We start from the raw sequence: 71,307 nt of genomic DNA, 5'->3' as shown, positions 1-71,307 counted from the left end.
CTTCAAGCTCAGAGATTCTTTCCTCAGCTGTGTCCAATCTACTAATAAGCCATTAAAGGTATTCTTCATTTCTCCATTTCTGTTACAGTTTTTTTTTTTTTTAATCTCTAACATTTCTTTGGGTTCTTTCTTAGAATTTCTAACTCTCCGTGCAGGTTACCCATCTCTTCTTGTATGTTGTCTACTTTATCCATTAGAGCTGTTAGCATTAAATTTTTTTTAATGTTTATTTATTTTTGAGAGAGAGAGACAGAGCTTGAGTGGGGGGGGGGGCAGAGAGAGAGGGAGACACAGAATCTGAAGCAGGTTCCAGGCTCTGAGTTGTCAGCACAGAGCCGGACACAGGGCTCGAACTCACAAACTCAGAGATCATGACCTGAGTTGAAGTCAGACGCCTAATCAACTGAGCCACCCACCCAGGCACCCCAGAGCTGTTAGCATTTTAATTACAGTTGTGGCAAATTCCTAATCTGATACTTCCAATGTCCCTGCTGTTTCTGAGTCTGGTTCTGATGCTTGTTCTGTCTCTTTAAACTGTGTTTTTTGCCTTTTAGTATGTCTTGTGATTTTTTTTTTTATAGCCAGACATGATGCACTATGTAAAAGGAACTTCTGCAAATAGGCTAAGTAATACAGTGGTAAGGTGTTGCTGAGAGAAGAAGTGTTCTATAGTCCTATGATTAGGTCTCAGACTCATTGTGAGCCTGTGCCTCTGGACTGTGAACTTCACATGTGCTTCTCAGTTGTTCCCCCCTGTAGTTGGGATGTGATGGCTAGGGTGGACTGGAGTTGAATTTTTCCCTTCTCCCACATGGATTGCTGGAGTCAACTGGAGTTGTATATTAATTTTTTATCATAGTACTTTCTAAAAATAAAATAAAATTACCTTCAGTCCTCCCTAAATTTAGAGTCTAGGAGACTCCTTTTCATTGCTCTTATTTTCCCCTCTTACTGTCTTCACCATAATAATCAGTCAGGGGCTTTAGCAGCATTGTGGTTGGAGCTGACCTATTTTGACAAAATTTCTCTTTCTTGAAATTTCTGTGAATTGAGAGGAAAAGGTCTCAGCAAATCCCCCAGCACTGGTTTGTGAGAGGAGAGTGTATTAGTTAGGCTTTTTTTGGACAGCAGAGATGACCCTGCAGGATTGATGGTTTATTGCTGTCCCTTGGCTAGGACAGCCAGCAGGCAGCATGGAGAACTGAGATCCACCTCAGCATTGCCAGGGGACATCCTGAGCGCAGCCGCTGCCCTGCTTTCTTATCTGGCATTTGTGCTTCTTGGGGGAGCCAGTGAAGCTGCTCCTTGTCTTTTCAGCCACATGCAGTTCTGAGAGGATCTCAGCCCACTACCTCTGCTGCTGTGTTGTGTCTCATCACTCACCGCTTGGGCCAGGGCTGACTGAACTTAGAGTGGACAACAGATCCAGGAGAGTTGGGACAGTAACTCTCAGGCTGGCCTGAGCCAGTCAGGCTCCCAGTCCGAAAAGGAAAGGAAAGGGAAGGGGAAGGGGAAGGGGAAGGGGAAGGAGTAGGGGAAGGGGAAGGGGAAGGAGTAGGGGAAGAAGGGGAAGGGGAAGGGAAGGACGAGGGAGGGTGGGCCTCCCCAGCGGTGCCTGGGTGGCTCAGTCAGTTAAGCCAATGAATCTTGATTTTGGCTCAGGTCATGATCTCACAGTTCATGGGTTCAAGCCCCATGTGGGGCTCTGCTCTGGCAGCATCGAGCCTGGTTCGGATTCTCCCTCTCTCCCTCTCTCTCTCTCCCTTTCTCTCTGCCCCTCCCTTGTGCTCTCTGTCTCTCTGTCTCTCTCGAAATAATAAGCTTAAAAGAAAATGTTAACCCAAAGTGCAGCTTCATTGAAAGGAAGTTTCAGGCATTACCTGCTGGTGGGAAATTAGCTGGTGTGAAAGTGGGGAGCAGAAAGCAAAGAACCTAAGAGTGTCCCTAAGATGTGTTTGTATCAGGAGAGAGAAAAGGAGGAAAGAGAGCAGCTTGGGATGGGCTGATCTAACCTAGCAGCTGGATCATTCATTCAACAAGTATCTGTTAAACATCTAACCGTGCCAGGCCTGTTCCAGACTTTGGAAAAAATTACTCAAAAATCTCAGCCCTCCTTGTGCTGATTTGGCAAGGGTGGGGACGGCAGAGTAAGAGGATACGAGAACGATGATCATAATAAAAGGTAAATTATATTACATTAGAAAGTGAGAAGTGCACAGGGCGCCTGCGTGGTTCAGTTCGTTAAGCATCTGACTCTCGATCTCAGCTCAGGTCTCGACCTTAGGGTTGTGAATTCACGCTCCTCTTTGGGCTCTGTGCTGGCTGTGAAGCCTACCGAAAAATTAAATTAAAAACCCCACAAAACATATGCCCACATTAGAACCTGTGTATAAATATTCATAGCAGCATTATTATTAATAGTCGACAAGTAGAAACAACCCTAATGTCCACCAAATGATGAATGGAAAAAGAAAATGGGGTATATCCATACATTGGAATGTTACTTGAAAATAAAAAGAAATAAAATACTGGTATATGCTACAAACATATACCATATCTTTGAAAACATTATTTAATGTGAAAGAAACCGGTCAGTAAAGACCACATATTGTACAATTCCATTTAGATGAAATATCCAGAAAAGGCGAGGCTGTCGAGACAGGAAGCAGATTGGTGGTGAGGAGTCTGGGAGGAAATGAGGACTACTAAGGGGCACAGAGCTTCTTTTTAGGGGTGATGAAAATAGTCTAAGATTGATTATGGTGATGGCTGTTCAAGTCTGTGAATGTACAAAAAATCCTGAATTGTGCACTTTCAATTGGGGAACTGTATGGTAGGTTAGTTACATCACAAATAAAGCTGTTATTTCTTAAAAGCTTGAAAGAAAAGCACACAGCACAATTTCCCTAAGGGGGCCGTTACTGCAGAACACCTCATGTGAGCGTGGGTCACAGCCTGACATTGAGACCAAGCCGACCACAAACGACTCCAGCCAATCACACTTGGCGATGCCTGGTCACGCTCTGGTCACACGGAGCTGTTGGTACTTAACACCGATCATGGGAGCTCGGGCTGACAGAGCTGATTACACATAGTACATATAGCAGCGGCTAAGGGCACAGACTCTGCGATGACACAAAACTAATTTTGAATCGTGGCTCTCTGTCTGATGACCACTGTCAAGTTAACCTCTCTCAGCCTCAGTTTCCTCATGTGTAAATGAGAGATGATAATACCTGCTCCACAGGGAGGTTAAGGGGATTAAAGGAAACGCTACTGTAGAACAGTTAGCACAGTGCTTACAACTGGGTGAAGGACCAGTTAGTGGTAGCTAGCATCATTGTTAATAATGTGTGTAAATGACTGAGCATACTGCCTGTCGTTTAGGAAGTGCACAAAACATAAAATGATCAAAGTTCTGCTTTTCACCAGAAAAATGTTTACGAGACAGAATAAACTTTACAGACAAGGACAGAGAATTTGAATTCTGTTGCTTAAAGACCAAAGTAGTGACTTTGGAAGGCTGCTACCTGCTCGGCACCTGGCTTTTATCTGGCTCCTCTGTGGCAAATACGCACACAGCCTAAAGCACTGGGCTCTGCCCTAGAGCCTCTTGGCCACCTCCACCACATCACTAACGAGCAAACCTGAGCTTCCGGAAGCTTCTAGGAGAACATTCCAGCTAAGAAACTGGAGCTTTTGATGCAGATCCAGAACATGAAACAACATGGACCCTCAAAGCATGAGCTGAGACAGGGAGCTATAAAAGAAACTCAGAATAGGAAATAATTGCAATTGGTTACCCCAGGAATGCAGAGGCATTTCAACAACAGAAAATCTATGTAATGTAATACATGCACCTCACTGTATGGTTAAAGGAGAAAAATGTGATCATCTCAATAACTGCAGGAAAAAGTAGGTAATAAAATTCAATATTCATTTATGATTAAACTTTAGTAAACCAGAGTTAAAGAGAAAGTCCTGTTCCTGACACATACGTATCAAACAACATACATAATGGTGAAACAATAAAACTATTCCCAGACTAGGAACAAGGCAAGGATGCTGGGTATTATTCTTACTATTTGATATTGTAATAGTAGCCAGCTGATTTTCAACAATGATCTCCAAACTACCCAACAGGGAAAGAATATTGTCTTTTCAGCAAATGGTAGTGGATATCCAAAGGAATGAAGCTGGACTCTTACCTTATACCATATATAAGAATGAACTAGAAATGGATTAAAGACCTACATGTAAGAGCTAAACTGTAAAACTGTTTAAAACTGTAAAACTTTTAGAAGAAAACATAAGTACAAATTTTCATAACCTGGGATTAGACAATGATTTCTTAGATATGACACTAAAAGCACGAGCAAGCAAAGAAAAAATAGATAAATCAAAACAAATACTTGTGTGTTTTATTTTTTTTTAATGCTTATGTATTTATTTTGAGAGAAAGAGAGCACATGTGGGGGAGGGGCACAGAGTGAGAATCCCAAGGAAGCCCCATGCTCAGCCCTGAGCCTGATGCAGGGCTCGACCCCACAATCCCGAGATCGTGACCTGAGCAAATATCAAGAATTGGATGCTCAACTGACTGAGCACCCAGGTGCCCCAAAACTTGTGTGGTTTTTTTTCTTTTCAGTTTTTTTTTTTTTTTAAGGTTTATTTGTTTTTGAGAAAGAGAGAGACAGAACACGAGCAGGGGAGGAGCAGAGAGAGAGAGGGAGACACAGAGTCTGAAACAGTCTCCAGACTCTGAGCTGTATGCACAAAGCCTGACATGGGGCTCGAACTCACCAACGGTGAGATCATGACCTGAGCCGAAGTCGGACGCTCAACCAACTGAGCCACCCACATATCCCAAAACTTGTGTTTTTTAAAGGACACTATTGAGAAAGTGAAAAGACAACCCACAGAATGGGAAAAAATATTTGGACATCATATATTTGATTAGGGTCTATTAATGAATATATAAAGAACTCTTACAATTCAACAATAAAAAGACAACCCATTTTTTTTTTAATTTTTTTTTCAACGTTTATTTATTTTTGGGACAGAGAGAGACAGAGCATGAACGGGGGAGGGGCAGAGAGAGAGAGGGAGACAAAGAATCGGAAACAGGCTCCAGGCTCTGAGCCATCAGCCCAGAGCCCGATGCGGGGCTCGAACTCACAGACCGCGAGATCGTGACCTGGCTGAAGTCAGACGCTTAACCGACTGCACCACCCAGGCGCCCCAAGACAACCCATTTTAAAAATGGACAAAGGAGAGGTGCCTCAGTGGCTCAGTTGGTTAAGCGTTTGACTTGGCGAGGTCACGATCTCATGGTTCATGGGTTCAAGTCTCACGTCGGGCTCTGTGCTGACAACTCAGAGCCTGAAGCTTGCTTCGGATTCTGTGTCTCCCTCTCTCTCTCTGCTCCTCCACTGCTTGCACTCTGTCTCTCTCTGTCTCTCAAAAATAAATAAATGACAGGGCGCCTGGGTGGCTTAGTCAGTTAAGCGTCTGACTTCGGTTCAGGTCATGATTTCACTGCTCATGAGTTCCAGCCCCACATCAGGCTCTGGGCCAACAGCTCAGAGCCTGGAGCTCATTTCGGATTCTGTGTCTTCCTCTCTCTCTCTCTGCACCTCTCCCGTTAATACTCTGTGTCTCTCTCTCTCTCTCTCGAAAATAAATAAACGTTAAAAAAAATCATTAAAAAAATAAATGTTAAAAACTTTTTTAAAAATAAAAATGGACAAAGGATTGAAGGTGTCTGGCTGGCTCAGTCAGAAGAACATATGACTCTTGATCTTGGGGTCGTGAGGTTGAGCCAGCCAGGTGACCCGTAGCTATAATTTTTTTTTAATGAAAAATAACAAATGTTGGCAAAGACATGGAGGGAAATCAGAAACTTCATGAATTGCTGGGAGAAATGTAAAATGGGACAGCCACTATGGAAACCAGTTTGGCAGTTCCCCAAAAAGTTGTACATAGAGTTACCACACAACCCAACAGTTCTACTCTGAGATATATATCCAAGAGAATTGCAAATGTGTTTTTGTGCAAAAGCTTGTGCATGAATGTTCATAGAAGCATTATTCAGAAGCAGAAACAACGTGGATGTCCATCAACTGGTGAATGGATCAACAAAATGTGGTTAGTCAGTAAATGGACTAGTATTCAGCCGTAGAAAGGAATGAAGTACTGATTCATGCTACAATGCAGATGAACCTTGAGAACATTATGCTAAGTTTAAGAAGCCAGATATGAGACCATATATTGCATGATTCCATTTATATGAAATGTCCAGAATAGTTAAATCTAAAGGTGCTTTCCAAAGGCTGAGGAGGAGGGGAATGGAAATTTCCTACCAATGAGTTAGGAATTTATTTTGGGGTTAATAAAAATGTTCCAGAATTAGATAACAGTGATGGTTGTACAGCCTAAAAACTCTTGAATTCACCAGTTTAAAATGGTGAGTTTTATGGTATGTGAATCATATCTCAATAAAAACAACTATGAAGTTAGAAAATCCAGTTCCAGAAATTCTAGTTCTTGGTACACTTTAGGGACACACACACTCCCCATACACCAGGGGTATATATAAGGATGTTTACTTTAGTAGATTCAAGGTGACCACAAATTCTTTGCTTTCCCTCCCATCAAAGGTGGGTCTATCTTCCCACTTTTTGAATCTGAGCTGCTCTTTTGACTTTCTTTCTCTTTCTCTTTCTTCCTTCCTTCCTTCCTTTCTTTCTTCTTTTAATGTTTATTTATTTTTGAGAGAGAGAAACAGAGTGCAAGCAGAGGAGGGGCAGAGAGAGAGAGAGAGAGAGAGAGAGAGAATCTGAAACAAGCTCCAGGGTTTGAGCTGTCAGCACAAAGCCTGATGAGGGGCCCGAACTTGGGAACAGTGAGATCATGACCTGAGCTGAAGGTGGGTGCTCAGCTGACTGAGCCACCCAGGCATCCCTGTGACTTTCCTAAACCAATATTGCTGAGACCTTGCAGCTTCTGCTGTCACTCTCTTAGAACATTGCCACCATTTTCTGAAGAAGTCCAGCTGGAAAGAGACAGCCAGAAATCCCAGCTGAGGCTCCAGACATGTCACTGAGGCCACCATAAGCCAATCAATCAAGCTGCCAGTTAACCGCAGCTTGTTTCAGTTAACCGCAGCCACTAAGTGAGTCCAGGTGAGATCAGAAGAATCTTGTCATCCCACAGAATCATGAGAAATAACAAACTATTATTGTTTTAAGCCACTACATTTGGGATGGTTTGTTACCCAGCAATAGCTAATTGATACAATACTGTGACAACTTGCCTGAAAGATCAAAACTTGGGAAGCAACCCAAGTGCCGGCTGGATGATGTAGTGGTTAAGAGCCTAATTTTGGCTCCAGACTTGGGCCCCAAATCATACCCTGACAACTTACCAGCTGTGTGATGATGAGAAATTTGATTTATGCCTATGCCCTCTTAGGTCCTTGTGAGAATTAAAGGGGTTAATATGCAGAGAGGACTTGGAAACGTTTCTGGGAGAGAGGAATGCTGTTAAGTGTTGGCTATTGGTATTACGTGGCCACCAACAAAATGTGGTCCATGTATGTGCTGGAGGTGATAAAGGAGTAAATTCATGTATATCAATTTGGACAATTCTTACAAATATGTGACTTATTGGGAAAAGTAAGTTGTCGGGCTATTACAATTATGTAAAACTATTTTTTAGATTCAGGGACAAGCACATAAACCATTTCAGAGTGTTTGCATCTTTGGAGGTAAAGGTGGGAATGAATTTCTAAGTAGAAATTAAGTATTTTTACCTTAATCACGATATTCTGGTTGCACATTTTGGACACAAAGGACACTGGTTGCATCATTTTGGAAGCAAACTAAAGCTAAAACTCTAACATTTGTTCATTTGGTTTGGTGGGAATGTTTTTTTTCTTCCTTGTCCTTTACTTCCACCCCTCTCCAACCCCCCAAATTCCTGTAACTAGTTTAATTACAATTGTTCTGAATTCTTTCTTCCTGCATGCAGCTTGGGGACCTGGCCTTCTCCAGTCAGCCCTGACACCTGTCTTGTCACAGGCAGCCTCAGCCAGTGTGCATGGCACCTGGTACTGCTCTCCAGGGCCCCCCAGCTTGGGCCCACCCATGCCCGCAGGTGGCTGTATTATTGCCGAAGTTTCAGATCTCACGCTTTGATCCTCAACGTGCTTGAAGAGTATCAACTCATTAGCTTCACTGTCTGAAAATAAGGGCTTTCCCCATCCTCCACTGCAAGGGGTCCTGACACCCTCCTACAATCAGCTGCAGGTAAACCTTAGGGAGGGGTGTTTGTACAAAAGATGTCTGGGAAAGGGGGAACACAACAGACACACACGCCAGAGGCGATTTCCTTCTGTGGCAGATGCCAAATGAAGGACTTTATCAGGCTCTTTAAATTTTTAAAGACTTGTTGGTGATGTTTTGTCTTGCTGTCCCTGTTTTAATGAGGAGGGCACACAAATGGGTTCTGGTGTCCTTAACTACTGTGTGTGAGGGTGTGAGAGCAAAGACCGCTGCAGAGGGCTATAAAATCCAGATTAGTAGGTGAGGGAGAGGCTTGGAATCAGGAGACCTGCTCCTGGATTCTGCTGTTTGGACACTTCTCTCTTCTCAGTCCAGGGTTTTATATCCACAGGGAGATCCTGATGTTGTTCTTTTTGGTTTTCCTTGGTAAGTTCTCGATTAGACACTCTGGAAAATTGGAGTTTGGATAAGACTGGTTGTTTTTGTTCTTTTAGGATTTTATTTTTAAGTAATCTCTGCACCCAACATCAGGCTCGAACTTACAACCCCAAGATCAAGAGTTGCACACTCAACCAAATGAGCCAGCCAGGTGTCCTGGATAAGACTGGTATTTAACTCACAAATAACACACGCTCTCTGTAGAAAACTAATAGGAAAAAAAAAAAAAAAAAAACCAACAAAAAAACATAGATAAGCCAAAAAGGAAGAAAGAGAGCACCTAGTATGTACTAGCACTGTGCTAGGTGCTAGTGATATCATGGGGAGCAAACTGTAAATCCCATGAAGACACACACCTTGTCTGTTATGTTTCGAAGTTGGCACTGGCCTGCTTGCTGGGAAATTGTAGAGCTTGAGCTGGGTGCTGGTTACACTGGTATATACATTTGTAAAAATTATTCAAGCTTCACATTTAAGATTTGCACACTCAACTAAGTGTAAGTTATTTCTCAATAAAATAAAATGTTCTAAGAAGTATTTCTCAGAGTATAGGCCTACTATTAGGTGGTTTTAAATCACATAGGCCACCCCCCACCCCTCCAAAATTCCTTTTAATTCTCTTTCAGTCCTTGAAGGAGAAAGTTTCACTTTGATGTCCGTATGTCTTCAACATCTAACACTTAGTGATTTCCCTTTTTAAACAGAGCTGATCCTAGGCTCGGCCCCCAGCAGGCAATAATCTCCAGCTGGAACCTAGTGACATTGTTTTATTTTTATTGAACTGATTCGCTATTTATGGCAAGTGGTGTTGGTTTCCCATTTGATGGAGTAATGTTGCTTTTTTTTTTTAAGTAAATATTTCCAGCAAATTTAAATTTAAAGTGAGTTGATTTTAATACTAATTTTACATATAGAGTACCCCTGGGATATGGATGGGGCAAAAACAAAAATGATTCCTTTTCTTTTTTTTAACAATTTTTAATTTTTTAAATTTTTTTTTTTTTTTTTTAATTTTAGAAAGAGAGCGAGCATGAGTCGGGGGAGAGGGGCAGAGGGAGAGAGAGAGAGAATCGACGCTGAGTGTGGAGCCCGATGTGGAGCTTGAATTCATGACCCTGGGATGGTAACCTGAGCCAAAATCAAGTCAGATGCTCAAGTGACTGAGACACCCAGGCACCCCCAAAGACTATTCTTCAATGACTGAAGTTTGGAGAACATGGTTCTAGTAAATTTGAGCTAGAAAAACAAACTGTCACTTGGCTGCACATACACACCTGCAGCTACATTCTCTGTTGAAGGAAACTTGAAAAGAATTCTCCATACATTTTTCCTCACCTCTAATTTACTCTTCTGTCTAATCCAGTATTGTTACTGGGTTGATTTCTTGCTAAAACTATGCTCCCAACAAACTCGAGCAGCCAAATTCAATGGACATATCTCTGACCACATCTTTCAAGCTCCCACCAACTTTGACCCAACTGATCACTTCCTCTTTTCTGAAACCCTTTCATTTGTGGACTTCAATGTTATGGTTGGTTTTCCTTTTACCTCTCTTAGTCCCTCCTTCCCTGCCCAGTCTTCAAACGTCAGAGGGCAACAGGGCTAATCCAATGCATTTAAGTGCTGACTGTTCGGAGATACCCATGTTGGTATATCCAACCCTGCCCATAGCCCGTGGTGAACTTGACATCTGCATCTGGCTAGCTCCAACTTCACAATCCAGATGTAACTTGATTCCTCCTGCACTTGATTTTGTCTCCATAAATAGCACCATCTCCTCTTTTCCTTCATCCTCAAAATCAATCTATCATCAAGTCTTGTCAATTCCACCCCAAAGCTCTATCAGGAATCTGACCACTCTACTTCATCTTGTCTTGTGGCCCCAGGCAAGCTCATCATCTCTTGTCTGGACCCAGCACCAGCCTTCTCTCTTGTCCTTCATTCATTCCTCCTGCCCCCAGTTCATTTTCACACAGCAGCCGGAAGGATTGTTACAAAATATAAATCAGGCAATATTCCTCCTCTGCTTAAAATTTTTCAGTGATTTTCTTTTATTCTGGAATAAAAGACTACTCTCTGTGGCTACAGAGCCCTATATGATCTGGCGCACACCTGTTTCTCTGCTGTTACCTCATCTGTCTCTCTGATTCATTCTGCTTCGGCCACACTGACTTCTTTGTTCCTGATTTGTAGAAGTTGCTTACCTCAGGACCTTGGCACATGCCTGTTCCTTCTGCCTGGAATACTTTCTCCCAACTTTTCCACGACTGACTCCTTCTCAGCCTTCAGGTCTTAGCTTCAGTGTTGCTTCCTCAGAGCATCTGCCCTGACCATTCTGTCAATAAATTGGCTTCCCTAGAGATTTTCTTGTTACTTTATCTCCACCTTAGCACTTTCAGTAGTGTCTAATCATCTTGTTTGTTAACTTCTCTACTTTTTTTCTTATAAACTCCTTGAAAGGACCTTGTTTATTTGATTTCCTGCTGCATCCTCGATGCCCCAAATAGCACCTGACACATGGTAGGCCCTCAATAAGTATTTCTTGAATGTAATAAATGGAGAGGTAGGTGGGGACTAGACCAGGCAGAACCTTGACAGAGCATAGTGCAGAGGCCTTTAGGAATTTTAATCAGATAAAGTAATTTGTTTGTTTGTTTGTTTATGTTTTATGTTTTATTTGTTTATTCATTTAGGAAGTTTTATTTTAAAACGTTTCTTTGTTTTGAGAAAGAGAGAGAGTGCAAGCAGGGGAGGGCAGAGAGAGAGGGAGACAGAGAGAGAGAGAGAGAGAGAGAGAGAGAGAGAGAGAATCCCAAGTGGGCTCCATGCGGTCAGCGCAGAGCCCGATGCGGAGCTCAAACTCACAAACCATGAGATCATGACCTGAGCCAAAATCAAAAGTCAGACATTCAACCTACTGAGCCCCCCAGGCACCCCTATTTAGGCAGTTTTAAGTGATCAGTCTGACATGAGTGGGGAAAACAGGTAGGAGGGGAATTAAGGAAGGCTACTGCAGTCGTCCAGGAGAGAGATGGTAGAATAAGATGCACAAAGCATTTAGCATTTGATGATATGGACAAAGGGGGAGTTACTATTACCAATAAAGCAGGCAAGCAAGGGCTGCCTGAACTAATGACTAAGGAAAGTGCTGAGTTCAGAGAGAGAGAGAGAGAGATTTGTGTATCCTCTGGAATTTTTGAGCCCCCAATCTCCTCCTCTGGTGAAAGGCTAGAATTTCTTCCCTTGTCAAGTTATTTGAACTGTATTCTGACAGTTTATTCTTCATTCATATGTGCATCTTCCCACTTGTGTTTCTCCTCATCACCACTGGCTGGGAGGGAGAATTTCATCGAGAGAGCTTCTAACACTTCTCATTAGCTGTGTGACCTGGTGGGGCACCCAGTCTCTCTGAACTCAGTTTCATCTGTAAAATGAAGACTCTGATATCTATCCTGTCCATAGATATCCTGTCTGATATCTATCCCTGTCCCTGTGGGGATCAGGGAATAACTGTACCAAAAATATTTTCAAAATTCAAGAAAAAGTATTACTATTATTATTTCATTCAACAAATATTTATTAACCACCTGCTAAGTGCCAGGCACTGCTGTTGGTGCTGGGAATATAGTAATGGTGTGCGGAGAGGAGACAAAAGTCCAGCCTTTATGGGGTTGGTTATTATGAAGTCCATTTAGATTGTGGGCTTTTTGGATTTTGATCATCTTTTCCAAATTGTCTGATCGCCATGGGCTCCTGTTAAAAAGTATATATTCTTCACCCAACCAGAGTCTCGGTCAGAATAGGGAAGGTAGAATGCAGGATTAACTAACTCCCTGAAGTTATTCAGAAAGGACTGAAAATAAGAGATTATGTGGATTAAAGTGCCTCCTTTTTTCTTTCCCAAACGCTGATCAGCCAGTCAGAAATCCTGCGTACATGTCTGTTTATACACTGAATTTTCCAAAACAGTTCTTATAAGAAGTGGCTTCAGATGCCTCCTAGGGAAAGCAAGTCCAAACGTCAGAACCAGCCATGTGACCTTGAAGGAGAAGGCAGTGAAGATAGCAGAAACTGCTGCCCTTGGCGGTGTTTTTGTCTGCCAGAGAGCTTGCTGTGCAGCTGGGGCAGGCCACCTTCCTGATCTGGATCTAGGTGTCTTCATCACCAGAACAAGGTCAGGGTTTCCTGAATACCAGTTCATGGAGGCCTGCTGGGTTAGCAGCATCTGAATCACCTGGGGATCTTTTAGATATCCAGATTCCTGGGCCCCATGGACCAACGAGTCTGATTCAGTAGGTATAGGATGGCATCCATCATCTCCTCTATTTTTAATTTGCTTCCTGAGCAAATTTTTGACATGCATCCAGATTTGGGATGTTACTAGGGTAGATCAAACTCTTTGTGCCTCAGTTTTGTGATGTAAATGTGACCTGTAGACTGTAATCGTTCCTCAGATGGTAGAATTGAGAAAGTTATCTTACATAATACACTTAGAACACTGGCACGTATTTGTAAGTTTTCTTTTTTTTATGTTTATTATTTTTGAGAGAGAGAGACAGCGCGCGAGCACGAGCGGAGGAGGGGCAGAGAAAGAGGGGGATAGAGGATCTGAAGTGGGCCCTGTGCTGACAGCAGAGAGCTCCATGCGGAGCTTGAACTCACAAACCTCAAGATCATGATCTGAGTCAAATGCCCAACTGACTGAGATACCCAGGTGCCCCAGCACTGTGTAAGTTTTAACTCTTCTATCAGTCAAGTTCCAATAGGGAAGGCAAAAAACACTGTGAGTCTTTAAAGCAAAGGGAACTTAATACAGAAGTGATGGAGAGGCTGAGAAGTCAAATAGAGGACAGTGATGTGACCTACAGATTAGGCAGCAAGAAATCATCCACCACTGAGCAGGAAGAAGAGAGGGAAACGGTGGTGTTACTGGAGCCCAGAGTCTGGCAGAACCTGGAACCACAGCAGGAGCTGGAGCTGTAGACAAGACACAGCCTTTGCCAAGACACTGCTGTAGGAGAAGAAATACCCGGGCCTTTCCATTGTCCCACCTTCTAGTCTCCCTCTAGTGCTTCCCACTGTCCGACCCCAGCAGGAAGTTATCTCTCAAGGGAGCCTGGGAAACCTAAATTGCAGGTCACCTGCCTCTTAGAGGAAGGATGAAGAATGGCTTTGAGGATAGATTATTATTATTATTTTATTGTTATTATTATTTTCTTTAAGGCCCTTTTTGGCCATACACTTCTCAAAGTCTCTAGACCTTGGCCAACCACAAGTCTTCAGGGCTTTGTGAGTGCTTATCGATTAATTGATTCTGTGTGCTCAGTGTACACACATACATAAATGCTTGGCCTCTGATCTCTGGAAACTGACAGCTCAGACCTTGGCAAAACTTCACCAGTGCTGAAGGCAGCACAGCCCCTCCCAAGATTCAAGGAAAGGGAAGGCATATGGATCAAGTTTCTTGCTGGTGATCAGCTGTCTCAGCACCTTAAAGGATTCAGAAGTGATAGATGGAAGGAGTTGGCCAGTGACATTGCCAGACAAAAAGGAAGGTCTCAGAAAAATCAAGAACAAATATAAAGAAGTAAGACTATGGAATCGTTTGTTCAGAGCACTGGGCAGTGGAGGGGAGGGACAGGAAATAGGACCTCACCCAGTTTTAAGGCTACTTCCTAGAAAAGACTACAAAATACCCGCTTGTCTTTGGGACACATCCCCATAAATGTGCTGTGTGGGAGTGGAGATCTGGGAATTTTTGCTACCAAAAATGGGCAGGAAAGCTCTTTCTAAATGTTTCTTGGAGGACCCAGAATTTAACCTTGAACCAGGGGCAAATATGTTTATTTTAAGAGGTTTTTAAGAGAAAGGATTGGATATTGTGGAACTCTTCCTAATATACCAAAGACCTGCCACAAATTCATTCTTCCAGCAAATACTGATGGATAGCAGCTTGGCAACTGGTTCAGGCAATGAATGCTGGAGTGAGGCAGAACTGGGTTGCACTGTGGCTCTGCCTCTGCCTTACCTGTATGGTCTTGGGCAAGGGACTTAACCCCAGTTTCCTTGTCTGTGAAAAGAGAATAATATGAACTACTATGTCAAGTTGTGAGGATTCGAATGAGTTCATGCATAAAAGTAATTAGTACAGAGTCTGTGTCCAGTGTGTGCTCAGGAAATAGTAGTAGTTCATTTTATTATGACTTGTTTTATTTGTATGACACTTTGCAAAACATTTATCTCTGTATTAGCTCATTGGATCTCTCATCAGAAAGATCTTGTTGATTTCATCCATTCAATAAATACTTGAGTATTTTATGCTAGGCTGTTCTAGGCACTGAATGTACAACAGTGAACAGCAGACAAAAATACTTTTCACGGGCATCTGGGTGGCTCAGTCGGTTAAACCTTCATTTATCTCTTGGTTTTGGTTCAAGTCATGATCTCATGGTTCATGAGTTCAGGCCTGACATCAGGTTCTGCACTGACAACCTGGAGCTTGCTCGGGATTCTCTCTCCCTCTCTCTCTCTCTCTGGCCTCTCCAGCTCTCTCTCTCCCTCCTCCCCCACCTCTCTCCCAAAATAAATAAATAAACTTAAAAAATTACTTATCTTTCACAGAGGATATGCTCAATGAGGGGAGAGTGACAATAAATACAATTTAATAAGCACTTACGTTTATAATGTTCTAAAGTGCTTTACAAATAGTAAATCATAACCTATGAGGAAGGTATTATTATGCTTATCCCATTTTCTTTTTTTTTTTTTTTTTTTTTTTTTTTTCAACGTTTATTTATTTTTGGGACAGAGAGAGACAGAGCATGAACGGGGGAGGGGCAGAGTGAGAGGGAGACACAGAATCGGAAACAGGCTCCAGGCTCTGAGCCATCAGCCCAGAGCCCGACGCGGGGCTCGAACTCACGGACCGCGAGATCGTGACCTGGCTGAAGTCGGACGCTTAACCGACTGCGCCACCCAGGCGCCCCTGCTTATCCCATTTTCTAGATGAGACTGCTGGAGCACAAGAGAGTTGATCAAGGGTCTCACGCTCTACCAACTGAGCCAGCCCGGAACCCCTAGAGAATACTGGAACACACGGGAGTTAGAATCACCTACCTAATCCCATAGGTCAGAAAAGCTGGATTCAGGATTCAAAGCCAGACAGTGGCTCTTGCCACTTACTCTTTTTTCTTTTTCTTTTTCTTTTCTTAGAGAGAGAGAGAGGGAGGGAGGAAGAGAGAACACAGGCAAGTGAGTACACAGGGGAGAGGGGCAGAGGGGGAGAGAGAGAGAGAGAGTGAGAGAGAGAGAGAATCTTAAGTAGTTTCTACCCCCAGCACAGAGCCCAAGACACGGCTCGATTCTACAAACCATGAGATCATGTCTTGAGCTGAAATAAAGAGTCAGACACTTAACTGACTAAGCTACCCAGGCGCCCCTGGAGTCCTTGCTCTTAATCATTACTGTGTGTTGCCTCTGAAAAGAAAAAAAAATTAATGTATGTACTAATAAATTAGTGTGTGATAAACGCTCTGAAAAAATAAAGCAGGGTGAAGGGTGAAAGAGGGTGATGGGAGAATGCTCTCTATGCATGATGGTCAGGGAAGCCATCTCAAAGGAGCAACATCTGAGCAGAGGCCTGAAGGAGTGAGGGAGAGAGGCAGGTGGACGTCTTTGGGAAGGGCGATCCAGCAGAGGGAAGCACAAGTCAAAGGCTGCAGGCAGGCCCGCGCCTGGTGTGTTCCGAGAACCGCAGGGAGGCGAGTGCTGGAAAAGCAGAGTGAGTACAAGATGAGTCAGGGAGTGAAAGACACCTCAGGCTGGAAGGATGCAATTGCCTTTCACTGAGATGGACAGATTGTGAGAGGAGCAGGTTTGTAGGGGAAGTCAGGAGTTCAGTTTGGGATAATTCTCACCATCACCCATCAAATAGGAACGACTAACTCCAGAGGGCTTTGAGGGATTAAATAACTCACCCAGGGTCACCCAGGCAGTCGTCTTTAGAGGCATGGTTCAGACTCGTGTCTGTCAACCTTAATTTCAATGCCACAGGTCTTTCCCGGGTTGGGTGGTGTGGGGGAATCTGGAGAAGTTATATTCTGATCCCTGACCCAAGGAGCTCCCAATGAGGGAAAAAAGGGGTGCTAGAGAGTGAGGTAGAAAGACAGAGGAAAGTAACAATGCCAGAGACTGCACATCACAGTAAGTAGCATGAGTTTATTATTTATTTATTTTGAGAGAGAGCGAGAGAGAGCAAGCACATGGGAGCATGCTTGGGGGAGGGGCAGAGGTACAGAGAAAGAGAGATCGAGAGAGAGAGAGAGAGAGGGAGAGAGAGAGAGGGAGAGAGAGAGAGAGAGAGAGAGAGAGAGAGAATGAATTTTAAGCAGTCTCCATGCCCAGTGTGAGCTGACACAGGGCTGGATCTCAAGACCTGACTATGAGATCATGACTGCCAAAATCAAGTCGCATGCTTAATAGATTGAGCCACCCAGGTACCCCTAGCAGGAGTTTAAATGCAGACAAGAAACTCAGGAAAAGTGTAATTCTTGTTTTTTTAATCAGAGAAAAGTTTACTTTTCTTATGTTCTTTTCTCTCTCTCTCTCTCATTTTGTGTACTTCTTTTTGAAAAAGCAAAAAATGAAAGACTCCTGGCTCTGTGTACGTGGAGGGTGTCCCGGACAGTATAGACATTCTGACTGCTGAAGGCCATGCTCTGTCAGAGATGGGAAGGCCCCAGAGGCTCAGAATTCTACCCAGGCAGGTCTTTTTCTACAGACTGCCCCTAGAACTGATGCTTTCCCAACACGACAAATGTATATCCCCAGACAAGACATATCCCCCAGACCTGGTGTCTCCAACCACAGCCTCCTCAACATGCTACTACCAGGGATCTCTAAACATGCCCCAATTTGAAGCCCTGATCTTCCCCCAATTCCAAACTTGTTCCATCTGCAGTGGGATTCCAAGAAGCCCACCCTTAGATGGATTCATGTGCCTGGATGACTTACTAAGGAAGGGATCCCAAGAGGAGTAGGTAAAGGAGTGGGAGAAACAGGACAAAAAAGGCCCCTAGTGGGGCATCTGGCTTGCTCAGTCAGAAGAGCATGTGACTGTTGATCTCAGGGTCATGTGTTGGAGCCCCATGTTGGGTGTAAGATTATGAAAAAAATAAATTTAAAAAAGAAGGAGAAGAAGAAGAAGAAGGAGACGGATAAAGAGAAGAAGGAGAAGAAGAAGAAGGAGAGGAGGAGGATCAGGAGGAGGAGGAAGAGGAGAAGAAGAAAAAGAAGAAGGAGGACGGGGAGGCAAGAAGCTGAACAGGGGTGTGATTTCAGACCAAGTCCCCAGAGAGTAGCTTCAGCCTGATCCCACAGAAGAATGCTAATGTAAGTTACTCTGAATTTGTCAGGCTGGGGGAAAGGGACCTGGGCTTCCATATTCCTGCACCAGTTGGTTATTGGCTAAGAGTTGGGGAAGTGAGCTCCTAGGCACTTCCTTACAAGAGCAAAGGAACCCCAGTAGCAGACGGGCAGGTCTCTGAAGAGGGTCACATGTGCAGGCTGCTAGAAGCATCAGCACACACAAGCCAAGAAAGGGGACCTCAGAAACCATCAAAGGGATCCCAGGGAGGATCTGAGTGGTACCCTCACCATGTCTACTACACATACCTTCCCAAACTCAAAAAATGGTGTTGCCATCCTGCTGGTTGCTCAGGCCTCAAACCCTGGAGTCATCCTTGACCTACTCTTTCTATCACACCCATATCCAATCCTTTAGCCAATCTTGTTGTTGGCAATATCTTTATTAAAAAAAAGAATTTTTTAAAGTAATCTCTACGCCCAAAATGGGGCTGGATTTCATGATCGGGAGCTCAAGAGTCCCATGCTCTACTGACTGAGCCAGCCAGGTGTCCTGGCTGTATCTTTAAAATATACTCAGAGCCTAATCACTCTTTTAAAGTAACTTCTTAAAAATTGTGGTAGAGGGGCGCCTGGGTGGCTCAGTCGGTTCAGCGGCTGACTTCGGCTCAGGTCATGATCTCGCGGTCCGTGAGTTCGAGCCCCGCGTCAGGCTCTGTGCTGACAGCTCAGAGCCTGGAGCCTGCTTCGGATTCTGTGTCTCCCTCTCTCTGACCCTCCCCTGTTCATGCTCTGTCTCTCCCTGTCTCAAAAATAAATAAAACGTTAAAAAAAAATTTTTTTTAAAAAAATTGTGGTAGAATTCATGTAACATACAGTTCAGTGGCATTAAGTACATTCACAATGTTGTGCAACCCTCACCACCATCCATCCACAGAACTCTTTTCATCATGCAAAACTAAAACTCTGTACCTGTTGAACATCTTGTTTATTTATTCATGTGTGGATGGACACTTGGATTACTCCCGCCTCTTGCCTATTGCAAATAATGCTGCTATGAACATGGATATTCAAGGGGCACCTGGGTGGCTCAGTCGGTTAAGTGGGCTGACTTCGGGTCAGGTCATGATCTTGCAGTCTGTGAGTTCAAGCCCCGCATCGGGCTCTGTGTTGATGGCTCAGAGCCTGGAGCCTGTTTCAGATTCTGTGTCTCCCTCTCTCTGACCCTCCCCCGTTCATGCTCTGTCTCTCTCGGTCTCAAAAATAAATAAACGTTAAAAAAAAAAAGAACATGGATATTCAAAAAAAAATTTTTAACGTTTATTCATTTTTGAGAGACAGAGACAGACAGAGTATGAGTGGGGAAAGGGTAGAGAGAGGGAGACACAGAATCTGAAACAGGCTCCAGGCTCTGAGCCGTCAACACAGAGCCTGACGCGGGGCTCGAACTCACGAACTGCGAGATCATGACCTGACCCGCAGTCGGACAGTCAACCTACTGAGCCACCCAGGTGCCCCGAACAGGGATATTCAAATATCTAATTGAGTCCCTGCTCTCAATTCTTGTGAGTATGTATCTAGAAGTGGAATTGCTAGACCATATGACAATTCTATTTTTAATTTTTTTAGTAACTGTCATGCTGTTTTCCACTGTTTTCCATACTGGCTACACCATTTTACATTCCCACCAACAATGCACAAACATTCCAATTTTTCCATATCCTCACCAACGCTTGTTATTTTCTGTTTTGTTTTGTTTTTTTAATCCCATCATTTCTTATCCCTTCTACAATGTCCACCCTAAACCAAGCCTTTTCAGTTTTTGCCTGGATGATTGCAGTAGGATCCCAGCTGACCTGCCTGCCTCTACCCTCATCCTCTGCGGTCTCAATACTACTCCTCTGCTCAAGGTCTCCAGTGCCTTCCTTCCTTCCCACTCAGTAAAACCCAAGTTCTGACAGTGGCCTATGATTTATTCCCCACCCTTCCAACTCTGACTCATTTCCTACTTGCTCACTCTACTCCAGCCACTGTCTCTCTCTCTCTCTCTTTTTTTTTTCTGTCCCAAGTAAACTACTGCCTCAGGGCCTTTGCCCAGATTTCTCTGCCTGGCATACTCTTTCTTCAGAATCCTTGTGTAACCTGCTTCTTCACTTCCTTCAGGTATTGTTCAAATGTCCATTTCTCATTGAGGCCTCTGGACTTTGCCCCTTGCTCACCCACCCCTCATCCATTTTCTTTCTGTCTTCCCCCATCCTGCCATGTGACTGGGGAGAATGACCCCTAGACACTCCACTACTTGGGCTTTCTTGCCCTCAGGCTTCTGGGCGGGTTTAGTCCATGGGAAGCGCTGCCAGGAGATGAATGGCAAACGGAGAGAGATGGTGGAGTTTTCCCACATCCTCCCTGCTCTGGGCAGTGCCTGTGTCTGCTTGGACACCAGCTGCATCTGGGAGGGGTGGTCCTTCATTCTCCAGCTTTCCCCAACCCCCAACTTTCAATGACACCATTTCTTCCCTTTGCCCTTCAGGCTTTAAAGTTCTAAGGCCTTTCTGCTGTTGTGGGTCCCTGGTGCCTCAACATCCCTCTTGATTCTCTGAACCCTGCCCATTCCTCTAGTCCCTTCACTAAGGCTTGAACCACTTGACCTGGAGTCTGTCTTCTGCTGGACCCTGACTGAAACACCTTCCAGATCACTTTATGTACAATTTCCAACCCTACCTTATGTCTCATGAATTGGCACTTCCCACTTGGTTCTTGTTCATCTACACAGCATGTATTATCTAACATACATTTACTTATTTGGTTATTTTCCTTGATTCCCCCCACCCCCACACTTGAGGATGGAAGGTCCAAGGGTGCAGAGTTATCTGTTTTGTTCACTATTGTATCTCCGGTGCTTGGCACATAGCATGCTACCAGCAAATATTTGTTGAATGAATGAATGAATAAATATATGACCAATAAGGGGGAGCCACAAAGAAGACAGGAGTGTGGTCCAAGTTGCAGGCAGAAGAGCTGACTCTCCATTTCTCCTCTCCCCGCCCTCTCCCGGAATGCTGAGTGCCCTAGAAGGAGGCGGAAATGAGCGCGCTCAACAGCCCTCTAGCCGGGTGTTTACTTAATTAGGGCCTGTATCTCGAGGCTCGTCTGTGTTTAACGGTCCACCTAATGGCTTCATCTGGTTCCGGGCCGGCTCAGCGGAACCTTCGAGGCGAAGATAGGTGGAGCCACGGGGTACCCTCTGGGGTCTTGGCTGCCACCATGCTCCCCAGCACGGACATCTAACCTTCTTTCCTGCACGGAAAGCGACCCCTGCGGAGGGCGGGAAGCGACCCCTGCAGGGGAGCGGGGCAAGCAAGGCAGGCTTGCAGCTCAGCAAGCTGCCTCAGGCTATTCCTGCGCATTGTCCACGCCCAACCCACAGCTGCTGGGACCACAGGCCAGATAAAGGAGCTCTCCCTTAACACCAGATGCCAATTGCTTGCTTCTACCATCAGCCGTGAGATTGAAGGGTTGCAGTGTTTCTCATTTCTTATTTTGGGGAATGTGAGGGTGCTAAGGAGGAGAGAAACCACTCACGAGGCAGAGGACAAATGAGCCAGATCCTAAAGCAATAATACCAGGCAGCATTTGGGCACTTGTTCTGTGCCAGGTACTGAGATTTGGTTTTAAACGTATTAATTTAATCCTCATTTATATGTATTAACTTAATCCTAGTACTTTACAGGGCAGATGTTTTAATAGTCCCATTTGATGCTCACAGTCCCATTTGAGCCTCAAAGAGGTATTTCACTTGCCCGAGGCTGTAGCACTAATCGTGGTGGAACACAGGTTTGAACACAGGTGGTAGGGCCCCAGAGCTGATGCTCAGCTTGAGAGAGGACTACCATGGTCTCATGGCAAGTGTCATCCTCCTAGCCACAGGACTGGTAGTTGGTAAGCCAGGGAGGCCACCAGGTTAGCCCTTGAGGGCCAAACAATCTCTAATTAGAGACTCTAGTCCCCTCCTCAAACCCCTGAATCTGAGCTGGGGAGGACGAAGGAGAGTGTCCAGGAGGTGTCAGCTTGGGTTCTCAGGGCATCTAGAGAAGGTGGAGAGACCTCAGGGAACCGGAAGATGGGGAAACTCGGCTTGATTGGGAGAAGGCTGGCAGAGTGGAGGGACTGAGTCTCAGGACAGTTTCTGTGCCTGGGGCCCAGTTGTGTTTCCTGAAGAGGGAAGCACTTCAGGTCTAAAGTAGGTCTAAATCCCAGCCCCGCTGGGCGGTTCAGCATTTCTCAAGGAGGTTGATGGGAGAAGGATGGTGGGAGAGTGGTTGCCAAAGGAGGCTCACTGGAAGGCTGCTTGCATATAACAAATTTCACTTATATTATATCAGTATTTCAGATCAATAAAAACAGCCGCATTTTGAAAAGTCTTTATTTTTTATTTTGAGGTGGGGTGGGAAGGGACAAGACAGAGGGAGGGAGGGAGAGAATCCCAAGCAGGCTCAGTCCCATGAACCCTGAGACCAAGACCTGAGCCAAATGAAGTCTGACGCCCAACCAACTGAACCACTCAGGAACAGGTAAATGTCTTTATGTTTTTTTAAAGTTTTTATTTAAATATTACTTAAAGTTGGGACGCCTGGGTGGCTGAGTCCCTTAAGCATCTGACTTCTGCTCAGGTCGTGATCTCACAGCTGGTGGGTTCCAGCCCCGCCTGGGGCTCTGTGCTGACAGCTTGGAGCCTGCTTTGGATTCTGTGTCTCCCTCTCTCTCTCTGCCCCTCCCCCGCTTGCGTTGTGTCTCTCTCAAAAACACTAAAAAACTTAAAAGTTACCTAAAGTTGAGAAAGTGTTATTTATATTTAATGGGGGAAGGGGATTGCTGGAGATGGTGGGGCTAATAACCACCCCTCTACCTTGCCCAGTTGGGCCCCGCGACAGCCTCCGAACTCTGTCCCAAACTGGGACCTTCTCTCCAGCCTCCATTTGTTCGGCTGTGCAGTGGACGTAATGAGTCTTCCGCAAGTTGCACCTCACTGCCACTTTTAAACCTTACTCTGTGTCCTCGAAGCGGGCTGGCTGGCGTGGGAGGTGGAGAAAGAGGCAGGGGGCAGCCCGGGCTGTAGCCGGGTGTGGGGCGGACACACCCGGCCTCCATCAAAGCTTTGGATAACAGAATGCCTCGGGGGAGTATGAATGGGGCGCCTCTGTTTCCAGTCGGGTTCAGATGCATCTCCACTGTTTTTTCCACTGTAGCCGCAAGGCACAAAACATTTTTCTTCGCGTGCTGCGGAGGCTGAGGAACGGGGTGGGTTTTTGTTGGTTCGTTTTTTGTTTTTTCCCCTCGAACCCGGAATCTGTGAGACAAGGCCTCCGCGCCTGCCGGGAGGAGCTCCAGAAAAGCCGAGGGATCGCTGGAAGGCATCAAAGAGGACCGGAGGGCGTTCGCCGGTGCCTCGACCAAGCCAGCCGCGGCCCCACCTGCGAGGGGGCGGGACCCTGCGGCGCCGGACCAATCAGCACCCACCTGCGCTCACCTGGCCCCCTCCCGCTCGCTCCCGCGGGCTGCAGCTCGCAAAGGGGAGCGGAAAGCTTAGCCGAGCGCTAGCCCGCCGTCGCGGCAGCTTCGTTCTTCTCTCTCCAGCCATGGGACTCCCTAATGGGTTTCTCGCGTCCCTCCTCCTCCGCCTCCTCCTCCTCCTTCAGGTACTCCACTGTCTTGCCCTAGCCCGGGCCGGGCAGTTCTGGCTGCGTGGGGTCCGCAGGCGGTGGTGGCGTCGGGGAGAGTGCGGGGCTGGGCTCTTTGGAGTCAAGGTGGCCCCGAAAGGCCAGTAAAGAATCTGGGGATGGGTATGCAGAAACCGGGCATGCCTGTGACCCGGCCTCCCTCTTTCCCCCTCTTCCCTCAGGCGCAGGTCTGCTGGCTGCCTCGCGTGGCCTCCGAGCCGTGCCGGGCGGGCTTCGGGGAAGCTGAAGTGACTTTGGAGTCGGGAGGCGCGGAGCTGGAGCCCGGCCAGGCTCCGAGGAGAGGTAGGACCCTCCGGGAGGTAGCCCCGTGGAACCGCAGCGCGGGGGGATCGCACGTGGTCCGCCGCGGTGTGATCCGCGCGAGGGGTGTCCAGGCCGGGGCGGGGGACTTCTGGCGCCGCCGGCTCCGCCTCAGGTATGGAGAAGGCGCAGAAAGGCTCTCGGGGGCTAACGCGCGGGTGGATGGCGGACCGAGGAGGATGGAGAGCATAGCGCCCTCTGACGTCCAACCCCTCTTTGCCCCTTTGCGGCGGCTTACCTTGACCTGCTTCGGGGTGCGAGGCGCCTGCGCTCCTCACCCAGCCTGGACGTGGGAAGCTCTCCCCCACTGGCCCCAGCAAAGGAATGCGCGGTCCACATTCCTCCCCCAACCCCCGCGCAGGTGTGGGGATGAGCCGTGCCCCGGGCAGCCCCCTTCGCCCCTCTCGGGCCCCCTTTGTGTACCGTGCTTTGTGTCTCCCGACAGACAGACCGGGTCTGTTTCTCTTCTTCGCGCTCCCCTCCTCCGCCCCCCTTCTTCCCCGCCTTCTGGAATGCACTCTTAACCCTGCCCTTCCCGGAGGGCCTGAGCCCCCGCAGCCTTCCTGGAAACTGGGCTTGGCACACCTGGGCTGGGGCCATCACGCACTTGGGGACACCCCCGCCCCACCCCACCCCCGTGTTGAGACTGGAATGTTAGGGTACTTGGGGGAGTTGGGGGGGGGGTCCCAAGCTGGAAGATCTTGAGCTGAGGGGGCGGTGGTTGGGTGATCAAAGCATGTTTTTGATCACTCAGTTTACTTGTGTCTCCCTCTCCCCACCCCCACCCCCCCACAAGTTCAAAAACTGGAGAGTGGGGAGTCACTTTGGTGTTAGGAAACCCCTGCAGCTGCCGGCTGATGGGGGCCCCTTTCCCTCCATCCAGGACAGTGGGGGTTTCTCCACGGATCAAACCCAAGTTCTTAAAAAGAGCTATTACCCAGGATCCTTGGGTGGGGTTCCAGAGGATCCCTAACCTGTGAGATTGTTTAAGAATTTGTGTATGCATTTTCCCAGGGAGAGGACCTACAGTTTACCTGGCTTTCAAAACAGCTAAAAACTGTTGCCACCTAGCATGAATCTAATGCCCTCGTCAGCATACCCCTCACCCCACATACAAATTTCCACAGTTTGAATGTTGGGGTGTCAGTGCCTAGGGGACAGATGGCTCTCCTTTGTTTCTCCAAAAGGGGACTGGGGTCTGGAGTTTGTGGGGGCCTTTTTTTTTTTTTCTTTTCCCCCCCGAATAACCCTGCAGATTGACAAAACAATTAACACCCAGGCTAGGCCAGGCTCCTTAAACTCTTGGCTGTAGGGAGCCAAGCAGAGGCATTAAGAGGCCATGCCTCATAAACTTTAAATTCTTGCACATGGGTTTATTACTGACTGGCTAACAAACTGCAACTCAGCCAACCTGTAAAAATGTTACCTTGGGCAGGGCCCCAAATCCAATTCCGGCTCCCTGAGGAAGCTTTATTGCTAACCAGACCTCTGCCAGATCTGTACTCCCCCTCATTGTCAAGTTCTCTGGCTACAATCTCGTGGCTTTTGAGTGTTGACTGTGCCTTATCTTTCTTACTGAAGCAAGAAATATCAGATTAACTGTCACTTCACTAAGCTTGAGGTTGTCGAGGGGAAGCGGTGATCAGGTTTTCGATTTCATGGTCCGGTTGGCTGGTGAATGCTTCCCAGTGACGTCAGGCATTTTAAACCTTTTGAGAAAATTCTGCTTTCTTGGATGTCTGGTTTATGGTTGTGAAAATGGTGGGTTCATGCCAGGAGCACACCTGGGTTATAAAAAAAAAAGGGGGGGGGTTAATGTGCTTGGCTAACCTTGAGCCTCCTTGCAACATGACTGGTTCTTAGAGTGGTTTTCCTGTGAAATAGACTGTTGCCTTCTTTTTTAAGTAAAAGCAAGTTTCCCAGTCCAATTGGTCTCAACTAATTGAGACACCTCAACAGAAATACTGGCATTTCTCTTCTTAGTCCTCAGTTGCTGACATCTTTCTACCTCCCCACCTCCACCCCAGGCTCTCTGTCCTCTCTGCACAGAATGGATCCAGCCATGTTGAAAGGGTTATCCTGAGGGTACATACAAACTCTCAAGTTTGGCCAAGCAGACAAGTTTCCTTATTGCTAAGGAACAATTGCCTCTGTTGTTCGCCCCTGGGTTATGAATATCACAGGTGTCTATGAAGTCGAGCTCAGAGAAATTATCTGATATAATTAATACCTTGTTTGCATGTGCACTTTCCTCTTCAAAGCACTTCCACAACTCTGAGCTTGCTTTGTCCTCCTGACATTCTCTCAAAGCTGGTAAGGTAACTATTAAACAGCTTGAGTTCTTAATCTCAGAGTTGGTACTTCAGAAAACCTGTAGCCCAGCCCTGCTGGAGGTTTTAAAGGTGGAGAAACAGGAACAGCTCAATGGATTCAGTTTGCTAGGCTGAACAGCTCATGAGCTTCCGTGAGGGTCACAAACATCACTTGTGCCTTTAGGTTTATTCCCGGGACCTGATACTTCACAGGATGCCCAGTAGGTGTTCGCGTGAATCATGACAATCTGCTGAAGGTCTGACTATTTTACAAATGAAACCTGAGTGGTTGTGGCTTCACGAAAGTCATTACTACAGTGACTTGAATGGAAGTTTCTGACTCCTGAGTTCAGTGGCATTTTTTACTACCAGAAAGTGGGAAGTGGATGAAATGAAGTAGAATGTTGGAGCTCCAGATCCTAAAGACACCAGTTACCACCCCCTGTCCTAAGAGCAATTAATCATTTGTTCATTCTTATCGTAAGGTTTTCCAGAAACATTCCTGTAGGGGAACTGGCTTTGATACAGTCTCTAAGTGTCCTAGTGATGGGGCTTGGGTGCCTAGACTAAGAGCAAGAGGTTAATCTGGAGGAAGAGTTGGAATGTTCTCCCCACCCCCACCCCACAGTCTGGGGGGCTGCCTTCAAGTGTGGTCTGGAAGCTAAGACAAAGAAGAGGTGGGAGGAAGGAATTTGCATGGTATTAGTACAGTGATTAAAAGTGATTGACCTAACTGTGGTCTATACATCATTAATGGCAAACAGTTGAGAGAGGCAGCTTAATTACAGTAAAAGAAACCCAGTACTTCATTACGGCCCCTCAGCAGGTTCAACTCACCCTTAGTCAGTGTTTGAGTAAGATTAAAGCTAACCCTCATTAGCTTCGGTAGGAAACTTCAAAGTTCAGTAATGAATCTGACTGAGCATGAATTCACTTCAAGATGGTTTGGCTATTTGAACTTGTGTAAAAATTGCCTTTTGTTTTGGGGCCTCCAGCCTGGGCCATGTCCTCTGTTTTTACATTTTGTTCTTTCAGTAAACGTATATTTAGCATCTGCGTGTATCAGGCAGGATTCTAGAACTACGGCTAAAGCAATGAACAAAACTAAGCTCCTGCCCTTGGGGAGCTTATAGTCCAATATTTTTTATGCTTACGATTGTCTTGCAAAGCAGGTGGTGGTAACTCCCTTTTGTTGTAAAAGAGGGTAAGCAACTTGGTGTGAGGTCACGGGGGCAGTCAGCAGTAAGGCCAGGATGTTAAATCCAGTGGGATTTCACAGGGCCAAATAAATCTGCCTCAGGAATGAATTATTTGGGAAATCGGGCTTTGAGCCTGGCTGGCTGCCTTCCTGGCTCAGCAGCAGACTGGGGTAGGTTGCTAAAGCCTGTTGCACATCACTGTTAGCTTGCGCTTGGGGAGCAGGTCCCAAACCTCTAATCTCCCTTCCCACTTCCTCACATGGCACTCTGTTCCTAGGTTACCCAGTGCGGGGTGCCCTCACCTCCCTGCTGTGTGATGAGGAAGGCATTGCTTACATTAAGCAGTGGGTTTCTAAGGCTGGAAACTATAGTTCTGCAAAGCATTTGGAGGATGATGGAGGAGCAGGAGGGAGAGAAGGACCTCCCCTGTCCAAATCAGTTGAGGCTTTGGTTCTGAGGCTGAACTGTCTCCATTCAGAGAATCAATCACTGTTATTGAAGAATAACATAAATGGAGGAAAGTGCCCAAATGCTAAGTGTACAGCTCAATGAGTGTCAGAGATGTAAAACACCCACATACCAAGATCAAGAAACAGCATTGCCAGCACCTCAGATGCCCCTTCCTGTTCTCTACCCTTCCCAGCAAGAAAACCACTATCTTGACTTCTAATACCACAGGTTAACTTGCCTGTATTTGAATTTTATGTAAAAGAACCGTACAGAATATCCTCTTGGGTATCGCACATTTTGTGAGATGTTTCCATAGTTCTGGAGGTAGTTGTAGGTGATTCTCACTGTCCTGTAGTATTCCATTATGTGACAACTGACACGTTTACTGTCGATGGGTATTTGAGGAGTTTATGGGTTTTGGCCGTTATGACTGGTGCTGCTGTGAACATTATCGTTCCAGTCTCCGTGGACAGTCTCAGTGTACATTATCTGTTAGGTACATACCTGCGAGCATAATTGCTGGGTTAACTGAGGATTATGTGAGCATCTCAGTACTGTGGCTGTTGTACTGAGAAGTCAGCTTTCATTTTTGAGAGGGAGGGAGAGAGAGAGAGAGAGAGAGACAGAGCATGAGTGGGGGAAGGGCAAAGAAAGAGGGAGACAGAATCTGAAGCAGGCTCCAGGCCTCGCACCGTCAGCACGGAGCCCGATGCGGGGCTCGAACCCACAAACTGTGACATAATGCCCTGAGCCGAAACCAGGAGTTGGATGCTTAACCAACTGAGCCACCTAGGTGCCCCACCCTTGCAGGATTTTTGATTCTCCCTTAGCACTATGCTAAGAGACAGCAAATCTTACTTATTATGTCTTTGGTCACATCCTTTGTGTTGAGGGAGAAATCCTTCCCTTTATTTGTCCTTAAGCCAATGCCTGTTATTGTCCCCCCAAATATAAAGGGAATCTGGAAATGGCTCTGGGTTTTTTAGGTGAGGGCTTCCTGGATGATGTTTATCCTGGACAGTGTATAAGTGGGCAACAGGTTCCTCACATGGATGAGGTGGTTAAATCTAGCTCCTGCCTCATTAGGGAGGCAGTGAAGTGTCTGAGACCCAAGGCCCAGCTGAGTGGTCATTCAGCCAACGAATGTTAGTAGATGTTCAGAGATGACAAAGACCCATAGCTCATTAACATCATGAGCTCCGCAATTAAAGGAGGAAGCAGATCAGCCACCAGGCAGTTTTAACTATGAATCTGACCTACAACAAGTATTTATTGAGCACCTACTAAGTGCCAGATACTGTTGTTCTAAGTGCTAGGGTTCTATTAATGAGGAAAACATGCACAAAACCCAGGCTTTGGGGGCCATTTACCTGCTAGTGGAGAAAGATAGACAAAATAAGTTATATATATGTTTTTATATAAGTTATATATATGTTTATATATATATCACATGTTGTATATACATATGATCCAGCAGGAAGTGAGGGAGAAAAAAATATGGAGTCAGATAAGAAGGGCTGCTGACATGTTCTTGGGGGGACCTGAAAGAAGTGATGTTCACACTGAAGGCTGAGGAAGAATTCTGCAGGGGAGTTGGGGTATGAGAGGTAGCAGGGAGTGTTCCTGGCAAGGGAACAGCATGGGGGCCAGGAACTTAACTACAGTTAGTCTGGCTGGACCATGGAGTGTAAGGTGGGGAGAGGTAAATAAAAGAAGTAGTCAGGGCCCAGTCCAGTTTAGACTGCCACCCCATCAGGGAGGCAGCAAGGCACATGTGGCTGAAGTCCCAATTATGCCTTCATGGAAGCCAGAGTCGCTGAAGTCTCCTTTGGAACCAGGATGCTGGGCCCCACCTCCAGCATCTCTTCCTGACTCCCCTTCCTGGCTTTTCTCAGACCTCGGGATGTTATAAGTCTCAGTCAAATTTCCCCCCTCATTTCATTTAGTTACCTGTCATTGCCAGGCAGCAGGGCTACCCGCAAGGAAGGGCTCAAAACAAAACAACCAAAAAAAAATCACAACCTAAATACCATTTACTGAGAGCTTACTGAGTTCCAGAGACCACGCTATGTACTTTATGTAATAAGCCCTTTAAATCCTCCTAAAAGCCCCACTGGGGGAGGGGTGAAATTGGCCCCATTTAGTTGGACAGGAAACCTAGGCTTGTAACTTTGTAACCTATCCGAGGTCCCCCAGCTAGTGAATTGTAGAGGTAGGACTTGAACCCAGCTCCCTCTCCCTGAGTGTGAGAGAGGGGAAGAGATTGTGAGTCCTCTGACCCCAGGCATGCTAAAGGAAGATGAGAAATAGTTAACTTCTGACCCAAGGGATTTGAATTCCTTTTCCCTCCACAGGCCTCTTGTTAATCACCAGGAGCTGGAGTTGGGGGGCGGGGGTATTTCTCTCCAGGACCCCTGGCCTCTTCTAGGATGTGGGAGGACAGGGCAGGTTCAGATACCAGGCCTGATAGCAAGCACTGTCTCTGACAGTTCTCAGAGAGAATCTGCCTTCTGGCTGGTTATCTTCTGCCTCTCCTCACCCCACCCCTACCCTCCCCGCCACCCCCACCTCCCCGCCACCCCCACCTCCCCGCCACCCCCACCTCCCCGCCACCCCCACCTCCCCGCCACCCCCACCTCCCCGCCACCCCCACCATGCTCTGAGTGGAGGAGCTTGATATACTCTGCCTCCCTCCCCCTCCCCCAGCCAAATGTGGGCACCCTTGCAATTCTGGGTCACTAGAGCATCAGTGGTCTGCAAATTCCTCAAGCTGACAGAATCCCCTCCAGGCTATGGTAGTGGGTCTGGGGTGCTGGCATCCTGCTATGCTCTCAGTAAACCAAAATGCCTTATCCTGGAAATAAAGCCAAACAGACACCTTCCTTTCTCCCCTTACTCATCTTTGAACTCAGAATTCTGACTCTGTTGTCTGACATCCGAGGAGAGTGCTCAGAGCCAGGGCCCCACAGCCAGGAGGTGGGCAAGTTGGTGGCTGCTTTCCCTTCATGAGAGCCTCTCTAGGCTAAACAGAACTCCAGGGAGGAGAGATCTGTTCTCCACTGGGACCCCCAGGCATCTCAAGAGCTGGATGAGGAGATCAGGCCAAGGAGGCACAATCCCAAGGTTTCCTCTTCCCTCTCAATCTCAGGACCCTAACTTTTGCTTAAGAGCACATAAGATTAGTTCAGTGTTCCATCTCTCTTACCAAGAAACCTTAAACCTATGTGGAGGCTAGAAGTAGGTTGATCTTGCCTAGAGTTCTGACCTCAGGGTCTCATGTTAGTTTTAGGAAGTCCTTGTTCCCCTGGAATTCATTGTGTCCAAGACTGCCTATGTATTTTTCTGAGATGATGCCCCCCCCCGCCCACCGCAAATTTGGCAAACCTAGCATATTCTACACTGTCCCCACTGGCCCCTGCCGCCAGCCCACGTCCATTCAGTTCTTCAGAGTCTTGTCAAACCCAGTGGTGGGGACAGACCTGGTGGTGTGCATCTGGGCACAGGCAGGGGAAGATGGGGGTTCTCAACTTGGTTTCTTATCCCAAACTATGTGGTCTGAGGCAAGTTACTTTGGTCCCAGCTCCTCGGCCTTGAGGCTCTAACTGTCCTGTGTGTGAGAAGTGCCTTCATGTCCCTGGAGCTATGAGGAGGTGGACTGCTGGCTGGTCACTAAGAGGGCAGGATTGGAGTGCTATGCTACTGTGCTGGGCATCTTGCTTAAGGCTGGCTGCCTTTTCATAACGAGTCTCATCTTGTTGTAGCTTCAGGCAGAGAGAAAAGATAGCTGCTTGTGGGCTTTTCGTCTACAAGCCAGAACAAGGTGCCAGGCCCACACCCTGCCCTCTCTTTGTGGAGTCGGCCTCAGCCAGAGCTTCCCACCGGGGCTGCCTGACTTGCTATTTTCTTGTCTTTTATGGTCTTTTTCCGCTTCCAGAATTCTCCTGCATTCCCCAGCTGGGACTCAACCACACTCCAACTGGTTTACCAGTGTCTTTGGCCCCTGAGTCAGTAGTTTGCAAGCTTGGCTGAATATCAGAATTGCCTAGGGAGCTTTTTATTATTATCACATCCCCCTCCATATGTACCATTTTATATTGTTTATTAGGGTTGGGCTGGTTGGTTGGAATTTTACATTAATACATGAATATATGTTCACTGTAAAGACCGTGTTTTTTAGTAAAATATGTAGCACTTAGTATGTGACAGGTACAGCTCTTACCATCTTATATGTGTTATATAATTATATTTGTGTGTGTGTGTGTGTGTGTATATATATATATATATATAATGTTTAATCACCATAACATGCTTGGGAGTAGGTACTGTTATTATCCCCATTTTACAGATGAGGAAACTGAGGCCAGAGAGGTTGAGTAACTTGCCCAAGATCACACAAGTGGTCAATAGCAGAGCTTGGATTAAAATCTAACCAGCCCAGGGGCGCCTGGGTGGCTCAGTCGGTTAAGCGGCCGACTTCGGCTCAGGTCATGATCTCACGGTCTATGAGTTCGAGCCCCGCGTCGGGCTCTGTGCTGCCAGCTCAGAGCCTGGAGCCTGTTTCAGATTCTGTGTCTCCCTCTCTTTGACCCTCCCCTGTTCATGCTCTGTCTCTCCCTGTCTCAAAAATAAATAAAGTGTTAAAAAATTTAAAAAAAAAAAAAAATAATAAATAAATAAATAAAATCTAACCAGCCCAAGCTTTAACCACTGAATGCCACTGCCTCTCAATAGAAGCAAACCAGAAATAAACTCATGAAAGTTCTTCCCTTTCTCAGTTCTCCTGCCTAAGGATGAGCACATCCAATGGTTTAATGTGAATCCTTGTAGACCTTTCTCTTTAGGGGAAGCTTCTGTGTGCATTCAGGACTTTTTTAAAACAAGAATTGGGAGGGGGGCTCCTGGGTGGCTCAGTCGGTTGAGTGTCTCTCTCTCCACACTGCCAGCGCGGAGCCCAACATGGAGCTCGAACTCAAAACTGAGATCATGACCCGAGCCGAAACCAAGAGTCGGAGGTTTAACTGACTGAGTCACCCAGGTGCCCCTGCAACTTGCCTTTTTAATTGAATCACAGGCATCTCTGCAGACTGTTAAATACACATCTATCTTGTTTTTAACAGCTCCATTGTCCTCTATGTGGTGGATATACATGATTTATTTCGCTAACCCCACTTTTATCTTTTGCAGATGTGGAAGTGGGGAGGAGTTAACATAAAAGTTGTAAAGTGTTTGGATTTTCAGAAATCTGACTGTCAGGAATCACCTTATTAGGAAAGACTGCTGGAGAAGGATGATCACATGAATTGTTCATCTTAACCCCATTCAGATAAATTAAGCTTTTATGTTTGAATAATACCTTTAAGATAGGCTTTGCAATAAGCTTAGTAAGGTTACTATGCTGTTTAAAAATCATTAGTTTTCACACCAACTATTGTTTGATGACTTAATTATCTGAATGTTTCAAATCATCAAAAATTTTAAAAATGTAAACTGCTTAATTCAGAAGTAAACTGTCAAATCTCTTAGCACTTGCATTATTTTCCTTGGGTGTTGAGAGCTTGAAAATGTGGCATTCAGGGGCACCAACTGACCTGGCTCAGTCGGTTGGGCATCTGACTTCCACTTAGGTCATTATCTCACGGTTTGTGAGTTCAAGCCCCACATCGGGCTCCCTGCCGGCAGCACAGAACCTGTTTCGGATCCTCGTCCCACCTCTCTGCCTCTCCCCTGCTCTTGCTTTTTCTTAAAAATAAGTAAACGTCAATTAAAAAAAAAAAAAGAATGAATTCCTAGAAGCAAAATTGCTAGGTCAAAGGACTTTGATAGTTCACTCAACAATTACTGAACACTTACCTTGTATCAGGCACTGAGCTAAGTGTTGAGATACAGTGATAAGCAAATTCTAACATAGTCTTTGCCTTTGGGCATATATTGAGAGTATTAAGGGAGATAGGCATTTAGATAATAACAAGTAAACATATAATTACAGTTGTAATGAGTTATACGGCAGGAAGTTACATAGAGCTTTCCTGAGAAAGTAACCTGCTTTGGGATGTGAAAGATGGTGGGAGTTAACTGGGTAAACTGGAGTGAGAGTGTAGGGAGACAGTGTTCTAGACAGAGGGGGCTGCATGTGCAAAGGTCCTGTGGGAAGGGGGTTATGCTGTATTTAAGGAGAGTACTACTGTGACTAGACAGTGGAAACAGAGTGAGCGCATTAAAGAACAACAATGGCACACCATGCATGAGTTTCAAACAAGGAAGTGATCTTATTTCATTTTCTCAAATGTATCATTTGTTGCATTTTTAAAAGATCCTTTTTTTAAAATGGAAATATTTGCACTCTCAGGGTAAATATGATGTGGTATGTACTAAAGTACCGTGAGTAGAGATGAAGAGGCATAAGGAGTCTTGGTGATTGACTTGGAATCTGAAGGAGAGTCTGAAGGAGAAATGGTCATAGAAGATGATGACTCTAGCTAACCATATGCCAGGCACTGTGCTAAGTATTAACTCATTTAACTGACATAGATACTATTAGCATCATTTCATTTTATAGATGAGGAAACAAATTTGCCCAGAGTTGGTGGTGGAGCCAAAATTTGAGCCCAGGTACTCTAGACCCAGACTGAGCTGCTTCTGAGACCCAGATTTTGGGTTTGAGTACCTAAGTGCATGATATGTCATTTCTCTAGGAGACAGTGGAAAAGAACCATATTTAGTCTGAGATCATGGATTTGGTTTTTGACACACTGATTTCAAGTCACCTTTAAAACCTCCAGGGGGTGATACTGAATAAACAGATAAATGTGTTGTTCAGAGGAAGGATCTGGATGTTTGAAATCTTGATAACATCTTTCAAAGTGCCCTCAAAAAGCCATTCCAATTGGCCTATTTCAGAGAAATGAGACAATTAGGAGCTTTATTTTTTTTTTATTTTTTTTAAAACTTTTTTTTTTTAACGTTTATTTATTTTTGAGACAGAGAGAGACAGAGCATGAATGGGGGAGGGTCAGAGAGAGAGGGAGACACAGAATCTGAAACAGGCTCCAGGCTCTGAGCGGTCAGCACAGAGCCCAACGCGGGGCTGGAACTCACGGACCGCAAGATCATGACCTGAGCCGAAGTCAGTCGCTTAACCGACTGAGCCACCCAGGCGCCCCGACAATTAGGAGCTTTAAAAAAAATTTTTTTTTTTTTTTTTTTTTAAATTTTTTTTTTCAACGTTTATTTATTTTTGGGACAGAGAGAGACAGAGCATGAACGGGGGAGGGACAGAGAGAGAGGGAGACACAGAATCGGAAACAGGCTCCAGGCTCTGAGCCATCAGCCCAGAGCCCGACGCGGGGCTCGAACTCACGGACCGCGAGATCGTGACCTGGCTGAAGTCGGACGCTTAACCGACTGCGCCACCCAGGCGCCCCTAAAAAAAATTTTTTTAATGAACATTAAAAAATTTTTTTAAATAAAAAATAAAATGTTTGGGTCTATATTCATACTGAGGTTGGTTTATAAGGTTTATTTTAATACTATTTGTATAGACTTGGTAATAAACGTATCCTGTCTGTAAAGTGAAAAAAAAATTTTTTTTTTTTAGTGTTTATTTACTTTTGAGAGAGCTAGAGACAGAGGCATGAGCAGGATAGGGGTAGAGAGAAAGGGAGACACAGAATCTGAAGCTGGCTCCAGGCTCTGAGCTATCAGCACAGAGCCTGATGCAGGGCTTGGACTCATCGACTGCGAGATCATGAACTGAGCCAAGTCAGATGCTTAACCGACTGAGCTCCCTAGGCACCCCCAGGAACTTTTAAAAACCAATAAACTGCCTTCCCAAGATTACCTCCAGATGATTCAGAAGAAGTGATGGATGGGCTAGAAGTAGGGGATCTGGATTTTCAAAAATTCTCCAGGTGAACCATTCAGCTATGATTGGGAACCAATGCTTTTAGCTACCAGACCCTTAATTGCTATCCCAGATGTCCCAAAGTGATAGCTAGGATCCCCGTTCTGGTATTGTTGTTGAGGGTGGGAATCATTAAGCCAGACAGCACACTTTATGCTTAATTCTGAGTCAGCCCTATCCCAAACTCCAGGGTGCTGTGGAGTACAGCCCATCTTGGGTTTCTCTCTGCAGATTATAAGGGAGGACCCCCGGCTCCCAAGGGTAAGGAGGAACCTGAATAATGGAGCTCTTTGCAGAATTTTCAACAGAGAGACAAAAGGAACTTGCTAGAAAGAACTGTTTTCTCCTCAACAATATGGGGTTACCATACAACTTTTCTAGTCAGGAGAGGGGGGAATCACAATGTCTCATTCTGATAACAAATCAAAAACATGTTTAACTATGGAAAACTGGAAGATAAGCAAAATGGAAGCCCACCATCCATAAAGGACCTTTGTCGTTTCAAATGAACATTTTCTTTTTGTTTTTTTTTAATTTTTTTAAACGTTTATTTATTTTTGAGACAGAGAGAGAGCATGAATGGGGGAGAGTCAGAGAGAGAGGGAGACACAGAATCTGAAACAGGCTCCAGGCTCTGAGCCATCAGCACAGAGCCCAACGCGGGGCTGGAACTCACGGACCGTGAGATCGTGACCTGAGCCGAAGTCAGACGCTCAACCGACTGAGCCACCCAGGCGCCCCATCAAATGAACATTTTCAATAGATCTTCCAGGTCCGTTTCCCTAACCAAGTGTTCACTGATGCCTGATCTGAGGGAAAAGGCCTGAGTTCCACTCCACTCCTTCACTGCCCTACATTTCACCCTCCAGTCCCACTTCCCTAGCAATCCAGCTTCATCTTCTACTTCGGTGGGTAGGAGAAGGCTCCATGCCGAGGGCCTCTAAAGCTCCATTGGCCCCATCTGCTGGAAAACCCAGGTCCAAGATGAGCGGTGCGTTGAGGGGGCCATCTGCCAGGTATGGCAACACTCTGCCAGGGTCATGCTGTCGTCCAGGAGCTGGCTGTCTATGCAAAGCCACTGCTGCCCCTGTAGCCACTTTCCACCGAGTGTTTCCACTCGAGCACAGTACTTGATTCCTTGGCTTGCCCTAAAATGGTGATCTGGTAGTGATGAATCATCAGGAACACCTCTATGACAGCAAGTTGGCTAGCTCTGCTCTCAGCTTTTGGAAGGAGAGTCTAGGTCCTGAGGATGGCCTTGGGGACCCCTGGAGCCCCTTGGCTTCCCAGCATGCCTTATGGACTCTCCCCACCCACTCCCAGCTTCCTTTGCACCTGGTCCCTTGACCCAATCTAAGTGCCTTAAGTTAAGTCTTGCTCACCCTCTGCCATCTTGGTTTCTTTTGCTTCTGGGATTGTTGGTTCTGGGGATAGCTGGGCCACCTTACTGGTGCCAAGACTCAGCCCCATTCTCTTTCTGTGTCTTTTCTTCCCCCATCTCTCTGCTCTCTTTTACAGGTATAAAAATACTAATATTTTGTAATTGTCAAACTATGAATGACTGCATTGTGGGGCGCCTGGCTGGCTCATTTGGAAGAGCATAGGACTCTTGATCTCGGAGTTGTGAGTTTGAGCCCTATGTTGGGTGTAGAGATTACTAAAAATAAATGAACATAGGGGCGCCTGGGTGGCTCAGTCGTTTGAGCGGCCGACTTCGCTCAGGTCATGATCTCGCAGTCCGTGAATTCGAGCCCCGCGTCAGGCTCTGTGCTGACAGCTCAGAGCCTGGAGCCTGTTTCAGATTCTGTGTCTCCCTCTCTCTGACCCTCCCCCGTTCATGCTCTGTCTCTCTCTGTCTCAGAAATAAATAAACGTTAAAAAAAAAATCTTTTTTTAAATAAAAAAAAATAAGTTTTTATTAATTTAAGTAATCTCTACACCCAATGTGGGGCTCGAACTCAAGAGCCCAAGATCAAGATTTGCACGCACTTCTTACTAAGCCAGCCAGGCACCTTATAGGTTTTCTTTCTTTTTTTCTTTCCTTCTTTCCCTCTTTCTTTCTTTCTTTTTAACTTAAAAAATTTTTTTTATGTTTATTTATTTTTGAGAGAGAGAAAGAGTGTGAGCAGGGGAGGGGCAGAGAGAGAGGGAGACACAGAATCCAAGGCAGGCTCCAGGCTCTGAGCTGTCCGCACAGAGCCCGACGCAGGGCTTGAACCCACGCACTGTGAGATCATGACCTGAGCTGAAGTCGGACACTTAACTGACTGAGCCACCCAGGCGCCCCCTTTCTTTTTAACTTTTTAAAAAATGTTTATTTACTTTTGAGAGACAGTGAGAGAGTGCAAATCAGGGAGGGGCAGAGAGAGAGGCAGACAGAGGATCTGAAGCAGGCCCTGCGCTGACAGCAGTGAGCCCTCTGCGGGGCTTGAACTCACAAATTGTGAGATCACAACCTGAGCCGAAGTCCAATGTTTAACTGACTGCCACCCAGCAGCTACCCCCCCACCCCCCTGCCCATAGGTTTTCTTTTATGACATTGAATGCTGTAGGTGAGACCTTTGAGTGACAGTGGCACACATAGTTATTCTGTTGAATGTTAAGTGGTTGAGACTGACTTATTTTTTTACAATTTTTTTTTTAATGTTTATTTCTGAGAGAGAGGGAGGGAGACTGAGAATTCAAAGCAGGCTCCAGGCTCTGAGCTTTCAGCACAGAGCCTGATGCCGGGCTTGAACTCATAGGGCGTGAGATCATGACTTGAGCTGAGGTCGGACGCCCAACTGACTGAGCCACCCAGGTGCCCCTAATTTTTTTTTTTTTTTTTTTTTTTTTTTTTTTTTTTTTTTTTTTTTTTTTTTTTTTACAATTTGAGCAACAGTTATGGACATAATTGCAGGTATGGTTTTGTCCTGTCTGGGATGCTTTCTGGCACAATTCCTGGGCCAAAGGGCTTGTTTAAGGCTTCTTAATTGGCAAAAAGGTTGTGCCAATTTACACTCCCCTCCTCCCTAATAGTATATAGCAGCACCTGTTTCCAAAGTATTCCACAACACTTGTTCTTTTGTATTTCTTAGTGAACTTTTTTCTATATGTAGTTTTACTCAGGAAAATGCCAGAATCTTTTTTTCAAGCAATTTTGCATACTTACCCCAGAAAGCAGTGATAGCTATGAGCACATGTTTGCTTTATGAGCTAGGTCTATCCCTAAGCCAAGCCAGAAGGGAGACTTGATTATCTTTCTTCCATCCCCCACAAGCTTCCTTTGGGCTGCAGTACTTTAAAACTGATATTACCCTTCCATTCTAGTCAAAATGCCCAAAGATCAGCAGGAAACTGGCCAAGATTGATCACTTGAAGGACATTTTATTTCCCGAGAGATGGGTGGTTTTATTTTTTCAGAACACCCTGTAAGGTTGAACTTTGGGACAATATGGTACCTATGTGTCATGGCTGAGAAGACAATTACCTGCCCTTCAAGGGTGTTCCCTTGGCAGTTTGGAGGTGTCTAGGCAATTCGACCTAAAAGCTGGCCTGGGATGAATTCCCAGCCCAGTATCCATCAGTTCCTAGAAGTCTACTTTAAAAGCTTTCTTTTGAAAGAGCACCTGAGTGGCTCAGCCGGTTAAGCATCTGACTTCAGCTCAGGTCATGATATAACGGTTCATGGGTTCAAGCCCCGGTTCAGGCTCTGCGCTGACAGCTCAAAGCCTGGAGCCTGCTTCGGATTCTGTGTCTCCCTCTTTCTCTGCCCCTCCCTTGCTCGTACTGTGTCTCTCTCGCTCTGTCTCTCAAAAATAAACATTAAAAAAATTACGTAAAATAAATATTAAGAAAACTTTCTTTTTTTCAACAGCTCTTTTACCCCTAGGGACTCAACTCTTCTTCTTGACCAGCTTGTATTAGTGGTGCCAGTTCAGGGTCTGAGGCTGGGCTTGATAGGATGGTCTTTAGACAGGAGCTTTGAGCACAGGCCAGAGACTCCTGGTTCCCTTGGATGTCTTTCTATCTAGTGCAGATACACAGAGCTCTGATTTTTTAACTATTTGTCAGGAAGCAGTCTCAAGTTTCTAATCCCTTCCCCAACAATATTCTAGGAATTGCGTACTTAAGCTCAGGGCTGAAAGCTATCAATTTATATTGGTAGAAATACTGAACTCTCCATCAGGTTCATTGACTTTGTGATTCAGAATCTCTTGAGTCTAAAGCGGTCACATGACTTTAAGGTCCCAGGTGGGTGTGGGAGAGCTGTGTTTAGGTGTCTTTTCCAGTATTAGGATCTGAACTGTTGCCCCATGTGCTCATCAGTGCTCACCAGCTTTCCCCAGAAAGAGTCTGACACAAGTCCATTCATGCTCCCATGACTTGGCCAAGATGTGTGGCCTTGTGGAGCTAGGCTGCAGTCAGGAATGGGAATCAGCTTACTTCACTAGCTGTTACAAGGTGGGGTAGAAGGGGATGAGTGATGATGAGACCTGGTTTCAGATCAATTACCTTTTGAAACCAGTAATACAAGCCAGTGGTGCCAGGAACATCTGGGAGGAAATTGTAACGATCTGCCCCAGGGCTTACCATTTACCAGCCTTTCTGTGACTCATGGCTTGCAGAAAAAAACTGTTCATGTTCCTACAGGTGCCTCTGCAAGTTTCCCTGGGCAGTTGAACTTGTCTGTTGAGGTCCCCGATAAACCATGGAGCACCCCTGCAACACAGTCCTTTCCAAATGCAGACCAAGCCAGCTCCCTCTTAGGCTCTTTGGTCCTGTGTATCTCCTCCTTGCTTTGGTGCTTCATCCCTCAGGTAAAGCATTTGGCTGTAGCTGATGGTTTCTCTGTGGTGTAGGGAGAGACTCAGAGTTGGAATCAGAAACCTCGATTAGTTGTGAGTAAGCTAGAGGTGCCTTTTATTGAGGGCTTGCTGTGGGTCAGACATAGTGCTCAGTGCTTTACAAACATTGTCTTACGTAATCCTCCCCAAAATCTTATGAGTTAGGTAGTAGCATCTCCATTTTTAGATGAGGAAACCACTTCCATATGCTCACATAATATGAATTATTTTATTTTTATTTTTTTTAGCGTTTTTATTTATTTTTGAGACAGAGAGAGACAGAGCATGAGCAGGGGAGGGGCAGAGAGAGAGGGAGACACAGAATCCAAAGCAGGCTCCAGGCTCCGAGCTGTTGACACAGAGCCCGACTCGGGGCTTGAACCCACGGACCGTGAGATCATGCCCTGAGCTAAAGTTGGATGCTTAACCGACTGAGCCACCCAGGCACCCCACACAATATGAATTTGAGCCCAAGTCTTTTGGACATGAAATCCCACATCATTTACTTGCTTTTAGGATTTGAAATCTGGTCCTACTGCTTCCTAGCTGTGGGGCCTCAGATCCTTCTGAAGCTGCTTCCTAAGGCACTTCAATGCCAGGCAGCCTCTTGTTTCCTGACTTGTGAGAATGGGGGCAGTAATAGCCACCTTGCAGGTTATTTTCTGAGGATTTGGATAGGAAAACACTTAGCCGGGTGTCTCAGGCAGAGTGGGTTGAAGCTTGTTCCTGCCTGCCTGAATCATGCCCCTTGATGTGCTCTGTATCTAACTGAATGCAGGTTAGAGCTGATGGGGCCAGGCCCTCTGACGCATCTGGAATATGCAGCCTGAGTGGGAGGCACGTACACTTGGAGTGCATCGCTGTTGACTTCTTGATTGTTGCACTGTCCTCTCTAACAATAGGACAGCCCAACCATAAATATTTGGAACCATATGATGGAAATGTGCCAGCACACAGGACACTGAAGTGTATTGTACATTTTGGGGGGCAGGGCAGATTTGGTAGAAAACAAGGAGAGGGTTTCTGGGTTCCTGGCAACTTTTAGAGTTGGGGGATTAAGGCTTCTTATGGGGGAGTCAGTCCATTAGCTGTTGGCTGGACAACCTGATAGGAGAGGATTGGAAAGCTGATAGTCTCTGGTTAAGGGAAACAGCTGACAGACGTACCTGGCCAGCCCTCTGCTAGCTGAAGACCTAACCTTAGGAAGAAGGCTGTTTTAAGAATGGGAAAGTGCAGGGCACCTGGGTGGCTCAGTAGGTTAATCTACTTTGGTTCAGGTCATGATCTCACGACTCATGAGTTCAAGCCCCACATCAGGCTCACTGCTGTCAGCAGAGACTGCTTTGGATTCTTTGCCCCCCTCTTTCTCTGCCCCTACCCCTCTTGTGCAAGCGTGTGTATGTATATATATATATTTTTTTTTTTTTTTGAGTGGGAGGGGCACCAGGGTGGCTCAGTCAGTTAAGTGTCTGACTTCAACCCAGGTCATGATCTCATGGTCCATGAGTTCAAGCCCTGCATCTGGCTCTGTGATGACAGCAGAGCCTGGAGCCTGCTTTGGATTCTCTCTCTCTGTCTCTCTGTCTCTGCCCCTCCCCTGTTTGCACTCGTTCTCTCTCTTTCTGTCTCTCAAAAATAAATATTAAAAAAAAAATGAATGGGAAAAGTGACTTAATTTTTTTTTTTATCAGTGTTTGAATAACTACTGCATTCATGCAGGTCAGAATTCAGAATAGTGTACAGGAAAACTCATCTCTGTTCCTTACCTGCTGTTTTTTCCACCTATAAACCCAGTTTGGGGGTTACCTTCAAAGGTATTTTCAAACAAAATTAAAAATACAAATGTTAGCAAATTAGCAAAGACTATATTGATCTGTATCTCTTTTTTTAATTAATTGTATGTCTTAGAAAGCTTTCCATATAATACATAGGAGATTGCTCCTCATTTATAGCTTTTTTTGTTGCTGCATGGTGTTCTCTTATATAGATGTCGTTATAACATAAAGTTAATCTCTTATTGATGGGCATTTGGATTGTCTGGAGTTTTGCTATTACAGTCAATGCATTGTTAATTAGTTTGGTAAGTAGCTGAAAAAGTTGATTTTGGACAGGAGGCAGTATCCTGTACTTATTGAAGGTACTTGAGGGGCGCCTGGGTAGCTCAGTCAGTTAAGTGTCTAACTCTTGATTTCAGCTCAGGGCAGCATCTCACGGTTTGTTTGATGGAGCCCTGAGTCGGGCTCTGCGCTGATAGCACAGAGGCTGCTTGGGATTTTCTGTCTCCCTCTCTCTCTCTCTCTGCCCCTTCCCCACTCATGCTCACTTTCTTGCTCTCTCAAATAAACAAACATTTGAAAAAAAAATTTAAATAAAGATACTTGAGGATAGATAGTTGTTCCCCAATGCATCCCTAGTTTCTAGAAGAAAATGGAGCACAAAGGAAGCGCTCCACTAGCTCTTGAATGAACAAGAGGAACCTGGCTTTAGAATCTGACTACCCTGGGTTCTAACTCCACTTCTGCTCACTAGTTGTGCAACCTTGGGCTATCATCTCAGTTCTGAACCTCAGTTTCCTCATGTGGCATAAGAATCCATGTAAGCTTTTGGGGCTCACAAATTTGTAGTTTAGACTTTTATAAAGATTTTTTAAAATGTTTTTTTATTTTATTTTTGAGACAGAGACAGAGCATGAGCAGCGGACGGGCAGAGAGACAGTGTGACCCAGAATCTGAAGCAGGCTCCAGGCTCTGAGCTGTCAGCACAGAGCCCGACGCGGGGCTCGAACTCACAGACTGTGAGATCCTGACCCGAGCCGAAGTCGGATGCCCAACCGACTGAGCCACCCAGGCGCCCCTAGACTTTTATCTTAAATGTTTATTTAAGAGAGTGCAAACTCGGGAGGGGTAGAGAGAGAGAGAGAGAGAGAGAGAGACAGGATCCAAAGCGGGCTCCATGTTGACAGCAGAGAGCCCAATGTGGGGCTTGAACTCAAGAACCTTGATGACCTGAGCCCTATCTTATTTGGTGTTGAAGATGGCTCTGTAAAGTCTAATTTCCATATTCCAAATGAGAAAACATGAATTCCTAATAAATTGCTTCAATTTCTGCATGAACATAATGATGTTTCCAACTGACAGTTTTGTGGGATCTTTGTATGCATCTTTAAAACACCTGCAGGAGTGCTGAATCACCTAAGGAGGTTTAGGTATTCCTTTTAAGCTTTTCTTAATCTTATTACATCAAGGAGCAAATATGTTTGGTCCTACTGCTATTTTTTTTTTTTTAAGTTTATTTATTTTGAGAGAGGGGGAGAGAATCCTAAGCAGACTGTGCTGCCAGCACAGAGCCCAACATGGGACTTGATCCTAGTACCGTAAGATCATGAACCTGAACCAATATCAAGAGTCAGATGCTTAACCAACTGAGCCACTTAGGTGCCCCCATACTACTCTTGAGTAACTCTAATAGCATGCATTTCTCCTTTCAAACCAAGGGAAACCAGGCCTCAGGTTCAAAGCTTCAGCTAACGATTGATTGTGAGACCCGGAGAATTCAAGTGCCTTACCCAGGAGCACCAAGCAAGTTCATGTCAATGCCTACAGGGGTCTCTGTGTCCATTAACTGCATCAACAGCAGACCCTGACCCGATGCATCCTATTCTGTCAGCCCTTTACTGGTGTTCTCATTCAGTCCTCACATCAACACTGTAAGAGAAGTGCTGTTACTTCTTCCAAGTCTAGTGCTTTATTCCAAATCTCACACTGCCTCATTGGGCATCCAGAAATCAGAGTCTGCTATTTCAGTAGTTGGAGGAGAAGAGGTAATGGGAAGTAGGGAAAAGATATTAATTAAGTCTTGGGTGTATCAGAAAGATTAACCTTAGTGGGTAAGAAAATGACAGGCTGTGACAGATGTGGATACCACTTCTAGCTCCTCTATTTCCTAGCTACGTAACTTTAGTGAATTCATTTAACCTCTCGGTTTTCCATTCTAGAAAATAGACATTAAATCTATTTCATAGAGTGCTTGGTGAAGATTAAATAAGTATTTAAGGGGTGCCTGGGTGGCTCAGTCAGTTAAGCGTCTGACTCTTGATTTGGGCTCAGGTGGTGATCCCAGAGTTGTGGGATCAAGCCCCATGTCAGGCTCCATTCTCAGCGTTTTTTTTTTTTTTTTTTTCTCCTAAAAAAGAAAGGTATTTAAAAAAAAATTTTTTTTTAACGTTTATTTATTTTTGAGACAGAGAAAGACAGAGTATGAACAGGGGAGGGGCAGAGAGAGAGGGAGACACAGAATCTGAAATGGGCTCCAGGCTCTGAGCTGTCAGCACAGAGCCCGACGCGGGGCTCGAACTCACAGACCGTGAGATCATGACCTGAGCCGAAGTCGGACACTTAACCGACTGAGCCACCCAGGCGCCCCCCCAAAAAATGTATTTAAATGTCAGCTGTTGGGGCACCTGCCTGGCTTGGTTGGTAGAACATGTAATTCTTGATCTCACGGTTGTGAGTTTGAGCCCCTTGTTGGTTGTAGAGATTACTTAAAAATAAAATCTTAAAATAAAAAAATTTAAATGTCCGCTGTTGGGAGAATTCAGGAGCACAGGGATTCTTGACTGCTGAGAATGGTGTATGCTGTGTTCGGTTGCTAGGGTAACAAAGTAACCCAGGTTGAGGGTCTTAACAAAAAGTAAGGTGTCAGCCAGGTCGGTTTTGTTTCAGGCCTCTCTCCTTAGCTTGTAGTTGGCTGTCTTCTCTGTGTCTTTACATGGTCTTCTCTCTCTCTCTGTGGTCATATTCCTTCCTCCTATAAGGACAATAGTCATACTAGCTTAGGGCCCACCCTAATGGCATCGTTTTAAGTTAGTCACCTCTTTAAAGGCCCTGTCTCCAAATACAGTCACATTTGGAGGTAGTTGGGGTTAGGACTTAAACATATGAGTTGAAGTTGGGGGGAGGAGATGATTCATGTTAAAAGAAAAATGGATCTACAGAAAAATGTAAACAGTAGTTGCTGGTAACCACAGTCATTGGAAAGGTTTATTTCCTTCCAGTCTTTTTTAAAGATTTTTTATTTTTAAGAGGGGCTCAAACACAACCTCCAGATCAAGAGTCACATGCTTGGGGCACCTGGGTGGCTCAGTTGGCTACATGTTGGGCTTTGGCTCAGGTCATGATCCCGTGGTTCTTGAGTTCCAGCCCCGCATCGGGCTCTGTGCTGACAGCTCAGAGCCTGGAGTCTCTGTGTCTCCCTCACTCTCTGCCCTTCCCCCACTCACGCTCTGTTTCTCAAAAATAAAAAAGGGGGGAAAAAAGTCACGTGCTCTACCGAATGAGCCAGCCAGGTGCCCCTCCTTCCAGTATTTTATTTATTTATTATTTTAAAAAATATTAATGTTTATCTTTGAGAGTGAGTGAGTGGGGGAGGGGCAGAGAGAGAGGGAGACAGGATCTGAAGTAGACTCTGCGCTGGCAGCACACAGCCTGATGTCGGGCTCGAACTCAGAACTGTGAGATGGTGACCTGAGCCAAAGTTGGAGGCTTAAATGACTGAGCCACCCAGGTGTCCCCTTCCAAACCTTTTATATGTGCATAGTTGCATATATTATATAGGTCTTTCTACATTCTGCTTACTTTCTGCTTACTTGGTTTCACTTCATAGCATAAGAACTTCCCTAGGTAACTTAAAAACTCGACTATAAATACCATTTTGCATAGTTGGATAAATAATCCATGGAGTGTAAACACTGGAGTGTAAATCCATGGATTATTTAACTGTTGCTCTATATTAAGGTGATTTAACCTTTGCCACATCTCATTCCTGGGCCTTTTAGCCCTAGAGCAAATTCCTCAGATGTTGAGACTACTGAGCTGTGTTCAGGAGGCAAAGGTCAGGGTCACCCTGAAAGGTGGCCTGAGAGTCTCGTGGTTTCCAGGGCCTCCTGGAACTGACTCAGGCCTAGATCCCACTTTCTTCCCCTACTGGCCAAGCATATCACACACAGGCCACCACCCCTCAGTGGGGACCTTGTCAGTAGGGCAATCTGATTTTTAAACATCTTCTCTCTTTGTCACAGGCACATTCCAGCCTTCCCCGACTGGATCCTGCCTCTCTCTGTGGGGCTCTTGGGTTCTAGGGAGCTTGCCCTGGGCTCTGGGGAGCTGAAGGCACCTCTGTATGCCTTTAAGCCTCCCCTCTTTTCCGTTCCATTCACTGACCCCCTCTCTCCAAAAGATGACCAATGTCTTAACTTCTTTCACCTAGGTTGGTTGTGCCTGTTCTTGAACCTCCTGTCCATGTGATCATACCTGTGTCCTCTCTTACACCTAGCCTCTGTTACTCAGCTGTATGTATGTAAGGTTCATCCACGTTGTTGTCTGTCCTTGTGGTTGATCTCATTGTGTGAATATACTACAGTGTTTCTGTCCATTCTCCCTTGATGGACCTTTGGGTTATTTCCAGTTTTTCACTATTAGAAATAGTGCTGCTGTGAACATTATAACACATGCCTTCCGGTGAATGTGTTTTTGTTGGGTCTCTACTGCAAAGGGGAATTGCTGGGTCTTGGGGAATGTGTATATTTAGCTTTGGTAAATACCACCCAACAGTTCTCCAAAATGACTATTCCGTTTTATACTCCCACATCAGACTTCTGCTGTTTTTTCTTACTGAGGTAAAATATCCATGACCTAAAATTGGCTGTTTTAACCATTTTAAAGTAAACAATTCAGTGGCGTTAAAGCACATTCACACTGTTGTGCAACTGGCATCATAATCCATCTCCAGAACTTTTTCATTACTTCCAGCAGAAACTCTGCACTCATTGAATGGTAACTCCCCATTTGTCCCTCTCTCCAGCCCCTGGTAACCCCTATTCTATTTTCTATGTCTGTTAACTATTCTAGGTACCTCATATACACAGAATTCTACAGTATTTGTCCTTTTGTGACTGGCTTATTTCACCTAGCTTAATGTTGGCAAGGTTCACCCATATTGTAGCATGTATCAGAATTATATTACTTTTGAAAGCCGAATAGCATTCCACTGCATGTATATAACACATTTTGTTTATCTCTTCATATCTTGATGGAGTCTTGGGTGTTGTGCACCTTTCAGCTATTGTGAAAAATGATGCTATGAAAATCAGTGTACAAGTTTCTTCGTGCATTCCTGCTTTCACTTCTTTGGGGTAAACCCCTAGAAGTAGAACTGTGGATCATACGGTAATTCTGTTTACCTTGTGAGGAACCACCAAACTTTTTCACACCATTTTGCATTCCCAATACAGGAGGGTTCCATTTTCTTCCCACCTTGGCAGGACTTTGTTTTTCTTTAAAAAAAAAAAAAAAGTTTTCCCAGGGCATCCAGCTTCAGCTTATGTCATGATCTCACTGTTGGTGGGTTCGAGCCCCATGTCAGGCTCTGTCGCACAGAGCCTGCTTTGGACCTCTGTACCCCTCTTTTCCTCTCCCCTCGCTTGCACTCTCTCTCTCTCTCAAAAATAAAACATTAAAAAAATTGTTTTTAATAAAATAAAATAGTTTTCCTAGCAGGTATGAAGTGGTACCACAATTGATTCTGATTTGCATTTCCCTAATGACTAATGATACTGAGCATCTTTTCATATGCTTATTGGTTATTTGTATATCTTTAGGTCAATGTCTTTTCAGGTCCTTTGCTTTTTTCTTTTTCTTTCTTTTATTTATTTACTTAGTTATTTTTTAATTTTTAAAAAAAAATTTTTTTTTTCAACGTTTATTTATTTTTGGGACAGAGAGAGACAGAGCATGAACGGGGGAGGGGCAAAGAGAGAGGGAGACACAGAATCAGAAGCAGGCTCCAGGCTCTGGGCCATCATCAGCCCAGAGCCCGACGCGGGGCTCGAACTCACGGACCGCGAGATCGTGACCTGGCTGAAGTTGGACGCTTAACCGACTGCGCCACCCAGGCGCCCCAGTTATTTTTTAATTTATCTCCAATTTAGTTAGCATGTAGTGCTGTAGTGATTTCAGGAGTAGATTCCAGTGATTCATTCCCTATGTATAACACCCAGTCAGTGCTCACCCCAACTAGTGTTTCCCCTAATGCTCCTTACCCATTTAGCCCATCCCCCCCACCCACAATCCCTCCGGCAACTCTCAGTTTGTTCTCTGTACTTAAGAGTCTCTTATGTTTTGTCCCCCTTTTTTCTTCTTTTTAAATTTTTTTTTTTTTAAGTTTATTCATTTTTGAGGCAGAGACACACAGCATGAGCAGGGGAGGAGCAGAGACAGAGAGGGAGACACAGAATCTGAAGTAGGCTCCAGGCTCTGAGCTGTCAGCACAGAGCCAGATGCCGGGCTCAAACTCAGGAACTGTGAGATCATGACCTGAACCAACATCAGATGCTTAACCGACGGAGCCACCCAGGTGCCCCCGTTTTTTTTGTTTTTGTTTTTTTTTTTGTTTTTCTTTAATTAGAATGTTTGTTGATGTTGAGTTTTAGGAGTTTTTATATTCTGGATACTTATAATTTAGAATTCTACTTTTTTATATTATACTCATATACTGTTTGAATTCTTTGGCATGTTCACATTACTTTTGTAGTTTACTCATCTATTACCCTTTCTTATTTTATGGAAGGAGTTTTTAAAAGATTTTATTTAAGTAATCTCTACCCCAAATGTGGGGCTTGAACCCATGACCCCAACATCAAGAGTCACATGCTCTACTGACTGAGCCAGCCAGGCACCCCAGATTTTAAGATTTTATTTTTAAGTAATCTCTACAGCCAATGTGGGGCTCGAACTCACAACACTGAGATGAAGTGTCTCATGTTCTACAGACTAAGCCAACTAGGCACCCCAACGAAGAGAGATAGAGAACGAGCAGAGGAGGGCCAGAGAGAAGGGGACAGAGGATCTGAAGGCAGGCTCTGAGCTGTCAGCATAGAGCCTGACGCAGGGCTCAAACTCAGGAACCATGAGATCATGACCTGAGCCAAAGTCGGAGGCTTAACTGACTGAGCCGCCCAGGCAACCCAAGGAAGGATTTTTTTTAAAATCGTTATCGTAGGTGTACTTGGGTGGCTCAGTGGGTTAAACGATTGACTGTTGGTTTTGGCTCAGGTCTTGATCTCAGTTTGTGAGTTTGAGCCCCACATTGAGCTCCATGCTTACAACACAGAGCCTGCTTAGGATTCATATTCTCTCTCTCTCTCTCTCCCCCCCCCTCCCTCCCCCTCCCTCTCTTCCTCCTTCCCTCCCTCCTCCCCCCCCACCATGCTCTCTCTCTCTCTCTCTCTCAAAATAAATAATTTAAACAATGAGGGAGGGAATGGTGAGGCGGGGGTGGGGGGACAAGAATCTTCATCATCTGAGACTAAAGGACAATTTTTCGAAAAAGGACATTTGGAAGCCTCACGCTGACATCTCTGTGGCACAGCACTGTCCCTGTGGTCCTCGTGCTGCAGCCTAGGAAAACGATGCAGACTGGTGTCTCGGCCAGAGCAGGTGCTGATGGGCCCATGTGTTCCCTCAGCAGGTACCCTCTTCTCCTGCTTTGGCTTCAAGGAAGGGTGGTTAAGAACATTGGTTGTAAGTACTCTCTAGCCGATGTTTTGGAGTCAGGCTGATAGGGCTTCTGAACCTCAGTTTTCTTACCTTTGAAAAGGAGATAATACCTACCTTAGCTAAGGTAGTTTAGGATGAAATGGGCCCAGTCTCTGGCTTAGTGAGTGGTAGTTATCACCTCAGAGTGCTTATTTAAAAGGTGGCTAAGCAGGGGGGTTCAGAGGGAACATGACAAACTGAAACACCTGGAGATTGTCCAGAATGATTTGTGTGAGGAGCAGTGTAGCAGGATGCATATTAGATATAGGTGGACTCATGGTCTTCTGAAATGCTGAAAATCTCCTGCCTTCAACCATGACCTCGGGTCAACCCTTTGTCTCATGAGGCCATCTGGGGCTGATGTTGTTGAATGTATATGATCTTGATTCTTTGGTCTCATGAACAAAGAAAGCAGCTTGGCCCACAAACCACCATGTAGTCCTCCCTCTTGAGGCCAAAGTTGGAAGCCCCATCTGAAACTTGTATTTGATTATAATGGAGACCAAAGCCAGGTCTCCTGCAGTGGCTTGAAACCATCTTTGATCCGGTCAGGAGGCTGTCGTCAGGTGTTGCTTCCACTAGGGTAGCTTCCAGAAGCCTTCTTCTTCCTAATATTCTGTTTCTGTCTTACCCACAGTGATTTTCGTGGACTGCCCTGGGCAAGAGTCAGCCCTGCTTAGCACTGATGGTGACTTTGCTGTGCTGAATGGTAGAACAGTCCAGGTAAGATACCATGTGCACCCGCCAGGAGGAAGGAAGATGTTCTCTCTGCATGCCCAGCTTGCTGCTGGCCAGGAGTTCGAGGTTGCTGGGTTATGAACCATGTTACCCCTTCAGAAGAGGCAGTGTTAGCCCTCAGTTTGCCCACACCTATGGGCGTGGCTACTGATCTAAGCAGGGTAATGCCTGCACCCTTCCACTAGGGGCGCCAGAGAGTCAGGCCAGTGGGGCAAAGAACTGCCTTGTGAACAATGGCCCAGTACCTTTTGCCCCTCCCATTCCCTTTCCCATCACCCTTTCCTTCTTTCGCATATCATCTTGCTAAACCCCAAGGGAAGGTGATTCAAGACCCCATGAACATCCCATGAGCCTCTGGGAAGACAGACCTGAGGCACTCAGCCACATTTCTTTCTCTTAATTTTTTGAATAGCTAAAATATCCATGTGGCTCAACAATTTTAAAATATTAAAAAGTTACACAGTGAATAACCTCCTTTTGTTTCTCTGCATTTACCTAATGCCCTTTCCAAGAGAATACACAGATAACCACTGTTACCAGTTATTTTTCCTTTTGAAGTTTATTTATATATTCTATATGTATATTAAACATATGTTATGTATTTTATATATTTACAGATCTAAAAATACTCTTTTCTCCTCTCTTTTATGCAAAAAGATATATTATTTACATGTATGCACTTTCTTTCTGCATCTAAAAATAGGTTTTGTTTATATATAAGCCACTATGAATATGCGGCTTTATTTTGCCACACTTTTACACAAAAGCTGGTACATACTAATTATGTAAGTTATTAAATAAAATACTAAACTATATATTCTAGTGTATTTAATTGGTTCTCTGTAAATAAACACTTAGGATTCTTTTCAATTTGTCTTGTGCAATAAACCTATTTAGGTCTCCCTCCTCACCCTTAACTTCTGTAAGTGAGAGGATGTCGAGTATCTTCCAGCTGTTTGCGTGGGTTAAGGGGTCTTCTCTCCTTGCAGGAGAGGAAACCATTGAAGATCTCCCCATCCAACCGTATCTTACGAAGACGCAAGAGAGAATGGGTGGTTCCACCGATATCCGTCTCTGAGAATGGCAAGGGTCCCTTCCCCCAGAAGCTCAATCAGGTATGACTGTGCTTTCTCCCAGGGAGTCACTGGTGGGTACAGGGACCCTCATCCAAAGGCCTTACTATAAGGTTTCTTGCTCCTGAAAGCTTCTGTACTGGGAACAATTTCTGATAAGGCTTTACCCCTCCTCACTTTTGTTGGCAGTCGTGAGAGATTTGTCACTTTGTCAGCTGCTATTTTTTTGTGGTTCCAGCTCAAATCTAATAAGGACAGAGGCACCAAGATTTTCTACAGCATCACAGGCCCTGGAGCAGACAGCCCCCCTGAGGGTGTCTTCGCCATAGAGAAGGAAACAGGCTGGTTGTTGTTGAATAAGCCGCTGGACCGGGAGAAGATTGCGAAGTATGAGGTAGGTAATCTGGAGCATCCAACAAAAGCAGGGCCCCGTTGCCAGGTGGGGAGGGTGGGGTCAGGCTGACCCTGGACCTGTGCACCCACAGCTCTTTGGCCACGCTGTATCAGAGAACGGTGCCTCAGTGGAAGACCCCATGAACATCTCCATCATTGTAACTGACCAGAACGACCACAAGCCCAAGTTCACCCAGGATGTTTTCAGAGGGAGCGTCTTGGAAGGGGTACTACCCGGTAAGAGGACTGGGAGGGGACAGCTAGAGAGGTCTGCTAGGCCCAGACATAGCCTTGGGTCAACTTCTAGAACCATCTAGAGGTCAGCCAAGACCGTTAAAGGCTGGAAAAACCCTCTATACTTGATTTCCTTGGCTGTATATCAGATCACCTGGGATAATCTTAAAAAATCAGATTCCTGGGGTGCTTGGGTGGCTCAGTAGGGTGGGCATCCCACTCTAAATTTCAGCTTAGGTCATGATGCCAGGGTTGTGGGATTGAGCCCTGCATCCAGCTGAGCATGGAGCCTGCTTAAGATTCTTTCTTTCTCCCTCTCTCTCTCCTTCTCCCTCTCTTTCTTTCCTCCAACACTCTCCCCCACTTGCACACACATTCTCTAAAAAAATAAATTAAAAATTTAAAAATAAAGCCAAAATCTTTAAAAATTCAGATTCCCCCTACTCTATCCCAAGATCCCTGAATAAGGATGATCTTAAATACACAGCTTTGCAATCTGTATATTTAAAAGTTTCCCAGAAGCTTCAGGTTTGGGAACCACTAGCTTTAGAGCTACAAAGATCTAGATTTGAATCTTGATTTGCCTCTTTACATGTGACCTTTTTTTCTGTGACCCTGGGCAAGTTCATGATCTCTGAGCCTCAATCTTCACATCTGAAAATGGGAATTATATTACTCATAATTGTGAAGATTGGATATAACACATAATGACCTCAAAAACCGATGCTGGTGGGGAGGGGTTCTCCTCTTCCTTCCTCTCTGAGTTGTGGAAGATTTGAGAAGTATGAATTGGTTAGGCTGCCAATACAGAAATCCCCCAAAGAAGAACAGGACCTTAAATGAGATGAAACCTTATTTTCTCCTTATATTCAGGAAATCTAGAGGTGGACAATCAAGACTACAATGGTGCTTTGCAGTGTTGGAGACCTAGGCTCCTTCTCTCTCATTGCTTTGCTATTGGGGCTTTATTTCCAAGATTACTTTGTGGTTGCTCCTGGAGTTCCAACCATTACACCTGGAAGGAGGGAAGCTATGGGAAGAATAAGCCCCATACTCAGAAAAACACTTCTCCCAAAGTCGTATATCCCATTTGTCAGAATTTAGTCTCAAGGCCACAGCTAGCTACAAGAGGGTTGGGAAATAATCTTTGTTCCAGGCAGACCTTGTGCTCAGCCTAAAATGATTATGAGCATTTTGTTTCTAAGAAAGAAGCAGAGAAAGGAAAAAGGACACCACCTAGCAATCGGCCACAAAGTAGAGGATGGGTCCAAGGTGGAGCCTCTCATAGTTCCAGAAGTAGGCAATGCTGTAATCGGAGCTGGGAGAGAAGGGTGCTCACTCATTCCTTCTCCCCTTCAGGCACTTCTGTGATGCAGGTGACAGCCACAGATGAGGACGATGCCATCAACACCTACAATGGGGTGGTTGCTTACTCTATCCATAGCCAAGAGCCAAAGGACCCACATGACCTCATGTTCACCGTCCACCGGAGCACGGGTACCATCAGCGTCATCTCCAGTGGCCTGGACCGGGAGGTGAGTGGCCCTTAGGGAGAGTGCCGCCTACTCAGGCTTTCTCAGGCTGGGGCCTGACATTCAAGAGCAGAAGCCAAGCCTCCAAAGCCCAAGGTGGAGCAGTGAGAATCCAAGTCAGCTGGGAATGGCTGCTGCTGTGTTCGCATGTTGATGTCCCACAGCTCTCTTGGGCCAATGGCATGCTGCCAAATGATCTCGTTAAGGCTGAGGAGGCAGCTGTAAAATGCAAGCATTTGATATTTTCTGTAGGTTTTCTCATTTCCTCTCGGAATGGCTCACTTAGCATGCACGTTGCCCAGATTTGTCCCTTGTGTGCTACAAAGTAGAATTAGCTCCATGGATATTGGAGTTGCCTACTGTTTCCTAATTAATACCTTTACCCGAATCCCCACTCAAAGCTCCCATTCTGTATCAGCCCGGGGTCAGGGGGCAATCCCCAGGCTCCACCCCACAGTTGGCCCAGGAGAACGATTTAGTTCTGTGTTTCCCCTCCCCCTCCACCCTTTGCCTCTGTTCTTTTCTGCCATAGGTGAGTAGTGGGGCAGGGATTCAAGAGAGCACTGTGAGAAGGGGAAACATTCCCCTTCCCTCCGCGTATATCCAGAGCTGTGCCTCTGTGAGCCCAGGCTGAGGGACCTCTTGGCCTGAACTTGCCTTTCCTCCCCAGAGAGTCCCTGAGTACACACTGACCATCCAGGCTACAGACATGGATGGGGATGGTTCTACCACCACAGCAGTGGCCATAGTGGAAATCCTCGATGCCAATGACAATGCTCCTGTGTTTGATCCTCAGAAGGTAAATTTGATTTCAGTCCTTCTTTCCTCATCAGATGATGAAGGACTGAGTTTTCTTTCTTTTCTAAGTTTGTTTATTTTGGGAGAAAGTGAGCACACGCACAAGCAGGGGAGGGTCAGAGAGAGAATCCCTAGCAGGTTCTGCACTGTCAGTGCAGAGCCCCATGCAGGGCTCAAACTCATGAACTGTGAGATCATGACTTGAGCCGAAATCAAGAGTCGGCCACTTAACTGACTGAGCCACCCAGATGCCCCTGAGGTTTTTCTTTCTCATGAAACTCTGGAAACAGCCCACATGGCTTCCAGTCCTGTGCCACCGCTTACTAGATGTGAGACTGGAGGCAAACTACCTAACCTCTTTGTGCCCCATTTCCTAATCTGTGAAATGGAGGTAATAGTAATACCTGCTGCATTGTTCTGAGTCTTAAATGAAATAATCTATGTACAGTTCATAACACAATCCCTGGTACATAAGTGCTTAATATGAAAATCCTTGTTGAGGGGCCCCTGGCTGGCTCAGTCAGGGGGAGCTTGTGACTCTTGATCGTGGTGTCGTGACTGTTAGCCCCACATTAGAGGTAGAGTTTACTTTACAGAGAAAGAGAGAGGGAGAGACAGAGAGAATGGAAGAAGGAAGGAGGAAAGAAAGGAACAAAATTCGTGTTGTTATGAAAACTTATAATTTGCCTCACACCTATACCTGTCCACCTTCACCCAGTGAATACTTCGTACACCTGCAGCGACGGAGGATTCAGTGCCAATCAAGATGACACCCACCCCCCCTTCCATCCTTAGATAATTCTGGCTACTGAACATTATTTAGGCTTGATTAGAAATGTGTTCTGAGCAGCCAAGTTCCCAACTTTTGCCACTTACTCCGGAGCTTCCAAGAAAGTTCCTGCTCAGTGCCGTAAAGCAGTCAGGCAGCTAGTCCCTCTTGCCACCTTCTCCATACCTTTCTGATCTCAGCTAGATAGGTGGCTAGGCGTGGCAGGGTTTAGGGCACCCAGACCAGTGTGATTACTGGAGTAGTAGGCCCTGGATGTACGAATAGTAGGCTCACCATCCCTGTGGTCTGTCCCAGAAGCTGGAAGGCTGACTCTCAGGACATTCCGCATCTGTGTGTGCCCTGAAACCCTGGTGTGTGGTATTGGGTGATCCCAGAAAGAGTGAGCGGCATGGAATGGAGCTCCTATGGAGTCACATGGAGGATCCATAGCTGGTGAAGCGTGGAACGGTCTCAGGGTGTTCAGTCTCTGCTCTGACTGTGCTGTGCTTCCCACACCAACAGTACGAGGCCCAAGTGCCTGAGAACATGGTGGGGCACGAGGTGCAGAGGCTGACAGTGACTGATCTGGATGCCCCCAACTCACCCGCATGGCACGCCACCTACCGCATCTTGGAAGGTGACGACGGGGACCATTTTACCATCACCACCCACCCCGAGAGCAACCAGGGCATTCTGACAACCAGGAAGGTGAGTCATTTTGGGCTTTAGACAAGCCCACACCTGGGACAGTCAGGTCTGCGGCCTCCGGGAAAAGGACGTACCATCTGCCTTGGGACACCTACTTTGAACCATTCAACTGGGGAGTGCAGCAAGCTGGTGGCTTCTGACCCTTTCCCATCCCTCTTGTGTCAGTGTATTGCTTTGTTCAAACTAAATCTTAACCAGGGACTCCTTTCAAAAAAACAGGTGGGAGTCACTGATTTGATTAAGGCAGATGAGTAGAGCTCCTCCTCCCAGATCCTGGTGTCCAGTGGCTGTCCCCAGTCAGCCTTCTTAAACAGAGAGGCTCTGTTTTATTGGAATGCTTGCAAATTTTGCATTTAATCCATAACACATGTCTAGGTTTTTGCATAGCAAAATGTTTTATGTTACTTAGTAGTTAGAGATATGGTTGTCTCTCAAAAAGTCTTTGAATAAAATTGATGCTTTTAGAATGGCCTAGTTTGAGAAGCAGAGTTTTATATATAATACTTGAAAAACTATCCCCTTCTTTCAACAAAAACTTTGTAATGCCCTTTTTACATTGTCAAATGAATTTCATTTATAATTAAACTTACCTAACTTACATAATTTATAGAAAAAGAGATTGCCCTAACTGTGAAATAAAGAAGAATTTTACAGGAAAATTTTCTGTACGCAATCTTCTGAGAACATACTAGAAAACACAATGAAGGTGGTCAGTTACTTGCCTCTCTTTGGAGACTCATCCAACTGTAGCGGATGCTGTGTGTCACTCTGTTGGCTCATACACACCACAAGTCATACTGGTATCTTTACAGGACAGCAAATAAACAGCTTTTGGGAAGGGCCTGAACAAATCAAATTACAGGCTCCCCTTAGAAGCTTGCATTCCTAGAAAAGTCATATATATTAAAACTGCACCAGAAACACATAAAACGTGTTCTAGACTGGAATTATCAACAGATTTTCCACACCCACAAGTACATGAATGTTCAGGGGGATATTGGCAAGTCACACAGCCTGTGGAATAGTTCTTGGTTTCCCTGCCCCAGCCTATAAATGCCAGCGGCATCCCCAGTCATTAGGATCACCAGAAAGGCCTCCACGAGTTTCTCCACCACCCTGTTGGGAACCAACTGTAGGGCTTTCTGGTTTAGGGGTGGTCTGAGAGGCCCCACTGGCTGTCCACTCAAAGTGCAGGAGGCTATATGGAAAGGGCAACGTTGCTGTTCCTGGAAACCTTGAGCCCCTCACTGTGGGCCCTTTCCTTCTGACCTCAAAGCATTGCATGGGGTCTCCTCACAAACTGGTGGCTCAGGTTCTCCTTCCTTTTCTCTCTCAGGGCTTAGACTTCGAGGCCAAAAACCAACACACCCTGTACGTTGAAGTGACCAATGAGGCTCCCTTTGTGGTGAAGCTCCCAACCTCCACGGCCACCATAGTAGTTCATGTGGAGGATGTGAATGAGGCACCTGTGTTTGTCCCACCCTCCAAAGTCATCGAGGTCCAGGAGGGCATCTCTGTCGGGGAGTCTGTCTGCACCTACACTGCGCAGGACCCTGACGAGGGAAATCAGAAGATCAGGTACACAGGAGCTGGGCTCAGATGCATCCAAAAGCATTAGTAGTATTGGACGGGTTATTTATTATGGCCAGCGTTTGCTCCCATTACCAGAAAGATTGCTAAATATTTTGAACATCATCCCTGCACGGGACCTTCCCTTCCTACCCTCCCCAACACTGAAGACTCTGAACAGAGGTCTAGGGGGCAGGTATTCCCACTCTCTCTCATGTGTCCCTGCTGGGCCCTCTTTCTGCCGCTCTCGCTTCCATTTGGGGTGAGATGCATTCTTCATGTGATCTTGCTTAGGAGCCCCGAGACCCATAACAGCATCTGCCAGTTGAATGAGTAGGCTTTGGAGGACAACCAGAATTCTAAGTATTCTGGAAATGACTCTTTTCAACTTTTCCACTCCAGCTACCACATCCTCAGAGACCCAGCAGGGTGGCTAGCAATGGACCCAGACAGTGGACAGGTCACTGCCACGGGGGTTTTAGACCGTGAGGATGAACGGTTTGTGAAGAACAATGTCTATGAAGTCATGGTCTTGGCCACAGATGATGGTGAGAGCTTCCTTCCCAATCCCTCCACTTGGGTACCTTTGGAGCCCATGACACAGCACATCCCCTCCACAGAGTATGGTGTCAGGGAAAGATGTCAGCAAACCAATGTGGAGGGTCAAAGGGGACTTTAGAGGAGTCTTTCAAAGACCAGGATTGGCTATGGTTTCCCTAAGACCCAAGTGTTAGGAGAATGACTTCTTTTAGCCTAAGTGTGTGGTTCCCTGAGCCCAGAATTGGCCTTGTGATTGATTGAAAGGGGCTTCCTGGAAAGTGCCATGATTGATTAGTGATGTCATACCATGACAGGATTGGGAGTTAGGATGTGACTTGACATTGCTGCTTGACACAGTGAAGCAAGGTCTGGAGGCAGATGAAAGGTTCCCGCAGGACTGTGAAGGGAAGCATCCCTAAAGCTCATTAGCAAACACTGCATCAGCCCTGAGATGGCCAGTAGGTTTCCTTTTGTGATAGATTGGTAGTGGCCATATGGATGAAGTGGCTGTAAGGGTGCTAGGATCACTTAGTAATGTCTGCTATGGGAAAGATGGCATGACCGCCATGGATTTACCATCACTGGTTTGATCTATGATGAGACCAGGGCAGGGCATGGAAGGTCTTGAAAAGTTACAGCTGGGCAGTTAAAAGGAACCTCCCTGGGGCTGATTGGATAGGTCATAGGAGAGCTTAACACTCATTCATCACCCCAACCAACGGCAGATACTAAAAGGGATCCTATGTGTAATTATGAACAGGGAGCCCTCCCACCACTGGCACTGGGACCCTCCTGCTAACACTTATGGACATCAACGACCATGGCCCGGTCCCCGAACCCCGACAGATCACTATCTGCAACCAAAGCCCTGTGCCCCAAGTGCTGAACATCACGGACAAGGACCTGTCCCCCCACACCTCCCCTTTCCAGGCCCAGCTCACACATGACTCGGATATCTACTGGACAGCAGAGGTCAATGAGAAAGGTAATTGAGTGGTGGTGGGTAGTAGGTGGGTGTCTGCCCCATACCGGGACCCTGTACACATTCCAGCATCTTGTGGGTCACTGAGTTAAGAACGTCAACCAATGGGTGCCTGGGTGGCTCAGTTGGTTAAGCATCTGACTTTTTTTTAAGTTTATTTATTTATTTTGAGAGAGAGAGAGAGAGAGAGAGCGCGCGCGAGAGTGCGAGCATGCACCAGAGGGGGAGGAGCAAAAAGAGAGAGAGAAGGAGAATCCACCCAGGTACCCCTAAGCATCCAACTCTTGATCTCAGAATCATGAGTTCAAGCCCCACATAGGGCTCCATGCTGGGCATAAGCCTACTTTTAAAAAAAGGAAAAAAAAAGACAAAAAATGTTGGAGAGACACCATTCAACACTTTCGCTACTTATTAACTTTGTGTTAGCCTGTGGAAATCCACAGCAGCCCTTTAAGACTGTTCTTGTCCAACCACCTTCCCGTACAGATGGAAAAACTGAGGCCGGGAGAGAGAGGGTGTGGCTTTCTCAGTATCACATAATAAAAGAGCTAGGATTCAACATGTCGTGAGCATACTTAGTATGTGCTAGTATATCACTGGTATATACTATATATGGTATATACTCTACCACTTCAGATGCTTCATAGATTAGGTGACTTAATCCTCACAACAACCCTGGGTGAAGAAGGTACTATTAACACACATAAATGTGTATGCACCCATTTTACACGACGAAACCAAGGCTTACAGAAGGTTAAATAGCTTGCCAAAGGCTTTATGGCTAGAAAATGATGGCCACCAGAATTTGGATCCAGACAGTCTGATTTATCATTAGATCTCTGCTTCCTACCATTTATTGAATGCATATTGAACAATATGCAAAATGCTTTTTCTTTCCTTCTGTAATATTTCTACCACCTTCTGTGGTCAGTATTTTTATACCTATTTAAAGATGAGAATGAGGCTCAGAGAGGTTAAATAGTATGCCCAAGGGCACAGAGTGGGTAAGTATGGAGCAGAAATTGAAGCCACAGTCCCTTTCCCCAACACCCCTCTCCAATCCATCTCCCTGTGCTTTCTCTTTCCATCCACCCAGAGGTTCTCAGTCTGTCATGGTATTTTAGTTGTCACAAGACTGAAAGGGGTCTAACTTGGTATCAAGTGGGTGAGGACCCGGGGTGTGTGAGCAAGGTGGATCCAGCCTCAAGTGCCAGGAAGGCCCCTGGAGAGACACTGTTCACTTTGGTTTAAAATGTGTCCCCTTTCCTCTTGGGGCTAAGGTCCCCTAGGAAGGAAATGGGGAACCAGTATATATAGGTTCTGCCCCTATAAATAGGATATTTATCTATATATCCTACTTGGATATGTCCAGTGTCTATTACTGCTGCTGAGCCTAGCCCTGAAAGGACTCAGGAGACCTGCTTCAGACACCCACATGATCTCAATTTTGTGATTCCTGTGATTTGGTTATGTATGACCAGCACCTTTCCTTTGAGGAGTGCAAGTTGGTTACCCCAGGTGCAAGTCCTGTTACCCCGTTGTGGCCTGGAAGCCATTTTTTCCCCATCCCTGACCTTATCTTTTATACAGCATGGACTCTGGAACCAGAATGCCTTAGTTCAAGACCCAGTTTCTCCATTTACTAGCATTATGATTATGGACAAGCTACTGAACCTCACTGTTCCTCAGTTATCCCTGTCTGTAGAATGGTGCCGATAAGTGTACCTACTTCGATATGGTTATTGTGAAGATTAAGTGATGACACAAGAGACACGTTGTTTGGTACATCGGTGCTCAGTAGGTGTGTGAACAGCCACCTTCATTCATCACCACTATTTCCCAGCAGCGATCACAGATCTGGTTCAGTCAGGTGTGAACATTATGACCAAAGCCCACTGGTACCAACACCTGGTGATAATATTGATACCTGGTTCTTGGTTTTAAGTTAGTTTCTCTTTCCTTTTTTTTTTTTTTTTTTTAATGTATGTTTGTTTATTTTTGAAAGAGAGAGTAAGCACAAGCAGGGGAGGGGCTGAGAGAGAGAGAGAGAGGAAGACACAGAATCCGAGACAAGCTCCAGGCTCTGAGCTGTCAGCATAGTGCCTGACACAGGGCTTAAACCCAGGAACTGTGAGATCATGACATGAGCCAAAGTCGGACACCACCCAGTGGCCCCTTAAGTTTTTGTTTTTTGTTTTAACATTTATTCATTTTTTAAAAACAGAGTGCGAATGGGGAAGGGGCAGAGAGAGAGGGAGACACAGAATCTGAATCAGGTTCTAGGCACCAAGCTGTCAGCACAGAGCCCGATGCGGGGCTTGAACTCATGGACTGCAAGATCATGACCTGAGCTGAAGTCGGCTGCTTAACCAACTGAGCCACCCAGGCATCTCAGCTTAGCTTAGTTTTTCTAACTGATCATGTCCTTGTTGTCAGGGGAGTTAATCCGTCCCCTACCCCAGTGTGATCTCACATTAGTTACTTGACCTCTCTGAGCTTCAATTTCTGCATTTGTAAAATCAGAATAATAGTACCTGCCTCTTGGGGCACCTGGGTGGCTCAGTCAGTTGAATGTCAGACTTCAGCTCAGGTCGTGATCTCACAGTCCACGAGTTTGAGCCTCGCATTGGGTTCTCTGCTGTCAGTGGAGCCTGTTTTGGATCCTCTGTCCCTCTTGCTCTGCCCCTCCCCCACTTTCTCTCTCAAAGGTAAATAAACATTAAAAAAAAAAATAGTACCTGCCTCTTAAAGTGGTAGTGGAGAAGAGTAGGGCGTGGCTCCCAGTTAGTGCCTGCTTAGTCACTGGCACCACCATTGTCATCAGCCCCTGAGAAATCGCCATCCAGCATGGGGATAGGATGGTGGTAGGGATGTTTCAGGGAAACACACCATATTGGCATCTATGTAGGAGACTAAATTCTCAGCCTGCAGAGCTCCCTCTCTGCTTGCCATCGCTGAATTGGAACAGGGCAAATTCTCCCTTCTAGCCTTCTTGCTAGGAGGAGGCCAGAGAGTCTGCATAAACTTTTTTTTTTAATTTTTTTTTAATGCTTTATTCATTTTTGAGACAGAGACAGAGCATGAGTTGGGAAGGGGCAGAGAGAGAGGGAGACACAGAATCACAAGCAGGCTCAGGCTCTGAGCTGTCAGCAAAGAGCCCGATGCGGGGCTCGAACTCATGAACTGTGAGATCATGACCTGAGCTGAAGTTAGACGTTTAACCGACTGAGCCACCCAGGCACCCCATGCAGAAACTTTGAACTAAAAATGGTTTGAGGGGCGCCTGGGTGGCTGAGTCAGTTGAATCTCTGACTTCATCTCAGGTCATGATCTAATGGTTCATGAGTTAATTATCTCTCAGAAAGAATTTATTCCAATGTATTCTTTTTTGAGGCAGAGAACAGTCTAGCAGCTAATGGTGCTGAGAAATTTTTGGCCTTGCATGACATGACTTTTTAAAAAACATCGTTATTTTAAAAATAGTGTAATTATTGATTTTAAGGGGGAAAAATGATGAATTTCTTTTCCCTTACTTTTAAAAATTTTAGGTTTATTTCTTTTGAGAGAGGGGAGGGGGCAGACAGGGAGTGTGAGAAGGGGAGGGGCAGAGAGAGAAGGAGAATCCCAAGCAGGCTCCATGCTGTCAGCACAGAGCCTGACACAAGGGCCTACACCCACAGGCTGCGAGATCATGACTTTTGCTAAAATCAAGAGTCAGATGCTTAACTGACTGAGTCACCCAGGCGCCCCAATAAATAAATTTTCCTATTCCAGTAATTCTTTCCATGATGGTGCATATTTGGCTTTGGCCAAATATCAACTTTTAACACTTGACATAAGTGTGCTTTTGGGATATTTCTCCCTGTTGCCCAGATATAGAGGCTGTCTCCTCAGACCTCCAACATGATCTGCCCAGTTCCACTTGGGGGTCTCCCAGGGTGAATGTTATCTGTCCACTCCAGGAAACACAGTGGCCCTGTCCTTGAAGAAGTTCCTGAAGCAAGACACATACAATGTGCACCTTTCTCTGTCTGACCATGGCAACAAGGAACAGCTGACAGTGATCAGCGCCACGGTGTGTGACTGCCACGGCCATGTGGAGACCTGCCCCAAACCCTGGAAGGGGGGCTTCCTCCTCCCGGTCCTGGGGGCTGTCCTGGCTCTGCTGCGTGAGTACCCGTGCCCTCTCCCCTCTCTGGATGGGGTAGTTAGAAGACCCAGTTCTACCCTGGACTGCTGGGACTAAGACATCCCCAACATTGCATATCTGTTCCTGATACTCTTAATTCTAGGAGTGTCATTCAGTCAATAGATGTTGATGGAACTTCTGGAATGTGCCAGGCTTTGGGGATACAGTCGTGAACAGACAGACCCAGCCCAACTGTCATGTCATCTAGAGGCTAGAGCAGTGGTTCTGAAAGTGTGATCTTCAGACCAACGACATTAGAATTACCCAGGAACTTGTTAAAAAGGCCAGTTCTCAGGCCCACTCCTGACCCACTGATTCAGAAACTTAGGGGTAAGACCCAGTAACCTGTGTTTTAACAAGCCCAGCACGGGTTCTGATGTATGCTGGAGTTTGAGAGTCACGAGTCTAGTGGGCAGAAGTGTTTAGTTACAAGCTAGGTTCTTTAAAGGTAGAACCTATCACCTTTGTTTTTTCTACCCTCTGAATTCCTTACACAGAAACACAATCCGGTACGAATTCAACAAGGGCAAACTTTAACAAATCCACATACAGTGCTCTAAGCACTGTTTCAGTGCTGGGGGTGCAGCATTTTATAACACAGACCACTCTGTGTCCTCATGGAGCTTACTTTGCATGCAGAGAGCAGACAGTGAATCATCTGGCAGAGAAATAGGTATTGGTATGGAGAAAAAGAAGTGGAGTGAGGAGGTCTGCCATCTTAAGTAGGGTGGGTAAGAAAGGCTTTGTTGAGAAGGGATATTCGAATAAAGACCTGAAAAAGGTGAGGCAGCAAATCATGCAGCTATCTCAGGAACAGCAAGTGCAAAGGCCCTAAGGCAGCACTGTGCTTGGTGTGTGGAAACAATAAATTGCTGGAGTGGAAAAAGCAAAGGGGAAAAAAGTAGGAGATGAAGTCAGAGAGGTGATGGTTGTGGCAGAGCATCCTGTTGGGCCTTGTAGGCTATTGTGAGGATGTGATGAAATGAGAAGTCATCAGAAGGTTTAGAGCAAAGCAGTGATGTGATTTGACTTGAATTTTATAGGATTCCCAGTAAACAGACTGTACAGGGGTAAGGGTGGAGACAGGGAGACTATTAAGGAGCTATTGCCATATTCTAGGAGTGAGATGGTGAGAGGTGGTTGTATTTCAAGGCAGAATCTATTCAGATTCATATGTGGTATGAAGAAAAGAACCATCAATGATTCTAATACCCAAACAAATAGAAACTGGAGTTTCCATTAGCCAGTTTGGAAAGGATCATGGGAAGAGAATTGCCAGACGGTCCAAATGGAGATATAAGTAGGCAGACATGTAACTTTGGTGCAGGTGAGAAGTCCACTTCACCTCCTTCCTGCCTTTCCCCAGACTCAGTGAGGAGGAAAAGGGGAGGCAAAGATTGCAGTCTGGCCCACATAAGGTGTGCATGCTGATAACCCACAGACTCCCCAAGAAGGCTAGGTCTGTTTTGACTGGCCAGAGATAGACAGGAATTGTGTAAACAGGCCAAAAAAAGTGCTAAAGCTAAATGGTGGGTGTATCCTGTCACATTGGACAGCCACAGAGAGGACCCTGGGGTCGCTTCTTCATATGGGATTAGCTGGGGGTAGTCCTGGCATTAGGGAGAACAGCTAGGCATTAGTTGGCCAATACTCCCGTGTCCACATGGCCTGCCAACTTTTCAAACCATATCACTAAAAGCTAAGTTCCTCTCTTGAAATACCAAAATAGTATTTGCACCTAAGTTCAAATTACTGCACCATATCAGAGTTTCACTGTGTCGCTTTTTAACTTAAAATCTGTGGCTAATGTAGGGGTCACTGGGGACTGAAAAAGAGTCTTGTTGAAAAGTAACATCTGCTAGGAGATTCCCATCCCCATAGAGGAGTGTTTCCTTGAGGACCAGTATCACCGATAAGGGAAGACTGACAATAAATGGTCCAGAATTGTTGGTGGGGGAATGAAGTCAGTTTGCTGCTAGGAGGAGGGGATAGTAGACTGAGGCCTGAAGGGTGAGAGCCATGTGTACAAAATGTTCCAGATGAGAAAAGCCCACATGAAGCTCCTGAAGTGGTAAATTGCTAGGTGTTATTTGAGGAACTCCAAGGAGGCAAATGTGACTAGACCTGCGTGGGGGTGTAGATATGTGGAGAAAGACAGGGGCCAATCCGGTACACTTTGATAAGGAGTTGGGGGTTTTCCTAGGTGCAGGGGAGCCACTGAAGTGTTTTCAACCCTGGCTGCGGAGTGAAGGGGTCTAAAATTAGATGGGGCACTAAGGGTTTGGGGCTATTGGCCAGCTCCGTGGTTGTGGGGGGTGAATATTCACACTCCTTAACTCTTGCAGTTCTCCTGCTGGTCCTCCTCTTGTTGGTGAGGAAGAAGAGGAAGGTCAAGGAGCCCCTTCTGCTCCCAGAAGATGACACCCGTGACAATGTCTTCTACTATGGCGAAGAGGGAGGTGGTGAGGAGGACCAGGTGAGGCACTGGGAAGGTCTAAGTGTTGGGAAATGGATGCCTCCAGGGCCACTGGCAGGGATGGTTGGGTTAACCAACTAACCATATTAGCTACGTTGACTAGACTCTGGCCTAAAGCATCCATCTTCATGTAAGATTGATACCTCTTCTCTTCTGAGAGGGTGTCTGGTCTACTGCTGTAGTCCCTTTGGCCCCAGCTAAGGTGACCTTGAGCCTGTGCTTAATTTTGGAGGAGGAGCTGTGGGAACAAGGGCTTTCAGAAATATCTGACAGACTATCTTTTAAGACCGACCCATGAACCAGAACATCCAAGTGGCAGGGAAATGGCATGACATACAAATGGTGGAGGAGTTCACTTCTCAACCCCATGCTGTCCTTGACTTTCATGAAGGACTATGACATCACCCAACTCCACCGTGGTCTGGAGGCCCGGCCTGAGGTCGTTCTCCGCAATGATGTGGCGCCGTCCTTCATCCCCACACCCATGTACCGTCCACGTCCAGCCAACCCAGATGAGATTGGGAACTTCATCATCGAGGTGAGGCATAGGGGGCCAGCCAAGGGAAGCCCTTGATTCAAGCACCAGCAGCATGGGGGAAAAAAGCATGGGCTTGGAGTCTTGGCTCTGGGTTCAAATCTTGGCTCCCCTGCCAACCAGCTGTGTGACCTCCTGACATTTGGCTAACGTCTGGGCTTCTGTTTTCTCCTCCATAAAACCCTAAGTTGCAGAGTGGTTAACAGTAGGTTAAGAATAATTTATTCATTTATGCAACACACATAACAGTTGCTTGAAAACTGTGCAGCCAAACTACCTGGGTTTAAATTTTTAAAGATCCCAGCTGATCCCAATGTGGAACAGAGTTGGGGACCCGCTGTTATAAGTCACTTTAAGGGTCAGATGAGTAAGCACCTAGAACAGTAGTTTCCAAACATTGAAATCTCCTGGGGAACTTAAAAAACTACTGACGTTTCTGACTCCCCATGGAGATTGTGATTTAATTGATCTGGATATGGCCTGGGCTTCAGAATTTTTAAAAGATTCCCAAGTAATTTGAGTCTAGGAACCACTGGCCCGGCATGTAGCATTTATTTTATTTTATTTAAAAATTTGTTTAATGTTTATTCATTTTTGAGAGAGAGACAGAGGGTGAGGTGGGGAGGGGCAGAAAGAGAGGAAGACACAGAACTCTAAGCAGGCTCCAGGCTCTGCATTGTCAGCACAGAGCCCAACAGGGGATTCAAACTCACAAACCGTGAGATCATGACCTGAGCTGAAGTTGGACGCCTAACCAACTGAGCCACCCAGGTACCCCTGGCATTTATTAGGTTATGATAGTTATTGTTGATAATAGCTGAGTGTCTCCAGTGTTCTTAATTCTGATCATACATTTGATTTATCTGTGGGATTTTGAAAAATAACAATTCCTGGAAACCAGGGATTTCTTTTTAAGACTCCAATTTTTTTAAAGCTCCCCAAGCTTAAAATCAAATATACAGGCAGGGTTGTGATAACCACTGAACTAGGTACACAGGAAATAAATGATAGGAGCCTCTCACAGCCTGGGACCCCATTAGCAGTAAATGGAGGTTTTTCTTTCTTTTTTTTCCTTAAGCTCTGCACCCAATGTGGGGCTTGAACTCACGACCCCTAGATCAAGAGTTGCTTGCTTTACTGACTGAGCCAGTTGGGTACCCTGTAAAATAGAGGTGCTCAGTAAGAGGGAGGGAAGATAGATTGATGGGTTTGGGGAAGCAATGATGGGCAGAGGGCCCAGTGGCTTGTCAAAATACCTCACCCTGGCTTGAACCTTTCTGCTTCCCCTTCTTGCCTTCTAGAAGTAGCCTGGTGGTTAGACTCTATTGTTTAGCATGAGCATATTTGAGAGAGCTGTGCAAAAACAAAAGCATCTGGGGGAAGTTGCCCAGAGCAGATGGTTTGAAAAGATGCCTTGGAACTAAATACCTGGAACTTTTCCGTCCAGTTAAATGAAGACCATTTCCAGAATGTCTCTGTGTCAGATAGTTTGCAAATACCATGTCATTCAATCCCCACATCGACTGCAGGGAAGGAATCCTATTGTTGTCCTGATTTTACAAATGAGGAAAATGATGTTCCCCTATATGCCAGGTACTATTCTAATACACACTTTACATATATTTACATGTATTAGTGTATTCCTCTAAAACTATTTGAAGTCTCCCGTTTTGGAGACCAGACAAAAACAGCACCTAGAGATAAAAAGGGGTTTGCCCAAGGTCACAAAACTAGTATGTGGAAGTCTGAGTTCTGACTCAAGCTGTCTGGTTTCAGAGTTCCTCCCTGCTCTTGACCTGCCACAGTGAGCACCTGCTGTATGCTGGGCTCAGTGCTAAGTATCCATGTGCATTATTTCATTTCACCCTTCAAACCTGAATGGAGGAAAGAGAGGTCTTCACAGATGAGGAAACGCAGGCTCGGCAGGGTGAGCTACCTTGCCTGAGCTCCCATAGCTGCTGAGTGTCTGACCGCCGCTCCTAACCACCTGCTCTTGTCGCCACAGAACCTGAAGGCGGCAAACACGGACCCCACAGCCCCGCCCTACGACTCCCTGCTGGTGTTTGACTACGAGGGCAGCGGCTCTGATGCCGTGTCCCTGAGCTCCCTCACCTCCTCAGCCTCTGACCAGGACCAAGACTATGACTATCTGAACGAGTGGGGCAGTCGCTTCAAGAAGCTGGCAGACATGTATGGTGGTGGCCAGGACGACTAGGCGGCCTTCCAACAGGACCCGGGCTAAAGGTGGGCCGCAGTGGCATTTCCAAGGAGCCTGAGTCCTCTCCTCAGCCAAGAACTTGGGAGCTTGTCAAGAAGTGGCCTTAGCAACTTGGAGGAGAGAGGTGTCAAGTCTGACATTAAGGGGTGGTTTCTGAGCCTTTCAGAATAGAGGGCCATGGGCAGTTTGATTTCACTTCTGAAGACCTCTCAGACTAGGCCAGGGTTGCTTCTGAGACCAAATTTCCAGGAGTCTATAACCTGCCATAAAATGCCTGGCTCTATGTCCTGAGACTGGACAGACTCTGACCACCCCCTGCACCCCCCCGCCCCCCCCCCCCCCCCGCCGTGATGATGTTTTCTCTGGAATGGACCCAGCTCCTTAGAATGAATGAGGCCTCTTATCACAACATGGATTTTTTTTTTAATTTTTTTTTGAATACTGTCTTCAAAAAGTTAGAGGCGGGTCTTCAGCCGTCCTCTGGATTCCTCCAGAAGTCCAGACCTCAGCTGCTCAACTTACATGCCCTCATGCATTTGTGTCTCTTCTCCAGGCGATAAGGCCTCCTGTTGGAATGAATTACTGCGTTTTTATACTGAGCGCGACTAGGTTGTCCTTTATTTTTTATTTTCCCTATTGAGTGCTGTAGAAAAAGGGTGATGACAATCGTGTAAATGTACTACAACTTTTTTATTAAAGGAATTTTTCCCAGAGGTGCCTGGGGAGTGAACTTTTTTTTATTGCCATTTTATTGCCCTATGAGTCCTATACCATACCATTCACCCACTTCGGTGTCCAATTCAGAGGTTTTTAGAATTTTCAGAGTTTTATAAGGGGAGTGAGCACATCTAACCCTGCTGGCTTCACCCAGCTTTGTCCTGATGATGGAGGAAGCTCAGGATTTGTATACGTGTCCGAGGAGGCCTGATGAGGGTGAGCCTGCCCTCTCTCTACAAATTCTTTTTTTTTTTTAAACCACCCAACGTGGTGCTCAAACTCACAACTCTGAGATCAAGACTCATGCTCTTCCGACTAAACCAGTGAGGCACCCATCTCTCTGCAAATTCTGAGCTTCTCTTCTGTGGGACAGAAACATTAACTCCCTTACCTCCAGGCTGAGCCCCCACCAGGACTACAGGCAACGTCTTTTCTGGAACAGTGGCTGCTGTCATGTGGGCAAGCATTTCCTCTTCTGTGTGGTGGGCTCTATAAGGAAAGGCCGGGGTGGTGAGGGCGGGGGGTTTAGGGAGGATCTGATACTGCCACTTCCTAGCAACGTAATTTAACCTCTATTTGCCTCACATTTTTCATGTATAAAATGGGGAATTTTTATGGAGACTGGGTGGCTTCATATCTGCCACACTGTAGGTGCAATTTGTGTTCACTGGTAATAGCTACCATTTATTTGATACATTTTAGGGCCAAATACCACTTAACTTCCACTGTTTCCTTTAAACAAATTCTCACAATCACCCTCTGAGGGGATTTTCCTCCTTTAAAGAATGGCCTCATTGTATTTTTTTTTTTTTAATGACACCTGATCATCATCAAAATCAAGCCAGACAGAAAATTAGAGAACTCACCCAGGATGTACGTGAAATTGGAGCGATCCCAACAATACACGGATGCAGGAATAAGGATGAAGAGACAGCAGGGAAAGAACGATTCCGTGCGTTCCTTTGTTAAAGCGAAGTTTAACATTTTCTTTGCGATGAACCAAGAGAGAAGAATCTCAAGTGAAGCCATAGGGATTGCTGAAGTTGAATTAAAAATTTTCTTTCCACAAGAGGGACTAATGCTTTAAAGCAAAGCACTGGTACTCAGAGTGCAGTTCCTGGACTGCCAGCATCTGCATTTCTTGACGAATCAGAAACTCTAGGTGGGACCCTGCAATCTGCTTTAACAGGCCTTCCAGGCAATTCTGATGTCCAGTCAGGTTTGCCACCAAGGCTCTGGAGGATGTGACTGAGGGTGTCCTAAGTCTCAGATCATGGATGGGAAGTCAAAGGGGAACGAAGTTAAGTGGGAAACCTTCTCATCCGTCCTTGGTCCACAGCTCCTTAGCCTGCAGGTCAAGGCCACCTCCTGGCTCTCCCTCAAGCTGCAGCCTCTGGCTCCTGTGGCCTCAGGTTCCCCTGTCTCAGGGCCCTGC

The 71,307-nt window shown here is 45.8% G+C and overlaps 1 protein-coding gene across 2 annotated transcripts; it reads left to right on the top strand.

Moving 5' to 3' along the window:
* Positions 1-23,656: 23,656 nt before the first annotated feature.
* On the top strand, positions 23,657-69,868 carry CDH3 (cadherin 3). 2 transcript variants are annotated; one of them, XM_030299546.2, is made up of 16 exons: positions 23,657-23,782; positions 23,986-24,106; positions 51,039-51,124; positions 52,129-52,254; positions 52,451-52,606; positions 52,698-52,842; positions 54,199-54,374; positions 55,042-55,170; positions 56,461-56,646; positions 57,983-58,224; positions 58,618-58,763; positions 59,516-59,740; positions 63,700-63,906; positions 66,272-66,402; positions 66,794-66,940; positions 68,943-69,868. In XM_030299546.2, exons 1-16 carry the CDS (start codon positions 23,723-23,725, stop codon positions 69,150-69,152), a joined length of 2,493 nt encoding a protein of 830 aa, XP_030155406.1. In that variant the 5' UTR covers positions 23,657-23,722; the 3' UTR covers positions 69,153-69,868. The 2 variants fall into 2 exon arrangements, with proteins under 2 accessions (XP_030155406.1, XP_030155405.1); XM_030299545.2 differs by lacking the exon at positions 23,657-23,782 and having other exon boundaries at positions 23,822-24,106.
* Positions 69,869-71,307: the final 1,439 nt, after the last annotated feature.

The sequence above is a fragment of the Lynx canadensis genome, chromosome E2 (assembly GCF_007474595.2).
Source record: "Lynx canadensis isolate LIC74 chromosome E2, mLynCan4.pri.v2, whole genome shotgun sequence".
In the NCBI taxonomy this organism is placed as follows: domain Eukaryota; kingdom Metazoa; phylum Chordata; class Mammalia; order Carnivora; family Felidae; genus Lynx; species Lynx canadensis.
This window is presented reverse-complemented; position numbering and strand designations above follow the sequence as displayed.

Coding starts and splice junctions, on each gene's coding strand:
- CDH3 (XM_030299545.2), top strand. CDS start 23,923: ATGGGTATGCAGAAACCGGGCATGCCTGTGACCCGGCCTCCCTCTTTC. Junction 52,607..52,697: donor AGAAGATTGCGAAGTATGAG/GTAGGTAATCTG, acceptor GTGCACCCACAG/CTCTTTGGCCACGCTGTATC. Junction 52,843..54,198: donor CTTGGAAGGGGTACTACCCG/GTAAGAGGACTG, acceptor TCTCCCCTTCAG/GCACTTCTGTGATGCAGGTG.